This window comes from Populus nigra, chromosome 6 (genome assembly GCF_951802175.1).
Source record: "Populus nigra chromosome 6, ddPopNigr1.1, whole genome shotgun sequence".
Taxonomy (NCBI): domain Eukaryota; kingdom Viridiplantae; phylum Streptophyta; class Magnoliopsida; order Malpighiales; family Salicaceae; genus Populus; species Populus nigra.
The window spans coordinates 20514181-20586269 of NC_084857.1; the positions used below are offsets into that span (position 1 = coordinate 20514181).

General features: G+C 34.7%; 5 protein-coding genes and 1 pseudogene across 5 annotated transcripts in view; 1 reads left to right on the top strand and 5 right to left on the bottom strand.

Annotated features, from left to right (window-relative positions):
• Positions 1-139, bottom strand: part of LOC133697328 (exopolygalacturonase-like) — a 1874-nt gene extending 1735 nt beyond the window's left edge. The window contains exon 1 of the mRNA XM_062119802.1: positions 1-139. This exon is cut by the window's left edge and continues 50 nt beyond it. Within this exon, the coding sequence (XP_061975786.1) occupies positions 1-139 (139 nt within the window).
• Positions 140-7719: 7580 nt separating this feature from the next.
• Positions 7720-9609, bottom strand: LOC133697329 (exopolygalacturonase-like). The gene is made up of 5 exons (XM_062119803.1): positions 9415-9609; positions 8863-9162; positions 8451-8740; positions 8099-8315; positions 7720-7947 (listed from the first exon to the last, which is right to left on the bottom strand). Exons 1-5 carry the CDS (start codon positions 9607-9609, stop codon positions 7720-7722), a joined length of 1230 nt encoding a protein of 409 aa, XP_061975787.1.
• A 1946-nt stretch (positions 9610-11555) lies between these two features.
• Positions 11556-14356, top strand: LOC133695923 (probable acylpyruvase FAHD1, mitochondrial). The gene is made up of 7 exons (XM_062117900.1): positions 11556-11835; positions 11932-12097; positions 12193-12245; positions 12635-12697; positions 13195-13245; positions 13345-13462; positions 14002-14356. The coding sequence occupies exons 1-7, from the start codon at positions 11575-11577 to the stop codon at positions 14115-14117; spliced, it is 828 nt and encodes a 275-aa protein (XP_061973884.1). The 5' UTR covers positions 11556-11574; the 3' UTR covers positions 14118-14356.
• An 828-nt stretch (positions 14357-15184) lies between these two features.
• LOC133697613 (uncharacterized) lies at positions 15185-17580 on the bottom strand. Its single transcript, XM_062120287.1, has 3 exons — positions 16974-17580; positions 16074-16318; positions 15185-15699 (listed from the first exon to the last, which is right to left on the bottom strand). Exons 1-3 carry the CDS (start codon positions 17451-17453, stop codon positions 15453-15455), a joined length of 972 nt encoding a protein of 323 aa, XP_061976271.1. The 5' UTR covers positions 17454-17580; the 3' UTR covers positions 15185-15452.
• Positions 17581-27986: 10406 nt separating this feature from the next.
• Positions 27987-30629, bottom strand: LOC133697614 (uncharacterized). Its single transcript, XM_062120288.1, has 3 exons — positions 29936-30629; positions 29056-29300; positions 27987-28683 (listed from the first exon to the last, which is right to left on the bottom strand). Exons 1-3 carry the CDS (start codon positions 30413-30415, stop codon positions 28401-28403), a joined length of 1008 nt encoding a protein of 335 aa, XP_061976272.1. The 5' UTR covers positions 30416-30629; the 3' UTR covers positions 27987-28400.
• A 15312-nt stretch (positions 30630-45941) lies between these two features.
• LOC133697330 (uncharacterized) lies at positions 45942-59529 on the bottom strand (annotated as a pseudogene).
• Positions 59530-72089: the final 12560 nt, after the last annotated feature.

Here is a 72089-nt window from a genome sequence, read left to right on the forward strand (position 1 = left end):
ACACCTTCTCATTGGGATCTTTCCCGTCGGCACGTCCATGGTGCCCCAGAGCCTTTGAAACAAAGGAGGCCGCTATAATGCACAAAATGAGTGAGGCATTTGCCGATGATTTCCATGTAAATAATATGGCCATTGCCATGATCTATCCAATTCAAGCTATATAATTTCTATTTCTTTCTCTTTATCAACAAAATCTATATATAAAAGGCTTCGATTTGATGATTAATGATGGTTGTTGTCTGATGTTGTAATTGTGAGAAGCTATCTTACTTTATACCCAAGTTTGTTGGAGATTTAACTGAATCGATAGATGTTTACACCGTTTTTTTTCTAACAAAACAGAATTGTACTGTTAAAAGCTACCTGTACGTAGGAGGTTTAACTGCATTAGATATTGTGTTTGGTCTGTACGTAGTTAGGTTGCAGTGGTTCTGTTCTGTATTAAGCATCAGTTTACTTAGCTTTCTATTTCTATAATTAGTCAAGACACAAATTAAATGCTATCCTTAAGATTTTTCCCCGAATTATAGTACTGAATTAAATAACAAGCTCAACAATTAAGCAAATTTTAACTTAATTTGTTGGAGAAACTTTCTATTAATGGAAAAAATAAAAGAAATCTGGTATATCTGTTTTTTACCCTTGATAGTAACATCTTTTAGAAGTGTCCATCCTCATGTACACATCTTGTAAAGATTAGAAATGTAGTTTTGATATCTATTTTTCAAATCTCATAATTATAGTAATAATTTTTTTTTATGAATTTTAACATAGCTAGCGATATGAAGGTTTCATCAGAATCAACTCCTTGTAATTGTTTCCCAAAGTCCATACTTGATTGGTGTACATGGAATCCATTTCAGATTTCATGACTTCAAGCCATTTTTTCGGAATCAATATTAGATATTGTTTCTATATAGTTAGTAGACTCATCAAATATGACACACTCATCATGCATCATTAGCTTCCACAAGAAGTTGATATCTCAATGGTGTTTGACGTGTCTGACTAAATCTATGAAGTTCTTGAGTTTCAGGCTGAACATCAAATATTATAGCCTCAGGCTCGTGTTCCATTTAAATGTCTATTTGTGGTTCTTGAACTTCATTAAGTTCTATTACTGCTCCTTTCAATAACAAATTCTTTCTCTAAAAAGGTAGCATATTTTGAGACAAACATTTTTTGTTCAACGAGATGGTATAAATAATATCAAATAGATTCTTTTAAATATTCAACAAACTTACAATTATTTAACATGGCTCCTAACTTTCAGATACTATATGTTTCATATAAGTGTTACATCCTTAAATCTTGAAGTATGATAGGTTTGGTCTCTTACCATTCCATATCTCATATGAAGTCTTATTAACAGATTTTGATGGAACTCTATTTAAAAGGTAAGTACCAGTTTGCAGGGCATAACCCTAGAAAAATGGAAGATCTGTATAGCTCATCATGGACCGTATCCTATCCAATAGAGTATGATTTCTTCTTTCAAAAACTCTATTAAGTTATTGTGTCTTAAGAGGTGTCCATTGTGAGAGAATCCCATTATCTTTTAGATAATATTGAAATACTTAGCTCAAGTATTCATCACCTCGATTCGATTAAAATATTTAGATACTCTTTCTAGTTTGTTTTTTAACTTCATTTCTGAATTCTTTGAATTTTTCAAATGATTTAGACTTGTTTTTTTAATTATTATTATTAAATACACATAATCATATCTAGAATGGTCATCAGTAAATATAATGAAATAAGTATCTCCACCTATGACACGAATCATCATTGGTCCACATACATCCGTACATATTAAACCTAACACTTATTTCGATCTTTCACTCTTTCTAGTAAATGGTGTTCTGGTCATCTTACCTAATAAACAAACTTCACAAGTTTCATATGATTCATAATCAAAATATCCTTCTTTATGTAACTTAATGATTTTTGTTTCATTAATATGACCTAGTTTACAATGCTATAAATTTGAAGGATGTTAATTATCTAATCTATTCTTCTTGTAGTTTATATTAAGCATGGACATTTCAAAATCAAGCATATACAAACCATTTGTATAATCACCAGATCCATAAAAAAAGTATCATTATTATAAAAAGAACAATATTTGCCATCAATAATAAATTTAAATCCATTCCAAACTAAGTAAGAAATAGATAAATGTTTCTAAAAAGTTCTGGAACAAAATAACAATTATTAAGTTGTAGTATCATCCCACTTGACAAAGTAAAATAATAAGTTCATATAGCTAATGCAGCAACCCTTGATCCATTTCCAACTTGTAAGTCCACTTTGCCTTTATATAATCTTCTACCTTTCTTTAGTTCTTGTATAATATTGCAAATGTGAAAACCATATTCGGTATTCAATACCTAAGAACTATTATGTGAAGTAGAAAGATAGTTTTCAAACATAAATATACCTAAAGTAGAAATCTTACAATACCTAAGAACTATTATGTGAAGTAGAAAGATAGTTTTCAAACATAAATATACATAAAGTAGAAATCTTAATAAGTTTCTTTCTCTTCATGATTGCAAGTTATTCCTTGCAATTCCTCTTTTAATGGTCATCCTGGTCACAATAATGATGAGTACTCTTATTTTTATGGCCCCCGTAGGCTTCTTTGCTTTAGAGATATGACCTTTATTCTTTTTGCTCTTCTTCTTAGACATTTTAGAAGACTAAATTAGGAGATATGACATTTATCCTTGTCACAATCATCGTTTCTTAAGGGTCCCTTCAGTAGTTTTAAACATACTAAGCAATTCCAATAATGTACTATCTAATTTATTCATATGATAGTTCATAATGAATTGCAAAAAAATTTAGGGTAATGACTGCAAGACTAAGTCAACACTTAACTCATGGTTAATGACAAAACTCAATTGGCCTAATTTCTTAATACAGTCAATCATTTTCAAAACATGGCTATTCACTAAGGAATCATCTGTTATCTTGCAGCGGAACAATACCTTAGATGTCTCATAGTTGCCAGTTTTACTGGCTGTATCAAACAACTTTTTGAGATGCATAATCATAATCATGTATTAATTACATTCTAGTCCTTAATTTTAAAAATTTATTTACAATCAAGTCATATTTGATTAATCATCCCTTTTTAATTTTTGACCAATGGTTCATATATGGTGATCCATTAGGTTTCCTAATAAGTTGGTCCATTTTCAAAGAGTGACATGGATGACAATGTATAAACATACATAGTTAGACTAGTTGTTAAATGTTACAGACAAAGATAAAAGGTTAACTTTAATGAAACCTTATCACCGGTAACTATGTTAAAGTCCATAAGAATTTTTTTTGTTATAATTGCATGCTATGGTTATGAGATTTGACAAATGGACGTCAAAACCATTTATTTACAGTTCCAATCTTCAGCTGAAAATAGGCTAAAATTAAGTCATAGGCCAAGCTGATATTCAAGTGCTAATATAAAAAAAGGGGTTTATTTGCATGTCCTCAGAAAATTAATTTAATCGAAGACATTATAGGCAATCAACTCAATGGTTGCACTAGATATAATTTTTCTCTTTTCACTAAGTTACGTGCTGGTTAATTTTTATCATCTAGAGTTTTAAATTCATGGGCGTAGAGAAGCATGCATTTTTTTTACTTTCCTTATGAATCTATTCAAATCTTTCTAAAACATAAAGTATGCATGGATGGATTTTTTGTATTTCAATACAAAAAACATCGTGGTCTAGCTAGAGGAGTATGGAAGGCTAATGGCGGGCCTTTAAAGTAAATTAAACCCCCCCTAATCCTAATCCTAAAATTGCTTTTAGGTGCAACTCTTAACCGGTCTTGAGCTATACAAAGTAATGTTCATAATACATTATTTTTAAAGAGAAAAAATGATAAATTGATGACACTCATTATTTTGTGTAGATAATATGATTATTACTGGAAATGATGTAGATGAGATTGAATTTTTTTTATAAAAAAATTGGCTTCTAAATTTGATATGAAAGTGTTTTTTTTAGGGTGTATGAATTGAAGCATTTTTTAGGAATTGAAGTTGTCCACTTTAAGTAAGTTATTTTTCTACCATAGAGAAAGTTTATCCTAAACTTATTAAAAGAAATTTTCATGCTCGAGTATTAACCTTTAAGTACGATTATTGAATAAAATGATGGCTTTAAGAAATTGAAGATCAAGTACCTAATAATAAAGAAATGTATCAATGATTAGTTGATCATTTAATCTATTTGTCATATACAAAACTTGATATTACATATTGTTGAATTGTTGCCTTTCATAGGCAATGGCAACTCTTTTAGTCTAAGAAGAAGGTTAAGGAGAGTAAATAAAAGTTGCACTGAAAGTGAGCTAGAAGAAGCTTAAAAGCTTCAATTTCTTTAGACATAAAAATAAGTGATATCTAAGCACGGTTGATGAGAACAATAGGTGTTTTGATTTTTTTTCCTAAAATAAAAATCAACAAAAATGTGTTTTGAGTATAACAATTTAAAAATGAGGCCAAAAGAAATATAGTTGAGAAAACATCATGAAAAACTAACATCTTGTTGGCTCCACACTGCTCCAATTATATTGTCTATGTGCCTAGATGCATGTCAAGTTATTTCAAACTCAATCTTCACCTACAAGAACTGGCTTGACTCGTATGTTAACCCAAATCTAGAAGAATGACATCATCATGATGCAAATGTTCCACGTCATTAGTCAAGTTAATAACAATCAATATTAGCATACCGGTCCCACAAGCTATATAAAGCAAGCATGAGTCAAAGGTAGTGATCTAGTGTAATTGATCCCATATAGAACCAGATTTGTTTTTAAACTTGGTTCACTCATGAGCCTAAGATTTTTTTGATCAAATTGCAGTTGTCTAATGATCAAGGTAAATTTGGATACAATAGTGTGCTTTGATTATCATGATTCAGATGAAGAGTATTATTGGTGATATAAGAAGATAAATTGCCCAAAAAGAGGCATGCCAAGGTCATTGTGGTGGTCGGTGGTAATGAAAAAGAAGAAGTCTCACACATTAGCCCAATATATATGTTAGATTATTATGGTGGTTTTAGTAGTCTTGAGGGATGGAAGAATTGGGTGCTCTGAACACCTAGCTAGTCAAGTGTACTACAAAATATCAAGGTGTAGAGTGAAAAGAATGAAAGACTAATCTTAACAAATTTATAGCACTGGAAGTCTCATCTGATGTTGAGAAATTAGATAGATAGATAACCTAAGACATTCATATCACTTGTAAAAGATGATAGCAACATAGTTAATAAGTTGAAATATATGGAAAGTTAGTATGATGGATAGATACAATATAAAAAGTTTTCTCTAAAGATATTAATTTTTAAACGGGACAATAGGTGAACCCTTCAATCTCTTGAAAGAGTGGTGAGCTTATAACTGCGTTGTGATACTTAGTGATTGTCACACTCAAAAATAGATATTTTTGTTTGAGGGGGTGCTATAAGATGAAAGGCTTATTTAATCATTCCAGACAGAGCACGGTTACAAATCTCGATGAGAGAATGTAGTATGTTCTAGAAACAAATATGAACACTCTTTAGATATGGCGTAGTAGGCCATCATGTTATAATGATCTTTTGGTTTGGTGATTTTAGTGATGGAATCATTTTGCAAGTACTTGTAAATTTGGAAAAGACATTTTTATAATGGTAAGTTTAGAAGAGCTACAAGATATAAACATGTGTTAAAGCAGTAAAAGGGATGATTACCTATATGAAAAACAAAAGGGGTGATTGATGGGTTATTGCCATTAATATGCAATGGAACCTCTTTTAGTCTAAAAAAAAAAGCTGGGGAGAGTTAATGAAAGCTGCACCAAAAGTGAGTTGGAAGAAGTTTGAAACAACACCATCTATGGTAAGCAAGTTTGGCAACCACTAATGTTGAAGTTCAAGTTTGTTGCTGCTGAAGTTGCTATAATAAGTTAGAACGATGATCATTTTAGCCTATAAATAAACTCAAGTGAAGAGAGCAAAAGAGAGCCAAAGAACTATATTAAGAGAAAGTAGAGGTAAAGAGATTTGCTAGAAGGCAACAGTAGTGGCTGCAACTACAACACTACATAGAGAGAAAATGTGTAAGATTGAGAGTTAAGTAGAGTTGATGTTCCTCCTTCTCCATTAATTGCAAGATGTTGTTCTCTCCGTATATAATAACATTGGTTGTTTCATGGATGTAGACAAGTTTTCGAATCACATTAAATTATTATGTTCTATCTTCAAACAATTAAGAGATCAACAGTCCTAACACATATGATATAAGTGTGATGAGAGTAATTTATTCAAAATCCTAGATAAATTCATATGAATGCTGTAATGAGAATTCTATGGTACTTGAAGTTTGCACTAGAAAAAATGGTTGATGTTCTCGTTGCATCGACATACTAGAATTTCTAGGTATACTGACTTGGATTGGGGTGCTGAAGGGGAAAGACAACAAACTATGTTATGATATCTTACTTTTATTAGATGAAATTGGGTTACTTAAAAAAGTACAAAACAAAAGGTGATGACTTTATCTAATGTGGAGCCTGAATATAAGACAATGGTTAAGGGTGTTTGTTATCTATAAAGTTATATTACGAGAACCAATCAATGATTAAGATTGTTAAAAATCCAGTTCAACATGATCGAATTAAACACATGAAAATTAATCATAATTGTATTTACAAGAAGTTGGAAAATAAAAATTATTAACATTTAGCATATAAAAACTACAAACCAACTTGCAGGTATCATAGCAAAAGCAGTCTCAAGTCAAGTTTTCAATGACTCACTTATCAGGTGAGCATTAAGGATACAAAGAGATCAATTTGAGAGAGTGTTAGCATGAGTCAGGGTCTTGATTTAGTTTCATGTTATATACAGGATTTAAAGTCTTTCCTTTATTATAATTTCCTTTGTTGTTAGCCAACTCTTTAAGTTTTCACCCTAATTCTTCCACTTGAGCTAGTCTATTCTAATTTCTGTTTTCTTTTCTTTTTCCTTTTTCTTTTTTTATGGATATATTCAATTTTTTTATGGATTTTCTGCATTTCAATATAGGAAACATGGAGGCCTAGCTAGAAGAGCATGAGCCAGAGAGGTAATTACAAAAGTTCTCATCCGAATCCTAATCATGATATTAAAGAAAACTCGATGAATGCTTGAGCTCTAAATTGCAAATGGACGAAACTGAATGAGTTTTGTGGAATGCTCATAGATCATAAACTTAAAGAGAGATTAGTTAATGGATGGCATGACAAGTTTGCAACGCTTGTATTTAAGATTGGCCGCTTTGGACCTTTTCCATGATCTGGTCTTTTAGCAAGTCTTATCAGTCGTTCTTAAATTCTCAAAGAAAAAAAAAACATGCTAGCTAGCAAAAACACGATAAACTGACGAATTGATCGCTGTCAGATCTGGTAAAGATTATATTGCAGTATTATCAGTAGACCCTGCAAGAATCCCATCATGCCTGTGGTTTTTTCCTTGAGATGTTTACAGTTGACACAGGATCTCAAAATGTTTACAGCTGATTTGCAGCGTGCGTGTGCAATCAATCAACGACAAGCAAATTAAAGGAGCATGATTTGTGAAAGATGATAATATTAATTTCTGTAAATCCAAAAAGGGACCATCTCCTTATATAAGAGAAATTAAGAATGAAGTTTTTTCAACTACAATTAAGCACCTATCGACAAGGTGGTGGGAATTGGTAGCCAGCGTAGTTGACCTTTGCATTCGTACACGTAGAAGTGAAAGGCAGCTTTTTTTGCCCATAGTACTTCAAATTGATGTTTGAAAAGTAGAGTTTTTCACAAGGAACAGTCTTGCTGCACATGAGATCGACTGCAACTGCTGACGCGGAGGTTCCTCTGATATTTATATATCGAACATCGCTTATCTTTACCCTTGATGGCTGCAAAAAGAAAATACAAAGATGAAACTATTCATTGATCTCCAGGTTGTGGAGGATAAAAGCAGCCTTGTCAAAATAATTAAGACATGGTAATACTTTAAAAAACAATCGCTAGTGTAATCAAACACTATCTAAGTCGAAGGAAGCTAACCGAGTTGCTTTTGGATCCATAGGTTTGATCGATAATAATGGGGCGTTTAACGTTGTCCATGATAATATCCTGGAAAAGAATGTTTGAAGCCTGGCTTGGTGGTGATCCTCCCCATGTTTTGATTCTAACTCCATTGTCAGCGTTCCTTAGTGTGCAGTTTGTCACGACGACTCCTCTCACGTCCTTTTCATCCGGGTACTTGCCAAGGCTACCAACACTGTTATATATAAATGTAAGTTATAAACAAGGAAAGGTTCTTAGGAACACATGTAGCAAAATTGCTTCCTCCAAGTATATTCATAAAATAAATAAAGAGCGTACGTGTTTCCTGAAACTTTCAACAGAGACTTACCTGAAGCCATGTCCAGGCCCACAAGTAACCTTTTTAATGCTGACATCGGTGCTTCCTTGAATTATAGCAACGCAATCATCACCGGTGCTGATAACACTTCTGGATACTTTCACCACACTGGATTGGCTTATGTGGATTCCATCGGTATTCGGGCTAGTCGCAGGAGCAGTTATATGAAGATTTTTTGCCCTGATGTTCTGGGACAGAACGATGGATATGTGGAAACCCATGGGATTAACAGAGGTGATCTGTCTTATAATCCCATTGACTACATGATTGAATTTTATAGACTGCGGCACAAATAATTAAAAAAAAAAAGGAAAAAAGAATCATTATGAAATTGAAAGTAATCCCATATTCTCTAATTACTAATTAGCAAGTGCATGCATGTCAAGATAATTTTGTTCCCTACACTTGGGAACCTGGAACCACCGTCGTTGTATTTCCAGACAGCATTGCCTTGGCCATCAACAGTGCCTGTACCAGTAACCAGCAAGCCGTTGATCTTTTCAAACAAGATCCAGAAATCTTCTTCGTACATGCTAGGGTCTGGTACAGCTTTCAGTGTTCCTGCAATTTGAACCTTAATGGGTACTGGACCTAGGCATGGCCCCTGGAAGATAGTTGCCCCTATCAAGAAGGTTCCCATGGGGATAAGTAGCCTTGCCGTTCCCCTATAATTGCACGCAGCCCTCCATGCTCGGATGAAAGACTGCGAAGGTCAAACCCACAATCTAATCAATTTCATCAAAATTTCTTGGTGAGAAAAATCAAGGGAAAGTTCAGATATACACGCCACAAATTATAAGAGATTAAAACCCCTTATCAAATGTGGATTTGTTTTAACAGATGATTACAGCCATTGCCATGCTTCAATTTCATTGTTCCGTGTTCATCTTGAAAAGCTTCGAACTTGTTTATTATGAACATGCATACATAGTATCCAAAATATCAAAGTCCTTACTAATGCACTGTCCTGTTTTCCTCCAGGTTTTGCTCCATACTGTAACACGTTGAAGACCTTTTCATTCGGGTCTCTTCTAGGAGCGTTCCGGCGAGGTGCTCTTACGGCGGCACGAACACGGCGTCCCAGACCCTTCGCCTCACAAGAGGCTGCTAATAAGCACAAGATAAGGAGGGCATTTGCCAAATATTTCATTGTGATAGCCGCCCTTGTATGTTTCTCCTTCTCCACCACAAACTAACTAAAAAGCCTCGTTAGGAGGCTTCTCCGATGTAACTGCGGCATGCTCTCTTTCCATTCCTCCTTCTTTATACCATGTTTTTAGTAAATCAGACAGGTAGAGGCACAAGCTTTCTATAGGCTGTCCAACTCACATTGATAAATTTTGGCTAGCGTTGAGGTAGGCATTCATTTTTAGAGCTTATTTTCCTTGGATTTAGGAGCAATGATCTGCCCCTCGAAAGGTGGCTCCTCCTTCTCTTCAATAGTCCAGCCAAATTCACCACCAGTATCGCACCAAGCAATTACAGGACATTAATTATTTCTGGATATTCTGACTAAATCCCGGAAGCAATGGCAAAATATATATCAAGAGCATGATGGTATAATCTTTTCTATTTCTGATTACCTGAAGCTAACCAACCACCGTTTACTATAAACGTCAAATTGCTGGAATCGTTGCCGCCAGTAAAATTTATAATTGCGCAAACTCTTTTTTCCCTTCCCTATGATGAGTTATTAATTTACCTGACGCAATTATCTTGTCATTTTTACAAGTTGAATTCAAAATGTACATCTAACAGAGATTGTTAAGAATAATTAATGTCTGCACATCACAAACATGTAAGAAACTACGTAGTTGAAGAACACAAAACAAGAGTCCTTGATGGGTAAATTTTATCAGTGGTATAGCTTAGGTAGAACTCATATTATTATCAAGAAATTATGAATTTAGTTTGTATTATAATTCCATATATTTTCCTTTCTAATATAGGTTACCCATATAGGATTATAATTCGAAATATTTCAATCTTTTTCAAACAATAAAATCGTATTTGTTTTTGTGAAATCAAGAACCAACACAATGTTGAGATTTTTGTTTTAGAAAAGTTTATCAAAATAAATTATTAACCTTAAATCCCAATTAACGCAAAATTTAAGAATAAAATTAAAAAAAAATAATTAAAGGTAAAAATAAAAATAAGAAGAAGAAGAAAGAGGATTGGAGTTGAAATCACATTTTTCAAAAAAATAAAATGGTTGCTATTTTTTTTTTCAATTTTAGTCCTTTCATTTTTAATTTCTTGCAAACACCAAAATTAAATTCGTTTTTTAATTATAAAATCGAACACTAACTCAATGTTAAAATATTTTTCTGAGACCGTGTAATCATATATAATAAGCAAATTGAACAAATTATCAACCTCAATTTCTAATCAACACAACATTAAAAATAAAATTGAAAAAATTTGTCATTTTTTTTAATATTAATCTCCTCATTTTCAATTTCTTTTAAAGAATAAAATCAATTTTTCTTTTTACAAAATCAAACACCAAATCCAATCTAGAATATTTTTATGAGACTATGTAATCGAATAAAAAAATCAAATAAATTATCAATTTAAAATCCCTATCAACAAAGCATAAAAAAAAATTGAAAAAATAAATAAATGATCAATATATATATATATATATATAAAACCACTACACAATCCAATTTGAGCTTCTCATAATGTTTCTAAGAAAGCTGATTTCTTTTAATATAAGAGGATTGGAATTTCACTACTCGATGAGCGTGTTTGGAAGTATGGTAATGGTTACTTTTCAAATAATTTTTCGTGTCAAAATACATGTCAATGATATTTTTTTCATTTTTTAAAAATCATTTTTGACATCAGCACATCAAAACGATCCAAAAAATATAAACCGAACTCAATTTTAGCAAAAACAAAATTTAAAATTTAATCAAACACAGATTTAACCGCAGAACCAAACAAGCTCGATATGATCTAATTTGATTCGGTTTTTACCCAATTTAATTGGATGCAAATAACGGGCACGAGGGTGCCGGGTCGGATATGAATCTATTAAATAAAAACCCGTCCCTCCAGTCCCTATATATATATATATATATCATTTTTTTAATTGGGTGTTAACGACATGTCGGGTCTAGAGAGTTACTTTTTGACTTCTTCTTCCCTTTCATTTCCTTTCTCCAACAATAAAAGGTCGCAAGTCCAGTGTACTCCTCCAAGACGATCGCCGTTTGACATTGCTCCGATAAAGAGAAGACCGATCTTGATCGTAATGGCATCACCATCAGCAGGCATACAAAAGCTACTTCATGTAGGAACCAAGATCGTTGCCGTTGGCCGTAACTACGCTGCTCACGCGAAAGAACTAGGCAACGCCGTCCCCAAGGTTTTTCTCTAATCATCAAAATAACCACTCGATAATCAATAATTTATATATATATATATATATATATATGTAATTTGAAATATCTGCGATGGATAGGAACCGGTGTTGTTTATGAAACCGACGTCATCTTATTTGGAAAACGGAGGTACGATCGAGATTCCACAACCGTTGGAGTCGTTGCATCATGAAGTCGAGCTTGCTGTTGTTATTGGCCAGAAAGCTCGTGATGTGCCTGAATCAACTGCCATGAATTATGTTGGAGGTTGATGTTTTTCTTGTAAATATTATTTTTTTTAAGTTGGATTTTTATTGTCTGAAAATTTAAAATAGAAGAAGTAATTTTTATTTTTATTTAAGGGTATGCGCTTGCATTGGATATGACTGCTAGGGAAATACAAGCTACAGCTAAGGTAAAAATAAGTAAATAAAAAGATTGTGTTTTAATCTGTAGTGATTGTAACAAGAAAATGCTATTACGTACTCTTTTTTTACTATTTTTTTCTTGCGTCGTATAATTGTATGGAGAAATGAGGAGAGCACAATTGTGTTTTGCGGGAGGAAGTTGTTGATTGTAGCGAAAGTGAATGTGAATGTGAATGTGAAGGTGAAGCAAGGATGCTTGCGTTGGACTATGTGTGTAATGCTGGAAAATATATGAATGTGAGATTGTTGTTTAAGAAGTGTATGTTTCCAGGTGTTGATTGTGTTGCTGTGCACCCTCGATCGTTTAATGTTGAGTGTAGTAATGGGCATTTTAAATTGACTTCATTAATGGCTTTTTCTTTGTATTGTTTGTCAGTCTGCAGGGCTCCCGTGGACTGTGGCTAAAGGGCAGGACACATTCACACCTATCAGTTCTGTTGTAAGAAATGAATTGGACTTCGTTCTCTTTTATTGCTTCCCTGTCTGATTATAACCATGTTGATGATTATTTGTTTTTCAAATACTGAGGTTTGATCCTTACACCCACTCGATAATTGTGAGTTATTAACAACTAACTTGAGAAAGATGGGGCGACGAGGAAGTTATGCAAGTTACCTTTAAATCACTGTTGCTGTCCCATTTGTAGTAGTTGTGAATGCTGCACTCATTGAAGCTTAGATATTCATAATCATCAAACTTGTCCATGTAGTCATATATGTTTTTACCAGCAGCCATTTTCTTTTTTGCTAAAAGGAGGAATGCTGAGTTTTTCCATGTAGTCATATATGTTTTTACCAGCAGCCATTTTCTTTTTTGCTAAAAGGAGGAATGCTGAGTTTTTCCATCTATCTAGGGTTTTCTCCCCTTACTATGAATATGTTAATCAGTGTGTCATTGATCTTGATCACATGCTCAACTTTCACAAACTTTGTGCAGCTTTCCAAGTCAAATGTGCCTGACCCTGACAACTTGGAACTATGGTTAAAGGTATCAAAATCATCGTTTTGCATGCTCCATTTTGAAGGTTCCTTCTCAAATGTTGTTATTTGGATTCATCAGAGGTCAAATGGATCTGTTTCACTGTAGGTAGATGGAGAAATACGCCAGAAAGGTTCCACCAAAGATATGATCTTTAAAATCCCATTTCTCATTAGCCACATCAGTTCTATCATGACACTCTTTGAAGGAGATGTTATATTAACAGGTATCATGGGATACTTTTTTCTGTTTCGGTGGATTTTTATCTTTTTTGTAAGAGGATTCCTTTGCTGTTAGTCAAATGCTAATCAAAGATGCTTGAGATGTGTTAATCATCACCCCCCCCCCCCTCCTCTCAGTACTTGAGAGGTTTTACTTTTATGCATCTTTCTGATAATTTCTGGGAAAAGTGGTGCTTAGCCTTATTTGTAGTGTCCATATCTTAAGATTCATTCTTCTAAGCTTGCAGAATCCATGTGAGAAGGAGTCGTTTCATTTTACAATGAGTTTTCGTTGGACTATATGAACACTGCTAGCAGCCTTCTGGCTCGATGTTTGTCTTCTGACCTTTATATGAGAATATGAGATCTAGTCTGCATATGCAAGTGTGAGAGGAGAGATTTTTGGTACATACAACTGAGTATTGGATAATTTCTCATGGTCATCCCTTGAGGGAATTTTGAGATGTCTTCCTAGTGGGATCAAATATAGGATCTTGTCATTTGAAGACTTGAATAATTTGCCTTTGTATCTTTTTTTGTGCAGGCACCCCACAAGGTGTTGGCCCTGTAAAAATAGGTCAAAAAATAACAGCTGGGATAACAGATCTTATCGATGTGCACTTCAATGTTGAGAAACGCAAAAGGCCTGGAAGTTGCTGAGCATCCTCACATCCCATCTAGCGGCACGAAACATCAGTAAGGGGGCGTTTGATGCTAAGATATTTAAGATTAGACGGAGAAAGTGATTCGAGAGGTCAAGTGTTTCTATGTTTGGTTGAATTCTTGGGAATCTCAAATGCCCTAGGACGCTGGAAATGTGATTCTCTTCTAAAATAAGCAGAGTTTGAGATGTCAGCTTTCAACTTTTTGACTTGAATGCATCCAAACTTTATGTTAAATTGCCTAGCATATTTTATTTTTTTCTACTCCAATAATAACCCAGTTTAGGTAACTAGTTTGTATTAATTTTCTATGAAATCATAATATATAAAATTAAACTTTATGTTAAATTGCCTGGCATATAAAATTAAATTAACTATTGAATTTATTATAATGTTTTAGTTTTAGACATGAGTAACGTGTTAAGCATTAAGAAAGACAATTAAATATCTTATGATTAAATTATATAGTTTATTTTTCAAAGATAAAATGATAGATTTACTCATATTCTCCACATTGTTTTCTATTTAACTGAACACAATAAAGATATATTGATTAAAATTTTTATTTTCAACTAAATAGAAATATCACATTCTCAACAATCACATCTTACAAAAACATTTAATAGTAAAAGCTTTTTAAATATCTTTTTTATAAACACAGTTGATTTAAAAGAATTTTTTTTAAAAAAAAAATGTCAAATAGAACATCACTCATATTTTGACTAGATAAATTAATAAATTAGATCGGAAGTCAACTCGTCAAGTCCAATCGACTTGATCAAGCCAACTCTCAACCTAGTTAGACATCAAACCCGACCAGAAGCTAGGTCCTATGTTTAGGAATCACTGGTTTAACTCATTTTTCCGGGTTTTATAACAATATTCCTTCCAATTACTTGAAGGCACTCTAGTTACTGTGCCTTTATTTTGGGCACCTACAAAGCTAAGAAGCGTGGCTCCTCCAGCAAGTGCATAGAGTTTCATGTGTGCAGTGTTCCACGAACACTTGAGCCTGAGTGAGGCAATACTGAATATATAAATGATGCAGAAAATGAAATGGCCCTGTGAAGAAATATGTCACGTCGCAGCATGCTTGTGCTTTGAGCAATCAATTCACCAGTCAAATGTTGGGCACGAAACAAGCACACACATGGTTTATTTTGAGCGCATATGGAAATTACAGCAACCATTTCAGTAGTAACTCACCACAAGAGCATCCCATTCAAATAATCAAAACCCCACAGGAGCATGCAAGCCTTGAACATACGAATGCACACACTTGCATTCTTGATCTCTTCAGCAAAGACAACAGAAGGGAAATCAAGCAAGCGGACTAGAACTTTTGAAAGAAGTCGTAAATGTGCTTACTGATCTCTTCAGGTTTCTCTTCATTGATAAAATGACCCACACCTTCCATTACAACTAGGTCCTGTAGAAATGGAACGTCTCTTTTGAACCCGCCCTTGGCTATATGATCCTTGGCACCGAGAGAATTATAGGTGAGGTCCTGATCACCCACGATAAACTTGACTGGAACTTTTATTTGAGCTCCAGTCCATGGTGCGGTAAGTTCCCAGTTCCTGCACCATGGAAGGTAAGAGGAATTAGGAAAAAAAATGAAGCAGGAATGATGATGGGGAAAAAAGGAAATAAAACTTGTACACCGATCAGGAAAGCAACAAAAGCAAAGGTCTTCATTTGAAGAGCTATATAGCATGCTGAAACACTTGGAAATATTAAGACTCCTGGGTATGGATATCAATTCAATCTCTTAATGAAAGATAATAAAGTCCCTCTGTCCTGATCAATACGCAACAGCAACAGCGTAAAAGTAAAGTAACGAAAACCCCAAAATACAACAGAGGTTGGAGACACATCCCAGGCCACAGGAGATTTTTAATCTGCATTACCAGGAAAGACCAACAAACTGAACAAACATGGAAGGAAGACATACCGGTCAAGATTTCGGTAATAGTTCAATCCTCCAGTAAAGCCTTTCTGCTCATACTTGCTGGTGTAGTAGTTGACATCTTCTTCAGACAACCAAGAGGGTAAGATAACTGGAGTGTCCAGAGGCTTTCCATTAAACCCTTGGCCTTTAGGTAGAAAGAGAGGAGCTGGAGTGCGGTAGGTTAAGAATTCCTTGAGAACTTTCTCTGTACCTATCTCTGCAAACTCAGCTTCAATCTCTCCAGGCTCCTACAAAAACAATCGAGCAGTTCCTCAATTAAAATGGGTTTTGTACATCATTATAAGAAGCCAATTATGATAAACTATACAAGGCCAAAATTAAAAACTTTCTCAAGTGTGCCCAAGAACAGTTAGATAATAAAGTTGCCTGATGCCATGAATGATTATTTAAGCTTCAGCTAAAATTATACTGTTAAATAATCATTTCAGCTAGAACAGCTGGTCAAATTCGTAGCTACTAGCTAATTACTACCAAAAAGCCCAATCTAATCCATCCCAATCAAATAATCACTGCAAATAGTAAACAAAATATAAAATAGATGATAATCCAATTCCTATACTACATAAAGGGTCGAAGATTTATTAGCATAACAATCAAAAGTCTAAAACTTGATGATTAAACACTTTATATAACAAAAGAAAAGATAGGTCAATTCAAATAAACAACTGCAAATGCCTGATCTTTTCATACCTGTCAAATGATCCCTTCAAATAGTAAACATGCCTACAAAATCTACTAACATAATCCATGTAATCCAGAAAAGGCGAAAGATTTGCTAGAACAAGTTTACAATTTGACATCACAAAACACAGTATGCAGTCAAGAAAGTAACTTCGATTCTGAAAATCAAGAACCCATCATTAAAATAACAATAAAACAAACCTGGAATCTGATAATATAATAATCGTCACCATAAACAGCCTTCAAAGTTGAAATAACTTTCCTACTGGGATTCCTTGGATTAAACAAAACACTCAAGTTAACCAAAGCTTTAACTCTGTCTGGTCTAAACAAAGACAAATGCCAAGCTATCAAAGCACCCCAATCATGTCCCACAACAAAAACACTCTCTTGATTCGGAGCTACAACATCAAGCAACCCAATCAAATCACCAACCACATGGAGAACGGTGTAACTTGTAACCTCATCTGGCGCATCTGTGTCGCCATACCCTCTCAAATCCGGTGCCACAGCTCTGTAGCCAAGTGAGGATAGAGCCTCAATCTGGTGTCTCCAGGAATACCATAGTTGAGGGAATCCATGGATGAAGAGAATAACTGGGGCATTCTCTGGACCTTTGATTGCTACATGAATATTAATGCCATTGACATTAATGCTTCTGTGTTCTATGGAGGAGGTCATGGTTTCTGTGCTCGTGTTCAGAGTTGTGGGTTGGGGTTTTTTAGGCTTTGCAAGATGACAGTTTAAACTTCAACTAGTTTCGTGAGACGATGCGTAGGAAACATTAAATAAAAAATAAAAAACAAATACTAGAAATGATGTTAGCAATGTTATTAGTATATGAAGTCAATTTACCGTATTATGCTCTGTTTGTTCTCTTGGTTTTGAGAAAATTATTTTTTAAAATTTTTTATGTTTATTTGTTATTAAAAAAATTTATTAATAAAAAATATTTTTCGAACAACGAAAAATATTTTCCAATCAAAGAAAAAATTGGTTTGGTTTATAGGAAAGTATTTTCCTTTTATTTTAAATGAAAAACACTTTCCGGAAGTTGTGAAAAATTTAGAAATGTCATATTATTTACTGATTATATCAAATTTGGTCCTCAAACTTTTGATTGCAATATATATTTTGTTTTAAATATTTATTTTTCAATTTCATCCCTTAGAATTTAAGTTTTATATTAATTTTGGTCCTTATTTTTATAATTGTTACTTGTTTTTTCCTTACCATTTTTTAATTGAAATTTTTTATCTATCAAATTTGGTCCTCGTTATTTTGATTATTACTTATTTTATTTGAAATAATTTATGAAATGTCAATTATTATTATTTTAATTTCTTCATCTTTCAATTTTTTTTATTTTTTAGATTTGATCTCTATTATTTTGATTATTATTTATTTTATTTTGAGATAATTTATGAAATTATATTTTTTTTTTCAATTTCATTCTCATTCAACCTTTTAATTTGTAAGATTTGTTCCTTATTATTTTAATAAACTTAAAAAAAAATAAAACATTAATAAGTTATTTTTCAACTTATTTTTCATGACATAACCAAACATTGGAAAATATTTTCCAACTTATTTTTCATTACACTACCAAACATTGAAAAATAATTTACTTTCATGGAATTCACTTTCCAAAAGAAAACTACTTTCCAGTAAATAAATGGGGTCTAAGATTATCAGGAATTCCAATTAAAAGATTAACATTGAAAATGATTTTCTTATTTTGATATTTTATTTATTTTTCTAAATATATTATATTTAATAAAAAAACTAAATCATGAATTAATGTGTGAAATCTAAAAATACCAAATTAAAGTAATTATGGGAATTAGACTCGATCATACTTACTTAAAGTTGTAGGGTTTTATTTATTTATTTTTTCCGATGAGTAATAAATATTATTAAATTAAACTCAAAATATATACATTTATATCATATACATATGCTAGTAGAATATTTTTATTTTTAAAATATAATATATAATATTTATAATATTTTCATTAAAAATATGTATACATGTACATTAATTTTATTTTATGTTGAACAATAATAGTACTTAGATAATGAAAACACTAAACTTTATAGATAGAAATAAATTTCTAAATTTATCAATGAATATAATTTAATAAATTATTATTTTAAATACTAAATTTTAAAAAAAATAAGGATAAAATTTCTTTTTAATAGCTCAATCCTTGAAGTATAATCAGTCTCAAGCTTTTTCTTGGTGGATGACGATCAGAGAGAGTGGAGAGGAAAAGAGATAAGGAACATTGCATTATTGAATTGAACGTGACACACGAGAGAGTCCAAAAGTCCATTTTGGTCCTTTCATATTTCTTAATGTGTCGGTTTGGTATCATTTGTGTTTTTTTTTACGTGCTCTAAAAAGAGAATCTAAGTCAACAGATTACTTAGCATTATGTGCAAAGCGTTAATTTTAATGGAAACAATTTACAGGCAAGTATGTTAAAAAAATACAAATAAATTAAAAAATATAATTCATTTTTTTTATTTACATAAAAACACGATTCCAAAAAATATGTTATAGACTTTGTCCTTTCGTTTTCCCTTGACAAAAAGAAAGGGCCATGTAATGAGATCTTTTGAAAGAACTAGTTATTTTTTGTTCGATTTGGTTTTTATAAAAAAAAATAATTAAATCAAATTTTGAAAACAACCAAAACCAGTTCAAAGCGACCGGTTTTGGTTCAGTTCGGTTTTGGTGTTTTTGTCAAAAACTAGTTCAAACTGATTTGACTTGGTTTTTCCGGTTTGGCTCCGTTTTTTCCGGTTTGGGATCGGTTCGGTTTGGTTTTTTCAGTTTCAGACTTATAAAATCGAAACCAAACCAAATCAGTTGGTTTTTTTAAATTTTTAATTGATTTTTTTTCACGGTTTAATTTTTCCAATTATTTTTTATTTTCTCAATATAATCAGTTTTTTTATTCACCTTTCTTTGTCAGGCCTTTTAATTTGTATCGTTGCTTTCCTTTTGGATTGATGCAAGCTTTTCCTTCGGAAAAACAGCCTTTCTTTTATCTTTATGTGTGTGTTTTTTCCTTTTAAATTCTTTCGATTTTGCCCATAAATTAATTTGGATTATTTTCTTTTCAATGGTAAAAAAAAAATATTAATGAGTTTTCAACGTGATTTCTAGCATTAAGAAAAATTTTAATGGTACAATAAAAATCTGATTTACGTTAACTTGATTTCTTGATTGGAATAAGAAAATATCATATATGTTTCTATTTCTTAATTCAAATTTAACCTTGAATGATTTGTATTAGATAATATAAATGAAGTTAAATGGCAAGTAATTAAATGAACTTATCAGCTTTACAATTGAGGGGAATATCATAATTGTTGAATTCAATTTGAATTGAATGATTTATATTAGGTAAAAAATAAGAAATAAAAATACGTAGAAAAATAAGAAAAAAAAAGGAGTTAATTTGTTTCTATTTTTATCATGTGCTAAATCATGACTATTTAATTTAAATTTAATAATTTAAATTCAATGAATGAGAAATTTTTTTTCAATTTTATCCTTTCATATTAAATTATTTGTCTTTAAATTTTATCATTTTTTTTCACTTTTCTTACTATTTGGTTATTCCGAGAGCGGGTTGGTAAAGTTAACTCGGATTGACTCGAGAGTTTTTTAATATTTTTTTAATTGAACTTTAATTTTTTTACTATGTCATCATTAAAACTTTTTTTTTTATCTTAATCTCATATCACAAGTTGTTGGTTCATCAAATTACTTCGAGCTGACTTGAATTGGCTAAGTGAAGGAGGTGACTTTAGTTTCTTTCTTTTTTTTTTTCTTTTTTTTTATGCATTTTCCCCCTCATTTTTTTCTTTTTTTTTCATTCTTTTTTTTAATTTTATTCTTTAAAATTTTCTTGATTTTCAATTTATTTTCACTAACTATTTTAATTTTTTTAATAAAATTATCACAATCTCAAATAAAAATCTCTTTACATTTGGTTTATGTTCGATTTTATAAGTATTTATTTTTATTATTATATATAATTAAGTAAAATATATATATTTTTTAAAAAAGTGCTCAAAACCTAGGAGAGTCAATTAACTGAATCATAAATTCAACAAATTAAATCATGAAACATGAATGGATCCAATAAATCTCTATTTTAATATTAAAAAAAAATATCTTGATGTTTTAAAAAATATGACAATACCATGTTGTGTTGTCGGATGCTTGTACAATTTTGCAGGCTTTCTATTTTGGATAGACGCAAAAGCTTACAAGTGGACCACCCATGCATTAACAGCCTTTCTTTTTCCTTCACGTCCCTTTCGTTGTGGCCCACGAACATAAGGTTCGATCGTGGGAGTCTAGGCAATGGCATTTCTTTCATGAACACTTTTGTTTTCAGAAATTCTCACACAAAACTTGTTCATTGAGCAAGAATTATTTTAATACGTTGATGTTGTAGATTTCACAAGAGTAATTGTTCCATGCTTTGCCATGGGTCATACCAAATAATAATTTAACCATAAAAAGTTTGCATTCATTGTTAATATATTTATTTATTTGAAAAATAAAATTTTAATTATAAACTCAAAATGTTTTTCTAAAAACATATCTTAGCGATAACATCTTCAATTAACTCAATCTATTTTGACAAACTAGCGACTCGGATCCTGATCTAGACTAGACTTAATAATATTGTTTCTATAAAATATTTTTTTAAAAAAACTATCTAACAATAAAAATATATGTTATTAGAAAAACAATATGATAATATTAAACAAAAATTTACGTTGAGTTGTAAACCAAACTTGCTAATATTATAAAAATATTATATTACTCTTATTTGAAAACAAAATAAAAATTGAATGGTATTCAATAAAATAACATCTAAAATATATTAGTAATTGATTTAAGAATTTAATTAATTAATATATTTTTAATTAATTAATTAATTGTAAAAATATAAATATATATTAATTAAAATAAAAACTGGTCAGGCAAACAAGCTTGATGTAAATTAAAAAGGCTAGACACGCCAGAGCTTTTATTATTATTATTTTTTCACCCACTCTTTTTTTTTATCTAATTAAATAGGTGACATATCGCTCATATATGGTTACTCTTGGACTAAAATATATTTAGACCTTGTTTTTTTTTAATGTTTTAAAAATATTTTTTAAAAATTAATTTTATTTTTATTTTAAATTAATTTTTTTTGTGATTTTAGATATTTTGATGTAGTGATATCAAAAATAAATTTTTAAAATAAAAAAAATATATTATTTTAATATATTTTTAAAATAAAAATATTTTAAAAAATAATTATTACCATAATACTATACAACCTCTCTGTATATCTCACACATTAATGTTAGGCTACCCTTATAGGGCACGAATTGGACTAAGCTGGTAGAGGTCAGCTAATGGCTAATCTTGATTATTCTTGCAAAATCTTGATTATTCTTGCGAATATTAAAAAAAAGATATAAAAATAAATATTTGGGAAAGAGAAAGGTAAGCTTTTAAATTAAAAATGGTGTTCATGTGTATAAATCCTAACACAAGCAGATCCTCACCCCTGAACAAAAATGTTGCTCGTATCTTCAAACGCCGAGTGGAGCCATGTATAGACCATAGCAGAGTAGTGGATTACGCTCAAGAACAAGCATGCAAAGGCGAAAAGCATTAGTTCAACCTGTGGTTCTTAAAGGCATGGCTCGCAATGTCTGACTACTCTCACTGCTCATGAGCGCCGATGAGGGAAAATGCTTCGATCAAACTTGTCCATCCATGGTCGAACCGTCTTCCATACTGCAATCTTGCTTAGTAAGCCTCTCACTGACTCGACAGATTTAAGGGCTTACATATTGAAAGGAAGAGGAGAGGCAGTGTGAATCTCCGAACTGAACGATCCACAAAATGAATGGCCATGGAAAGATTTATATCATAGCGTGCATTATGCTTTGAGCAAACAATGGAGGATTTGATTTGAGGGCATATGAAAATTACAAGGACCAGTTCCTTGACTCGCCAGGATGATGCTTGAGAAAATGCAAGCTCTTACACAAACAAAGGCATGCATAGACATTGTTTTAAGGCATGGTTTTGCACCGCCGTGCCGAACATGCTCCAACTCTCCAGCAAAGACAGCAGGAGGAGAACGAAGAAGCAAACTAGAACTATTGAAAGAAATCATAAATGTGCTTATTGATCTCATCCGCCTTCTCTTGATTGAGGAAATGCCCCACTCCTTCCATTACGACTAGTTTCTCTAAAAATCAAGCATTGATTTACTATTTTTTATATAAAAAATAAATAAAAATTTAAAAACAAGAAATATAGGTAATTTGCTTATCTTCCAAGATCTGATGACGGCAAAGAGATTTTGTTTCATATAAAAAACGGCTTCAATTATTCAACTTTAATTGAATATGGTTTCCACATTAAAATTAGTAGAATTAACTTTTTCATAATAAAAGAAATTAAGAAAAATATTACCCTTTCGTTTTAACGACTAGACTCCCTCTCTTTAGAAGAAAGATTATTATTATTTTTTTTTGTGACTAATAAGACCTTGTCTCATTTTTTTTTATAGAAAAACTTATGTTTTTTTTTTTAAAATTCATGTCATTTATGTATCAATAGATTTTTGGAATAAATTACATGCTTACGAATAAATAGAAGAAGCAATATATTTTGCTTGATTTTTTTCTAGTACCAAAATAAAATTGGATTGAATGAAATGAATGATTTCCAAACTTACTCTTTTTAATACTAAATAGATACTTTGCTTATTTTTTCCATAATTCATTATACTCACAAGGATTATTGTATCATCTTATAATTGATTGATGATGTTTTAAAATCTAAAATATATAAATATAAAGTTATTTAGTGTTTGAGATAGTAGTTAATCAATATGTTAATGTATGTGAACTTCTTCTTCTTAATCTAAGAAATTCCAGGCTTACAATAGAAATTTTGAGCTGCGAAAACAGTTCCAATCAAGGAAGATTCAAAGACCCTCCTATAATAAAATTAGTATTTTTATGAAAAATGTATTAAATAACTTAAAAAAACCTTAATAAGATGTTTGTTTTTTAGTTTTAAGTTTGTTAATGCTTTAAAATCTAAGTGTTTTTATCTTAAGAGATAAGAAGTTGTGAAACCTTTACCTAAATGGTGTAGGGAGTATTTATACCCCCCTAAACCTTTTTGTTTCTATAAAAAAAAGAGTTGGAAAGTCTTTTATTTTCGGCATGTTAATAAGAAGCAAATATCTCTTACATATTATTAATGTGATAATAAGTATGGCAGGTTCTTTAAGTGAACTTCTTCTTCTTAATCTAAGAAATTCCAGGCTTACAATAGAAATTTTGAGCTGCGAAAACAGTTCCAATCAGGGAAGATTCAAAGACCCTCCTATAATAAAATTAGTATTTTTATGAAAAATGTATTAAATAACTTAAAAAAACCTTAATAAGATGTTTGTTTTTTAGTTTTAAGTTTATTAATGCTTTAAAATCTAAGATTTTTATCTTAAGAGATAAGAAGTTGTGAAACCTTTACCTAAATGGTGTAGGGAGTATTTATACCCCCCTAAACCTTTTTGTTTCTATAAAAAAAAAGAGTTGGAAAGTCTTTTATTTTTGGTATGTTAATAAGAAGCAAATATCTCTTACATATCATTAATGAGATAATAAGTATGGCAGGTCCCTTAAGTGACCTCATATACACCTATAAGCAAAAGGAAATTATTACCTTAATATAAATAATTATTCTAGATGGAGAGGTATGATGATTTATCATGTCTTTAACACTTATATTATATAGAATTGTCTACAATCAAGTTTAAGGCTTTAGAATTTAATACTGTCAAAGTTTTTTGGATCTGAGATGTTTATCAAATTTATGTTACCTTGAACTTGGAGAACTTTCATGTGAAACCCGAGAACAACTTATACCAAAAAAGAAAAAAACAAAAAAGAGGGGGGTTTATAATAATTTAAATTTTTTTATAATACAAAATAATGTAACTACAAAAAAAAGGCTTAATTAAGAAAAAGGAAGAAAGATGGGGCCAAAATAGAATTAAGAAGAAATGGGACTATAAATACCCATTCTTTCTCTCGCCCATGGCCAATTGATAACAACAAAAAAAGGGAGGGGGAATTTCAGATTTTTCATTCATTAAATCTAAGAGTAAACACCCAAATTAGTATATCCACACAAGCGTTGAGTGGAGGAAACACATTTGGGTGGAGACCTAACAGCAAGAAAAGTGAAGAATTGGTGAATAAAAGAGGGGGAAGAGTGGTCGACTATATGCAAGGAGAAGAAGGCTAAGATTCTTTTTAAATTTTATGAAGTAAAGCTTAGATTTCATCCAAGTAAAGAGTTCTAATTTCAATTTCTATGAAATTAACTCCAATTTGATTGGAAGTTTTATAATTTTCTTGAATTGAGAATTAGAGTTCTTGAACATAAAATTTAGGCAAAAGTGCAAAATTTCTTGAAACTATACCTATTAGGGTGATAGTAATGGCCTTGAATGTGAAGGGGTGCAATGGAAGGAAAAACGAAGAAGAAGAAAGAACATATTTAAGGACCGACCACTAGAGGGGAAGAAAAACAAAGGAGGAGAACTTATGACTTCCTTGTTAATTAATTGAGATGTGTTATTATAATGTAGTTACTAATTATAACTTGTAAGGAAGAGGAACCTTCGTTCCTTTAGGTAGGTTCGGCCAAGTAGAAATCAAGTAATTAACTTAGTACAAATGACCTTGAGAGGTCATAACGAGACAGGTTACCATGCATAAGGTGAAGGCATGGCTGTATCTGATGAGGAAGTAGGACTGGAGATACAATTGGAAATACTTGTCCATTGATGAAAATAGGGCAGGTTCGTCACCCTGATTCCTGAGGGAATTCAGACATGAAAACAATAGAATCCAGGGAGGGTCCTTCATAGAAGTTGTATCCGGGAATGTTAGCTTTCCAACAAATCTGACCGTGCCTAATTTGGAGTCCTAGAACTCCAGATATGAATAAAAATTTGAAGGGAGGTCGAGCTGTCGCCCTATTGACAGATTCAGCCAAGTCGATAAAACGACAAAATTTAGCCATATTAAGGGTAGAATTTGTTTTCTTGCCCTTCTTAAAGTGTGTAACATCATGTCTTAATCTTCAAAAAGGAATAAACTATGATCAAAATTGAATTCATGATGTCCACTTGGGCTACAAATGAGTTGAAAATGTTAAAGGATAATAATGAGGAATGTAGGTGAGAAAGAAAAGAATGGTAAAAGAGAAATGAATATTGTTGCCACTGTTGTTGTTGTGTTGTGACATGTAGACTAATATGGAATAATGATGGGTGTTTGTGGTTTCAAGAGGAACCATGGGAGGAGTGCAGCAACAACAGGGGAACGCAAGTCGAACGTCTACAGCAAGTAGGTACTCGGTACCTATAGCTCCTCTGGTTAATAATTGTTTTAACTAATTATTGAACTATAAATTTTGGTGCTCATTGATAAGGGAAAGAAAAGGGAAAAAGAAAAGGTTAAACGATAGGAAAATGGAAAAAGAGAACTAGATTTAATTTATGGGTTCTTTCGGAGAAAATGAACAGTAACAATGAACTTTAGGAATGACTGTTCTGCGAATTTGATTAGCCTATCCTAGATACGGGAGGCTAATGATGTTAGCCAAGTTGGCTAACATCGGCATCATTGGTACATGGGAGGAGGAATATAGAACTTGATTAACTATTCGGATTCAAAATAGTTAATAATATTGGTAGGTGACGTCGATGTCGGCAAAATTAATGGGACTTGATTAGCTTTCCGAGGTGAAAGCTAATGATGTCAAGAATCCTTTACATCGACATACCCGAGGACCTTCCAAGGTAACATGGAACATTGATTAACTATTTAGGCCCGAAAATAATTAATGACACCAATGGTTGCGTTAAGGTCGGCAATTTCATAAACTTGATTAGTTGACCCTGGGGCGAGCAACTAAAGACACTAATGAAGGTAATTAGTGTCGACAGTAGTTTTTCTAATGTGGGGAGAAGTGGCAGGGTGAATACCCTAAATCAGAGCTTGTATTTCATAAAGAAAAAAAGAAAAGAAAAAGGGAAACATAGTTAAAGGAAACAAATTTGCTAATCCTTAAAAGGAGCTAGTTGTGGTGTATAAAATTGCATATGATTTAAGTAGGTAGATGTGTTGTATGATTTTTCTTCTGTGAAATTGTTTGTATCTTATTTTTTTTAATTATATGGAAAATTTATATTTTGCAGATTCCTTCCATTCACGATAGGAATAGAATTTAGGTTCCTTGATCCTTTTTTCTATAAGTTAGGAACTTAGGAATTATTCATGTAATTTTGTTATGCAGTAAACATGTAATCTCTATAGAATAATATACTCATATTATTTTGTTTATGGAATATTAAATGTATCAATCTATGCTTGAGATATTATAATGTCCTAGTTTGATCAAATATAGGATCTTGTCATTTGAAGTTTTGAATAATTTGCCTTTTTATCTTTTTTTGTGCAGGCACCCCACAAGGTGTTGGCCCTGTAAAAATAAGTTAAAAAATAACAGCTCGTATAACAAATCTTATCGATGTGCACTTCAATGTTGAGAAACGCAAAAGGTCAGGAAGTTGTTGAGCATCCTCACATCCCATCTAGTGGCACGAAACATTAGTAAAAAGGGCGTTTGATGCTAGGATATTTAAAGATTATAGGGAAAAAGTGATTCGAGAGGTCAAGTATTTCTTATGATTAAATTATATAGTTTAATTTTCAAAAATAAAATGATAAACTACTCATATTCTCCACATTTGTTTTCTATTTAACTGAACACAAATACATTGATTAAAATTTGTATTTTAAACTAAATAGAGATATCACATTCTCCACAATCACATCTTCCAAAAACATTAAACTCAACTAGTCCTGAGTTGATAAATCACTAGTTTAATGCTGGCTTTTGGGTTTTTTGGTTTTTTTTAATTAATGTAGGGTTTGGGTTAGCTTGCGCGTATCTCGACAAATCTCATGGGCCTTGAAGTTAACGACTATGTAAGCCTTTAGTAATTCTAAGAGAACTCAAACTCGTGACCATTAGAAAACAAATTCAAAGCCTGAGGAGTTGAGCTACCCTTATAGATTTTGGGATTTATAACAATGGATGAAAGTCCTTGCAATTACTTGAAGGAACTCTAGTTAATGTGCCTTTATTTTCGGCACCTAAAAAGCTAAAATGCAAGTGCATAGAGTTTCATGGGTGCAGTGTTCCACAGGTGAGCCTGAGTGAATCAATGCTGAATAAATGATACAGAGAATGAAATGGCCCTGTGAGGAAATAAGTCACGTCACAGCATGCTTGTGCTTTGTGCAATCAATTCCTCGAGGCTACTCAAAGCACCAGTTAAATGTTGGGCACGAAACAATCACACACAAGATTCATTTTGAGTGCATATGGAAATTACAGTAACTCACCACAAGAACATCTCATTCAAATAATCAAAACCCCACAGGAGCATGCAAGCTTTGAACATACGAATGCACACACTTGAATTCTTTATCTCTTCAGCAAAGACAACAGAAGGGAAACCAAGCAAGCGAACTAGACTTTTGAAAGAAGTCGTAAATGTGCTTACTGATCTCTTCAGGTTTCTCTTCATTGATAAAATGACCCACACCTTCCATTACAACTAGGTCCTGTAGAAATGGAACGTCTCTTTTGAACCCGCCCTTGGCTATATAATCCTTGGCACCGAGAGAATTATAGGTGAGGTCCTGATCACCCACGATAAACTTGACTGGAACTTTTATTTGAGCTCCAGTCCATGGTGCGGTAAGTTCCCAGTTCCTGCACCATGGAAGGTAAGAGGAATTAGGAAAAAAAATGAAGCAGGAATGATGATGGGGAAAAAAGGAAATAAAACTTGTACACCGATCAGGAAAGCAACAAAAGCAAAGGTCTTCATTTGAAGAGCTATATAGCATGCTGAAACACTTGGAAATATTAAGACTCTGGGTATGGATTTCAATTCAATCTCATAATGAAAGATAATAAAGTCCCTCTGTCCTGATCAATACGCAACAGCGACGTAAAAGTAACGAAAACCCCAAAATACAACAGAGGTTGGAAACACATCTAAATTTCCAGGCCACAGGAAATTTTTAATCTGCAATACCAGGAAAGACCAACAAACTGAAGAAACATGGAAGGAAGACATACCGGTCAAGATTTCGGTAATAGTTCAATCCTCCAGTAAAGCCTTTCTGCTCAAACTTGCTGGTGTAGTACTTGACATCTTCTTCAGACAACCAAGAGGGTAAGACAACTGGAGTGTCCAGAGGCTTTCCATTAAACCCTTGGCCTTTAGGTAGAAAGATAGGAGCTGGAGTGCGGTAGGTTAAGAATTCCTTGAGAACTTTCTCTGTACCTATCTCTGCAAACTCAGCTTCAATCTCTCCAGGCTCCTACAAAAACAATCGAGCAGTTCCTCAATTAAAATGGGTTTTGTACATCTTCATAAGAAGACAATTATGATAAACTATACAAGACCAAAACTAAAAACTTTCTCAAGTGTGCTCAAGAACAGTTTGATAACAAAGTTGTCTGATGCCATGAATGATTATTTAAGCTTCAGCTAAAATTATACTGTTAAATAATCATTTCAGCTAGAACAGCTGGTCAAATTCGTAGCTACTAGCTAATTACTACCAAAAAGCCCAATCTAATCCATCCCAATCAAATAATCACTGCAAATAGTAAACAAAATATAAAATAGATGATAATCCAATTCCTATACTACATAAAGGGTCGAAGATTTATTAGCATAACAATCAAAAGTCTAAAACTTGATGATTAAACACTTCATGTAACAAAAGAAAAGATAAGTCAATTCAAAAAAACAACTGCAAATGCCTGATCTTTTCATACCTGTCAAATGATCCCTTCAAAGAGTAAACATGCCTACAAGTAATCCAGAAAAGGCGAAATATTTGCTAGAACAAGTTTACAATTTGACATCACAAAACACAGTTTGCAGTCAAGAAAGTAACTTTGATTCTGAAAATCAAGAACCCATCATTACAATAGCAATAAAACAAACCTGGAATCTGATAATATAATAATCGTCACCATAAACAGCCTTCAAAGTCGCAATAACTTTCCTACTGGGATTCCTTGGATTAAACAAAACACTCAAGTTAACCAAAGCTTTAACTCTGTCTGGTCTAAACAAAGACAAATGCCAAGCTATCAAAGCACCCCAATCATGTCCCACAACAAAAACACTCTCTTGATTCGGAGCAACAACATCAAGCAACCCAATCAAATCACCAACCACATGGAGAACGGTGTAACTTGTAACCTCAGCTGGCGCATCTGTGTCACCATACCCTCTCAAGTCCGGTGCCACAGCTCTGTAGCCAAGTGAGGATAGAGCCTCAATCTGGTGTCTCCAGGAATACCATAGTTGAGGGAATCCATGGATGAAGAGAATAACTGGGGCATTCTCTGGACCTTTGATTGCTACATGAATATTAATGCCATTGATATTAATGGTTCTGTGTTCTATGGAGGAGGCCATGGTTTCTGTGCTTGTGTTCAGAGTTGTGGGTTGGGGTTTTTATATTTAGGCTTTGCAAGATGACAGTTTAAACTTCAAAGTAGTTTGGTGAGACGTTGCGTAGGAAACACTTGTTTTCAGAAAATTCTCACACAGAACTTGTTCCATGCTTTGCTATGGTTCATACCAAGCATAAGATTCGATCGTGAGAGTCTAGGCAATGACATTTCTTTCATGAACACTTTTGTTTTCAGAAATTCTCACACAAAACTTGTTCATTGAGCAAGAATTATTTTAATACATTGATGTTGTCGATTTCACAAGAGTAATTGTTCCATGCTTTGCTATGGTTCCATACCAAATAATAATTTAACCATAAAAAGTTTGCATTCACTGTTAATATATTTATTTATTTGAAAATAAAATTTTAATTATAAATTCAAAATTTATTTTATATGATGTAGTTTTTTTAAAAATATCTAGATGATCTATCCTGACAAACTAGCTACTTGGATCATGATCTTGACCCGGCCTAATAAAATTATTTTTGTAAGATAATTTATTTATTTTAATTATATGATAATAAAAATATATGTTATTAAAAAAAATGATAATATATGTTATTTTTCTCACATGTCACCCACTCTTGTTTTTCTAATTAAACAGGTGACATATAGCTTGTAGATGGTTACTCAGCTATGTTACTAATTATGTATATGGATAAATTAGAATAGAAAGATATGATAATTAAGGTTAAGGATACCAAATGAAAAATAAAAGATACAATGAAGAAAATATAAAAATTCAAGCCATTACTTTTTTTTTTTATGGGAAGGACCAATGATTCTCGAGTATATAATTGAAATAATCATTTCTTATCTTATCTATTTTTTTAATGTTTGAACTCTAAATTTTTAGACTTTGTTTGTTTTGATGTTTTAAAAACGTTTTAAAAATACTTGAAATTTTTTTTATTTTAAATTTATATTTTTTTATATTTGAAATCATTTTGATATACTATATTAAAAATAAATTTTAAAAAATAAAAAATTATTATTTTAATATATTTTTAAAATAAAAATATTTTAAAAAATAATTATTACCATCACTACCAGAAATTCGCTAAATACCAACGGATTTACCAACGGAATATTTTCTATCGGTATTTTGAGGTCGAAATTACCGACGACCACTTTCCGTCCGTAACTCAGTCGGTAAAAACCGACGAAAACTTTTCCGTCCGTAATTCAGTCGGTAAATACAGACGGAAAATTTCCGTCAGTATTTACTGACTGAATTACGGACGGAAAAGTTTCCGAATTTAAAAAAAGGCGGGTCGCTGACGTGGAGGTTTTGGCGGTTTTTTTTTTCTGACGAATTCAAAAAGACTGCCCGTACAGTGCCCGTAAAGTGATGTGACCGGTTTGCCGTTTAAATTGCCGACGGACTCACCGAGGGATTTGAAATGGCAGATCCGTACGGTGACATGTCTATGTTTCCGTCAGAATCACCAGCGTGATAACCGACAGAGTGTCCGTCGGTAAAACCGTCGGAAAAAGTTAATATATGACAGCTCTGCCGACCCTCTCATCCCCTATTTCTCCTTCTTCTTCCTCATCCCAACTCTCCCCATCTGCAAACAACCAGCCCCCCCTCCAAAAAAAAATCTTCCTCATATCAGCACAACAAGTTATATTTCTTTAAGTTTTGTGGTCACAGCATCCGCGCGTGTTCTGATTTACCGATGGATTTTATCAATTTTTGTAAGTAATTATATCTTTTTAAATTTTAACATTTAATTAAATGTCAATTTTATTGTTTTTTTAGTATATGTATTTTGTTAGTAGATGTACATGTTTTATTGTTATTTCTCAAACAAATTTGTAGTTTATCAATTTTTGTAAGTAATTATATCTTTTTAAATTTTAACATTTAATTAAATGTCAATTTTATTGTTTTTTTAGTATATGTATTTTGTTAGTAGATGTACATGTTTTATTGTTATTTCTCAAACAAATTTGTAGTATATGAACGTATAATTTTGTACTTGTTATGGTTTGTTTTAGATTTTGTAAGATTGTATTTGTTTGTAAATTGTTATTTCTTTATGGAATTACTGAATTAAATGTGCTATTTTGAAATAATTAATAGCTTGCTTAATGGGTCCGTTTAAAGTTTTATCAATGGTATTACGGAGTGGTAATTTCTGTAAATTTATATTTTTTAATTCGTATGGACGTTGATAAATGATAATGAATATTTAATATTTATGAGAAGTTGTGATTGGTTTGTTGGATAATCTCGAGTTAAAGTAATATTTGTACAAGTTTATTTACCTAACTTAGTTAATTAATACATGTCATTATAATTTTATAGAGGTTCGATATAAGTCATGGATGATCGTTCATGGATGTATCGAGATTCACTCCAAGGATTGCGGAGGATGGATTATTGTAATGAGGTTTAGGGTTTTATTAATTTTGTAACATCTATTCCCAGAAATTTTATTGGAGGTGGTATTAGGTGTCCATGCAGGAAGTGTGAAAATAAAAAGTATCTGCATCCAGATGTTGTAATGATGCATCTTCTACACAAAAGGTTTATGGAGAATTACCAGTGTTGGTATGCACATGGAGAAGTATTTGTTAGCGAGAGTGAGAGGAGAATGGAAGCAACGGTGGTTGGGTCTACTTCTAGTGCTAGGAACGTGCATGAAGCGGCAAATGACAACACTAATCCTTACAGAAATATGGTTATGGATGCAATGAGAATGAATCAAGGTAATGACAGTCAATGTCCAATCATAGAAGAAGAACCTAATGTAGATGCAGCTAGGTTTTTTGATTTGTTGAAAGATTCTGACGAACCATTATGGGATGGCTGCACGAACCACAGTAAATTATAGGTCGTAGCACAGGTGTTCACCATCAAGTCAGATCACGGGTTGAGTGAGGCCGGGTATGACAAGATTATTGAATGGGCAAGAAGCATTTTACCTGAAGGGAACAGGCTGAAAGAGAACTTCTATGCTGCGAAGTCCATGATGAAACCCCTCGGTTTAGGATACCAGAAAATTGACATGTGCCCTAACTTCTGCATGTTATACTACCTTGAAAATGCTGAGATGACCGAATGCATGACATGCGGGCATTCCCGTTACAAACCTAGAACTGGCAGGGGAAAGACTCTAGTGGCATATAAAAAACTTAGATACTTCCCGATCACACCTAGACTGCAGAGGTTATTCATGTCACCAAGGACTGCTGAGCACATGACATGGCACCAAGCACACCATGCGGTTGATGGAGTGATGGTTCATCCTTCTGATGGCGAAGCATGGAAACACTTTAATAGTGTTCATCCTCACTTTTCAGCTGAATCAAGGAATGTGCGTCTTGGGTTGTGTACAGACGGATTCAACCCATTTGGGTCATTTGTTGCTCCTTATTCTTGTTGGCCGGTCATACTCACAGTTTATAACATGCCACCAGGAATGTGTATGAGGCCGGAGTTCATGTTTTTATCTACTGTCATACCCGGTCCAAGAAGCCCGGGGCAGAATATAGATGTTTGTCTTCGACCGTTGATTGATGAGTTGGCGCAGTTGTGGTCCTCCGGAGCTCTGACTTATGATATATCGAGGAAACAAAATTTCCTTATGAGGGCGGCATTGATGTGGACTATCAATGATTTTCCAGCTTATGGAATGCTTTCTAGTTAGAGCATGCATGGGAAACTTGCATGTCCATACTGCATGGAAAACAACAAGGCATTCACGCTAGCAAATGGAGGTAAAGCTTCTTTTTTTGACTGTCACCGTCGCTTCTTGCCACTTCATCACAGGTACAGAAAGAACAAAAAAGATTTCTTTGTTGGCAGAGTTGAAAAAAATGTTGCATCCCCGCGTCTTTCTGGTGAAGAATTGCATGATATTGTCTCAGAGTACGGTGACATTGTGTTTGGCCTTCAATCACGAAAGCAAAAGTTTCCTGGTTTTGGTTTGACCCATAATTGGGTAAAGCAAAGTATCTTTTTTGAGCTTCCTTATTGGAAGACCAATCTGCTTCGCCATAACCTTGACGTCATGCACATCGAAAAGAACATGTTTGAGAATATTTTCAACACCGTCATGGATGTGAAGGGGAAGACAAAGGACAACATCAAGGCTAGATTGGATATAGCTTTATACTGTAACCGAAAAAATATGGAGTTGGTTTATGATGAGTCACGGGTCGCAAAACCAAGAGCAAGCTTCGTGTTAGAGAAAAACGCATAACTGCTAGTCTACAAATGGCTTAAGAGTCTGCGTTTTCCGGATGAACATGCATCGAACATATCAAGGCTGGTTAATATAGAGGACTGCAGATTGTATGGAATGAAGAGTCATGACTGCCACGTGTTTATGCAAACAATCATCCCATTAGCTTTTCGTGATTTGTTGTCAAAGGGAATATGGGATGCACTCACGGAGATCAGTCATTTCTTCAGAGATATATGCTCCAGCAAGTTGAATGTTGATCACATTGAGAGGCTTCAAACGAATATCGTCGAGACACTATGCAAACTTGAGATGATATTCCCTCCATCATTTTTTGACTCAATAGAGCATCTCCCTATACATCTATCGTTCGAGGCAAAAGCTGGAGGACCGATCCAATATAGATGGATGTACCCATTCGAATGGTTAGATATTATAGTTGCAATGTAATTCATATATAAAAGTATTTTATATGTTTTTCTTAATTGAAAATACTTGATTAATATTTCAATGCAGGTACTTGTTTAATCTCAAGAAAAAGGTTAAGAACAAGACGCTTGTTGAGGCTTCGATATGTGAGGCCTATATTGTTGAGGAGATCTCAACATTTATCTCGTACTATTTCGAACCTCATTTGAGAACGAGAATCAATCGCGTTCCACGGCATGATGATGGAGGTGAAGTGCCTTCCAGTGGGAACTTGTCAATATTCTCCAATACTGGACGACCCACACCTAAAAATGCCGTAAGAGGAAGATATTTGTCGGAAATAGAGTTCAAACAAGCACACAACTATGTTCTATTTAACTGTGATGAGCTGAGACCTTTTATTCAGTAAGTTTATACTAATTAAATTTTGTTAGTAATATATTGTTAATTATATATTGTAATATCATACACTTATTATCACTTGGAGGCAACATCGTCAATATTTGCTCTCCAATAACTCACAGCTGACCGAATTCCAGATCTTTCAATTACAAGATGAGCAGTTTGCCACGTGGTTCAGAACACATATAAGCACTATCACAAACTCATTCTAACTTGCAAAATTACTGTACGTATGCATGTCATTACGAGATTCTCGTTCACTTACTGTTTATTGATTTACATTACATGCAAGGTTTATCAAATGGGAATGAGTGCACCTAAGTCATTGTCTTCACTAAGCTTGGGGCCTGAAAGAAAATGTAAGTGCTACAATGGGTATTTTATCAATGGATATGTTTTCCATACTGAAGAATACGGGCAAGGAAGAAAGACATACAACAGCGGTGTTTGTGTTAAGGGATCCACTAGTAGTGAGTTAGAAGTTGACTACTATGGTAGATTAGAAGAGGTCGTCGAACTGCAATATCATAACGAGAAGAATATAGTGTTTTTATTCAAATGCTATTGGTATGACACGACTGACAGAGGAATCAGAGTTGATCCGCACTATGGTCTGGTCGAAATCAACTCAAAAGCTAGACTCCGCAACATAAACGACGTCTTTGTTTTCGCAAAGCAATGTCAACAAGTTTATTACACATACACCCCTTCATTTAGAAAGGATCGATCAAGAGTGGATTGGTTGTCCATTTTAAAAACGAAACCCTGGGGTCGTGTCGAGGTTGTTCAGGATGAGAACGAAGACACAAGTGTGCGAGATGAAGTCTTTCAAGTTAGTGAGGTGGTTGAACCATATCGAGTTGCTCCTTCGATTGAATTGGAAGAAAATTCAAATTTTCGTGTTTTCGATGATAGTCTTGTTGATGTTGACGCAGAGGAGTTAAATTTTGTTTTGAGCTCTAGCGGACAGCCAAATATCGATGAAGAAGATGATATTCATATTGAAGATTGCGATAAAGGTGATGACAATTCAATTGATGACGAAGAAGAAGAAAATTCTGACTAACTACCAAAATGAAGCCCTATGTAAAATCCTTTTTTTCATGTAATTTAGATTATGAATGATATATATATATATATATATATATATATATATTTTGAAACACAAAATATTTATTACTTGAAATAATTAGTTGAAATGCCACAATTATGATTGATGATATATTTTGTGACATGAAATAATTACTTGAAATGCCACCAGATCACCGACGACCTTAAGTCCGTCGGCATTTCACAGAGAGTTCGAAAATAATTACTTGAAATGCCACCAGATCACCGACGGCCACACCGACGGCCTTAAGTCCGTCAGCATTTCACAGAGAGTTCGAAAATAATTACTTGAAATGCCATCAGATCACCGACGGCCACACCGACAGAATTAGTCCGTCGGTGTTTCACAGAGAGTTCGAAAATAATTACTTGAAATGCCATCAGATCACTGACAGCCTTAACTCCGTCGGTGTTTCACAGAGAGTTCGAAAATAATTACTTGAAATGCCACCCCATTATAGACGGCAACACCGACGAAATTAGTCCGTCGGTGTTTCACAGAGAGTTCGACAATTATTACTTGAAATGCCACCAAATCCCCGATGGCTACACCGACGAATTTAAATACGTCGGTAAGTTGTCGGCAGATCAATTTTACCGACAACATTACCGACGGACTGCGTGAATTTCAAAGGGTTGCGCATTAAATGCGTCTCTGACCGCGTAACATTACCGACGGACCGCAAAAAATATGGAGGGTCATTAAAAATTTTGGTGCGAAATTCAAAAGTTGCCGATGGATTTTTAACACATCACCGACGGAATAAATTAAAATAATAATTAATTTTATATCCGTCGGTGAAGCCGTCGGTAAAATTGCCATATAAGTTCAAGTGACCGCCCGTTCAGTTCATTTTTTCTTCTCCTTCGTTTCTCACCTTAAGCTTTTGATTTTTTTCCTCTCCATTCTTCAAAGCTTTCACCTCCAATCTCTAGCAAGTTTTCTTCATCATCTTCATCAGTTTAAAAGGTTAGTGTTTTCTCTATTTCATTTTACTTTAATAGTTTTTTTTTGCTATTTTTTTGGTTATTTTTTTTTGTTTTGGTGTATTTTTTGTAATGTAGAGAAAGTCTATAGTTTTTTTTGCATAATTCATTGCTAAAGTATATAGTTTTTTTTTTGAATATTTTTTATTGTTGTATTGGCATAATTATTATTAGTTAATTTGTTGAATTTTTATTGTTAATGTTGAATTTACCATAGAATTAGTAATTGAATATGTTGGAATAATTATTAATTTGACTTTATTATTGCATGATTTGTGTTTAATTTGTTCCATTTATTTTGATTGTTATTTTAGAGTTTTTTTTAATTTATTGTTTTGTTATATTGGCATAATTATTGAATAATTACTTGAATTGTAATTGTTAATGTTGAATTTACCGTAGAATTAGTAATTGAATATGTTGGAATAATTATTAGTTTTATTCTATTATTGCATGCTTTGTGTTTAATTTTTTCCATTTATTTTGATTGTTATTCTAGAGTTTTTTTTTTTTATTGTTTTGTTATATTGGCATAATTATTGAATAATTACTTGAATTGTAATTCTTAATGTTGAATTTACCTTAGAATTAGTAATTGAATATGTTGGAATAATTAGTATAGATTGGGTAAATTGGTTGTGACTATTGTTAATATGTGCAGGTTTGTGGATTTGGGTAGTATACGGTATAGGGGAGGTGCTGCCAAATTTTTTTTTACATTTGAATTTAATTATATAATTATGTGTATCAAATTGTGTAGATGCATAGAACGAAAACCAGAGATGGTCGCTCAGGTGCGGTCGCAGCTAGTTCGTCTAGCAGCGAGGATGATATTTCCTTAGGTGCCTCTCAAGAAGAGGCACCTACACCACCTGCACCGTCAACCGATGCTGCCTCTTCCAGCGGTACTTCACAGCGCAGAGGCAGCGTGCCTTCGCAGCGGAATCAATTTACCCGCAAGTACGAGGCACAGTGGAAGGACGACCTTTCAATATAAGTTTGTTAAGGTTTTAGTTTTTTTTTAAAAAAATTACAACATAATTTATGAAGTCATCACTATTGAATGTATTTCATTTATTTTCAGGTTCACAAACAATGAAGCCGCCCGAGTAATATCATCGGCGTTTAAATCGTCGATGGAGATTCCATTGTTTCAATGGAGTCAGATATTCAAGCATCCTGAATGGATTCAATGTATGATTTAACAGGTTTGAGGTTGGTATTAATTTATAATTTTCAGCTTATTAATATAATTGTAAATAAATTATTATTTTTATTTAAACTTGTTTATTTATACAAAGCACAAATTCTGCTGGGACATTGAGCATAACACTATTGTGAGGAGGGTGTGGGAAAATCACGCGGCAACTAGGTAAGATCGAAAACAATACAGGATTTTTTTTAGACAAAAATTTATGTGTTGAAATGTAATTTTTGGTTGCGTGAAGCAGGTTGCGTGATTTTTGGTATGAAGCACAAAAAAGGCAAAAAAAACCGTGAGGGATAGGGGTTTCCAAGGCTGGAACGATGTTGCGGTTTGGAGGGATTTCAAACCGATATACATCTTGGAAGATATATGGCCGCACTATCTTGAGCACGTGACGTCTGAGCGGTTCACACGACGCTCACAGTCCGGTGCTGGCAACCGGAATCGGCCAATTCATGGCGGGGTGACAACTCACACTGGCAGCTCCGTTCCATTTCTGCACATGCGAAACGGATGGTAAGATTAATTTAAATGAAATATATTGTTAAATTCAGTTGTTGTTAATATATCTTTTTTCATTATAGGCTGCGTCTCTTGGACGTGAGCCGAGCCCGATAGAGCTGTTTGTGGAGACGCACGTGCGGAGTCAAGACCGCCAGAAGGGGGCGCAACAGTTCGTTGATAACCGTGCTCAGCATTTCGTGGTATGTTTGTTCAACCATTTTATTTTGTAAGTTATTATGTTTATTGTATTGAATATGATGATTACTTTTTTTATATATATTTTTAGGAGACCTATAATAATCGGTTGAGGGAGAGATACGGGGACGATACTTTGACCCATCCGGAATTCGATCCGGATTTGTGGATGGAGGTTGGCTCGTCAGGTGGACCAGATAAAAATCAGGTTTACGGACTCTCCAACACTACGGCCGACAACTTGCGGTCGACCCGTAGTGTTTCAACCGTTGGGAGCTCCTAATCAATAGCGAGCTCCCAATCTAAGGAGTCCGTGGCTTTGCAGCAACTCAACGAGAAATTCAAAGCGTCTCAAGCACAACAAAGAGCGGAGTCTGAGCAATTCAAAGCGTCTCAAGCACAACAAAAAGCAGAGTATGAAGCGGCTCAGGAAACGCAAAAAGCGGCTTATGACCAGCTTTACGAAATGATTATGAAATTGTCAAATAGCGGAACATGTGCGCCTAATCCTTTTTGGCCGTATAACCACCAGCCTCCGCCAGGATCTCCTCCTCCTCCTCAAGCTCCATCATCTTTATATTAATTTGTAATCAACATTATTTACCTTTAAAACTTCATTTATTATTTTTCTTGAAACATATTCAGTTTGTAATGAATATTATTTAACTTTGTTTTTTTTTATGTTTAATAAAAATTTTATTTGCATAATTGGTTTGTATAACAATTAATTTATATAGTTTTATATTATATATCCTAAATAATTTTTTAAAAACAAATTAAGAAAAAAACTATTACCAAGGATTTTACCGACGGATGAATTCGGTCGGTATTTTAAACTTTCACTGACAGACTTACCGACGGAATTAATCCGTCGCCATTTAACATTCACCGACTGATGTACCGACGGATATTGTCCGTCGGTAAATTCAATTTCACCGACGGAATGAAAATCCGTCAGTATATTTCAAGCGTTCCGTTTGTAAAACCATCGGTAAATGATTTTTTTGTTTTTCCGACTGATATACCGACGGAATGAGGAATCACCGAAGAAGGTAAAGCCAACGGATGTATTCCGTCGGTGATGACGTCGGTAAAAAAATCACCGACGCATTTCTAATCACACACCGACGGAATTTTGTCGTCGGTAAAACTGTGAAATCTTGTAGTGCATAAGACTGTACAGCCTCTGTATATCTCAAACATTAATGTTAGGGTACCCTTGTAGGACACGAATTGGACTAAGCTGGTAGAGGTGAGCTAATGGCTAATCTTGATTATTCTTGCAAATATTAAAAATAAATTTATTTGGGAAAGGGAAAGGTAAGCTTTTAAATTAAAAATGGTGTTCATGTATACAAATCCTAATACAAGCAGACCCTCACCCCTGAACAAAAATGTTGCTCGTATCTTCAAACACCAAGTGGAGCCATGTATAGACCATAGCAGAGTAGTGGATTACGCTCAAGAACAAGCATGCAAAAGCAAGAAGCATTAGTTCAACCTGTGGTTCTTAAAGGCATGGCTCGCAATGTCTGACTACTCTCACTGCACATAGCACCGATGAGGGAAAATGCTTCAATCAAACTTGTCCGTCCATGGTCGGACCTTCTTCCCTGCTGCGATCTTCCTTCAGTAAGCCTTGCTGATTTGACATATTTATGTTAGTTATTAAACTTATTTATCAAGATTAAGTGTATTGAAATTAGTTCAATGAATAATATCTACATTATAAATACTATGAATCTAATAATACTATGAATCTAATAGTACTATGAATCTAGAGTAAGTATTGAAGAGTCTAATATTAATTAAGTTCTTTGGAGATTGTAAAAGACATTTTATAATGTCTATATATATTATCTAGATTTGATAATAAAAAGTGTGAGAGTACCATTGTTTAGTGTATTGTATTCCGCCAAATTATGTGAGTAGTGATCCCTCTGTTCTGTCATTGTTTTTCCAACAAAGTGGTTTCAGAGCTTGAGAGTAGATATAGCTTCCAGCAATTACAATTCTCAATTTCATATTCCCTGTCTTATCAAACAAAACTATGATAAACAAAACTATAATACGTGGTGTATTCAATACAAGGCACTACTAACATCACAAGAGTTATGGGAGTTAGTTGAAGATAGTTACACTGAACCAAAATCAACAAGAGAAGAGGCAGCAATGCATAATGCAGAAAGAGAAACATTGAGAGAATCAAGGAAGAAAGATAATATGGCGTTATTCACCATTTATCAAGGACTTAATGAAGCAACTCTTGAGATGGTGGCACCAGCAAAGACATCAAAGGAAGCATGTGAAATGCTTAACAAGACTTATAATGGAGTTGAAAAGACAAAAAGGGTACGGTTGCAAGCATTGAGAGGAGACTATGAGAAGTTGAGTAAAGAAAGTAATGAGATAGTTTCAGATTACTTCATAAAAGTAATCTCTATGGTTCACCAGATGAGAAGGAATGGTGAAATTAATTATGTTCGTGTGATGGAGAAAATTTTAAGGTCTCTGGATTCAAAGTTTGATCATGTGGTCGTAGCAATTGAAGAATCAAAGAATTTGGAAGATATGACGGTAGAAGAATTAATAGGATCTCTGCAAGCCTATGAACAGAAAATTGATAGAAGAGGAGAAGGAGGATCTTTTGAACAAGCATTACAGACAAAGTTAACTGTGAAGAATGTTAATAAATCTGACAGAGGAGCATTTCGAAGAGGAAGGTTCATTCATAGAGGAGGAAGATTATTCAGAAATCAAGAATCTCATGGAGCACAAAATCAAAATTTTAATTTCAGAGGCTATGGCAGAAACAGAGGAAGAAGTAATTGAGGATATTCAAATTAAAGGAATAATCATGCAAACGTACAATGTTATAATTGTAAAGAGTATGGTCATTTTGCTTCAGATTATTCACAACAAAAAATTTGAAGACAAGAATGTCAACTTTACTAAGAAAGAAATTGATTATGAAGAGCCTGCATTATTGTTGGCCTGTGAAAAATTTGATGGCAGCAACTCTAGCACCTGGTATCTAGATATAGGAGCATCAAATTATATGTGTGGTATGAAGGAAGCATTTGTTGATATCGATGAAAGTTATAAAGGTAACATTACCTTTGGAGATCTTTCTCAAAGACCAATTGAAGGAAAAGGTAGAATTCTTATTGAACTTACGAATGGTGAGCATAAGTTCATATCACAAGTTTTTTATGTTCCAAACATGAAGAACAACATTCTGAGTTTGGGGCAGTTTCTAGAGAAAGGCTTTGAAATGCAAAAAGATAAGAATCTGAAGATTTTTGATGAGTCTGGAGCTGCAATTGCTTCAGTTAAAATGACTAGAAACAAGATGTTCCCTCTGGATCTGAGCATATATCTATCAAAAGTTTTAAGGCAGAAATCTCTAACATGATGAATTTATGGCATCTGCAATATGGACATTTGAACTGTGGATCACTTATGCTGATGGAGAAAAGCAAAATGGTTCTTGGAATACCAAAGTTAGAGCATACAAGCAGAATGTGTGAAGTGTGTGTAATGGAAAAGCAGCACAAAAAGCCATTCCTAAAGAAGAGCTCAAGAGCATCTTAGACTCTTGACTTGGTGTATTCAGATGTGTGTGGCCCTATCTCACCTACTTCAATAGGAGGAAGCAGGTATTTTCTCACTTTTACTAATGATTTTAGTGGAAAGACATAGGTATATATGTTAAAAGAAAAGAAAGAAGTGTTGGGCATATTTTAAGAGTTTAAAAATTTAGTAGAAAAACAAAATGAATGTAAGCTAAAATGCCTAAGAACAGATAGGGAAGGAGAGTATATTTCTCATGATTTTGATGATTATTGTAAGGAAAATGGTATTGTTCATTAGCTTACAATGCCACAGAATCCACAACAAAATGCAGTATCAGAGAGAAAAAACAGAACTATTATAAACATGGTTAGATGTATGCTAAAAGAAACAAATTGTCCAAAAGAGTTTTTGGGAGATGTAGTTGTATGTGCTGTGTGTTTGTTGAACAGATTTACAATAAAAAGACTTCAGAAGATCACACCCGAAAAAGCATGAAGCATGAAGAAACCAAAAGTTGATCATTTGAGAATTTTTGGAAGTGTTGCTTATGCCAAAATTCAAGAGGAAAGAAGAACTAAACTTAAAGATAAAAGTCAGAAAATGCATACTGCTGGGATATAGAGAAAACTCGCATGGTTACAAATTGTACAATCCAATGACAAAGAAGGTGATCATGTCAAGAGATGTGAAGTTTGATAAAGAGCAAGGATGGAGCTGGAATTCTGAAGATCAGCCATATAAACTAATTGTAGATGAAGAACAGATTCAGAAAGATGAAGGAGAAATCATGTTAGCTCTATCCCCATCAACTAATAGTCATGTTGGTCCTTCAAGCTCAACAACAAGAAAGACAAAAAGCATACAAGAGATTTATGATGTAATAAAAAGAATTAATCTTGATGATGTTAATATGCTTTGCTTGTTTTCAGGAAATGATCCTATTACATTTGAAGAAGCATACCAAGAAGATAGGTTGAAGAAAGCAATAAAGGAGGAGATCAGTTCCATCATAAAAAATAATACATGGGAATTGACAACACTTCTCGAAGGACACAATGCAATATGAGTAAAATGGATCTTCAAGACAAAGAGGAATGCAGAAGGAGAAATTGAAAAACATAAAGCCAGATTAGTAGCGAAGGGATACAAGCAACAATATGGAGTTGATTATGAAGATGTTTTTGCTCTAGTAGCAATAATGGAAACAGTAAGATTGATGATTTCCTTGGCAGCTCAGAAAAGATGGAAGAAATTTCAGATGGACGTAAAGTCAGCATTCTTGAATGGCAACCTTGAAGAGGTTGTGTATGTAGAACAACCAGCTGGCTTTGTGGTAAAAGGAGAAGAAGAGAAGGTTTGCAGATTGAAGAAAGCTCTTTATGGGCTTAAACAAGCACCAAGAGCATGGAACTCTAGAATTGATGGCTATCTTTCACAGAAAGGATTCACAAGATGCCCTTATGAGCATGCATTATATGTGAAGAAAAGTTTATAAGGCAGAGTAATGTTTGTTTGTTTATATGTTGATGATAAACTTTTCACAAGGGATGATCCAACTATGATTCAAAACTTCAAACGATCCATGGTGAAGGAATTTGAAATGACAGACTTAGGTCTTATAGCCTATTTTCTAGTATTAGAGGTGAAGCAGTGCAGTGATGGAATATTCATTTCACAAGCAAAGTATGCAGCAGAAGTTTTGAAGAAATTTGCTATGGAAGATTGTTGTCCAGTAGACAATCCAGTTGAATATGGAACCAAGTTAACTAAAGAAGGAGAAGGAGATTTAGTTAATCCTACATACTACAAAAGTATTGTGGGTTGCTTACATTATTTAACATGTACCAGACCAGATATTCTGTATGGAGTTGGCTTAATTAGCATATATATAGATAAGCCAAAAAGTTCACATTTGAAGACAGCAAAGAGGATCCTTCGTTATATTAAAAGAACTGCAAGCCATAGATTGTTTTATTCATCTTCACAGAATCTTGAAATTACAGGTTACAGTGATAGTGACTGGGCAGGAAACTTGGAAGACAGAAAAAGCACAACTAGATTTGTATTCTTTATGGGAGAAACAACTTTCACGTGGACATTAAAAAAACAATCTATTGTCGTATTATCCACATGTGAAGCAGAATACATTGTTGTTGCATCTTGTATGTGTCATACAATATGGCTAAGGAAACTGATGGAAGATTTGCAGCAAAAACAGAGCAAGGATAGATGAATCTTTGTTGATAACAAGTCTGCTATAGCACTTGCAAAGAATCCAGCTCATCATGAACATTCAAAACATATTGATACTCGATTTCACTTCATCAAAGAGCACATAAACGAAGGCGATATGGAGTTAGTTGTCAAAACTCATGAATAAATTGCAGATATTTTTACAAAGCCATTGAAGATTGATGTGTTTTTTTTATTTGCAAAAGAAGCTTGGAATCATGAAGATGGACGAAACAAGTTTAAGAGGGGAGAATGTTAGTTATTAAACTTGTTTATCAAGATTAAATGTATTGAAGTTAGTTCAATGAATAATCATCTATATTATAAATACTATGAATCTAGTAGTATTATGAATCTAATAGTAATATGAATGTAGAGTAAGTATTTAAAAGTCTAATATTAATTAAGTTTTTTGGAGATTATAAAAGACATTTTATAATGTTTATATATATCGTTTGGATTTGATAATAAAAAATATAGGAGTAGTGTATTGTATTCCACCAAAATATGTGAGTAGGGATCTCTTCTGTTCTGTCATTGTTTTTCCAACAATTTAAAAGCTTACATATTGAAAGGAAGAGGAGAGGCAGTGTGAATCTCCAAACTGAACGGCCATGGAAACATTTATATCATAGCGTGCATTATGCTTTGAGCAAACAATGCAGGATTTGATTTGAGGGCATATGAAAATTACAAGGACAAGTTCCCTGACTCGTCAGGATGATGCTTGAGAAAATGCAAGCTCTTACACAAACAAATGCATACATAGACATTGTTTTAAGGCATGGTTTTGCACCGCCGTGCCGAAATGCTCTAACTCTCCAGCAGAGACAGCAGGAGGAGAACGAAGAAGCAAACTAGAACTTTGAAAGAAATCATAAATGTGCTTATTGATCTCATCCGCCTTCTCTTGATTGAGGAAATGCCCTACTCCTTCCATTACGACTAGTTCCTCTAAAAATGGAACGTCACTCTTGAACCCGCCTGAGTCTATATAATCCTTCCCACCAAGAGAATTATAGGTCAGGTCCTCATCACCAATAATAAACTTGACAGGTACTGTCACTTGAGCCCCTGTCCATGGTGCTGTGAGCTCCCAGTTCCTGCAGTGCGGGATGGAAAAGGATTTAGAAAAAGGAAAAATGAAGCAAGAACAATCATGGGAAAAAAAGGGAACAAGATGATATTAAATCTGTTAAAAGATCAGATCAGAAACAAAAAAGCAGACGTACCCATCTCAAACGCCAGCTGACATACTGAAACAAGGCCCTTGTCCCGATCAATAAACAATAGCGGCACGGCAATAAGAACTTCAAATCAATGCAAGGAAAGGTAATTTCTAATAGCATCTCAAGTAAAATATACAAGGCACCCCCGTCCCAATCAATGTGCAATAGTGTCATGGAAGCAACCAGAACAGAATTGAAATACTGAAACAGCACCAGACTACTGGAGATTTTCCACGGTAAAATCGGCGTTGCTGAGAAATCTCAATGCATTAAATAACACTTGGAAGGGAAACACACCTATCCAGATTCCGATAATAGTTTAATCCTCCAGTAAAGCCTTTCTGCTCAAATTTGTTGGTGTAGTACTTTAAATCTTCCTCAGACAACCAAGAGGGCAAGACAATTGGAGCATCCAGCGGGGCTCCGTTTAAACCTTTACCTTTAGGTAAAAAAAGAGGTCCTGCAACTCGGTGCGTTAACAATTCCTTCAGAACTCTCTCCGTGCCTCTCTCTGCATACTCAGCTTCAATCACTCCAGGCTCCTGCAAAGACAATCAAGCAGTTTGTGTTGGAAGAATGGTAAGTGTGGTATAAGATAAAAACGGTAATGCAAAGAAAAAAAAAAAAACTCATCAGGAAAATACTGGGAGAGATGTATATTTTTATTAAGTATTTCTTTCTAAATTTTTTTAAGTATTTCTTTCGTATCATAAAGCGCTGTGCATAACAAAATCTTCCATTCTCACACTAATTGAACAAGAAAGCAACTTCATGCAAAACACAAAGAACCCGCGATTGAAATCATAAAATAAAATGAACTGATCAAAGAAAAAACCTAAAATCTGCACATGTAGTAATCATCACCATAAAGAGCCCTCAAAGTTTCAATAAATTTCCTCTTAGGATTCCTCGGAATAAACAAAACACTGGTATTAACCAGAGCTTTAACTCTATCTGGTCTAAACAAACCCATATACCAGGCTACCATAGCACCCCAATCATGGGCCACAACAAAAACCTTATCTTCATTTGGTGCCACAACATCAAGCAACCCAATTAAATCACCAACCAAATGGAAGCATGTGTAGCTTGTAATCTCAGCTGGGGCGTCTGTGTCACCATACCCTCTCAAGTCAGGTGCCACAGATCTATAGCCAAGTGAGGATAGAGCTAAAATCTAGTATCTCCAGGAGTACCATGATTCGGGGAATCCATGGAGAAATAGAATAACCGGAGCATTCTCTGAGCCTTTGATTGCTACATGCATGGTAATGCCATTAGCATGAATGGTTCTGTGTTCTATGGAGTCGATGGTTTTTGTCTGTGCGTTAAAAGTTTTGTTCTTGATTTCTGAGATCCTTAGACTGTCACTACCAGAAAACAGGAGAAAAGGAACGGAATTACTGACGGAATTTTTCCGTCGGTAATTTATACCGACGGAAATAATTCCGTCTCAAAATCCGTCGGTATATACCGACGGCTTTATTCCGTCGGTAATTCCGTCGGTATATACCGACGGTTTCGCCGACGGGGTATACAGTTCGTCTGGAAACATGCAACGGCGTGGTGACGTCAGGCGATTTTACCGATGGAAAGTACCGAGGGATTCAAACTGAGATAGCCGTACAGTGACGTGGCGCTGTCACTGACAGCATCACCGACGGAATCACCGACGGAAGTAATCCGTCGGTGATTCCGTCAGAAAAAACCATTATATGCACCCATCTGCCGACACTCTCTTCCTCTGTTTCTCCTTCTTCTTCTTTCCCATCCCACCTCTCCCCTCTCAAACTACAGCTCCCCTCTCAAACTACAGCTCCCCTCCCAAACTGCAGCCAAACACCCATCCCAAACTCTCCACTATTCTCAACACGAGCACTCAAGTTTCTTATATCTTGTACGTGGTCACAATATCCGTTTCTTGTAGATTTTATCATTTTTTTGTAAGTAAATCTATCCTTTTTAGTTTTAATATTTAATTGTGAATTTTATCATTTTTTTGTAAGTAAATCTATCCTTTTTAGTTTTAATATTTAATTGTGAATTTTATTGTTTTAGTATATGTATTTTGTTAATGTTTGTACTTGTTTAATTGTTATTTGTCAAAGAAACTTGTAGTATGAATGTATAATTTTGTAGTTTTTATAGTTTGTTTTAGATTTTGTCAAATTATATTTGTTTGTAAATTGTTGAAATTTTGTTTGAATTACACCGAATTAAATGTGTCGTTGTGATGAAATAAATAATTAATAGCTTGTTTAAGTGTCTTGTTTAATTGTTATCAATTATATTTCGAAGTTGTGATTTCTGTAAATTTATATATGTATAAATTTGTATGTATGAACGTTGATAGTTGATAATTGATAATGAATATTTAACATAAGTGTTGTTTTAGTTTGTTGGATAATGTCGGGGAAAACCAATATTTTTGTTATGTTTTATAGAGGTTTAATAGAAGTCATGGATGATCGTTCATGGATGTATCGGGACTCACCCCAAGGATTGCGGAGGATGGATTATTGTAACGGTGTCCAGGGTTTTATTAATTTCGCAACATCTATTCCGAGGAATTTTACTGATGGCGATATTAGGTGTCCATGCAGGAAGTGTAAAAATTTAAAGTTTCTGCATCAAGATGTTGTAACGATGCATCTTCTAACCAAAGGGTTCATGGAAGATTACCTGTGTTGGTATGCTCATGGAGAACTATTTGTTCCTAATGAGAGCATGGAAGAACAAGTGGTTGGGTCAACTTCTAGTGCTAGCAACATGCATGAAGTTGGAAATGAGAACAGTAATCCTTACAGGAATATGGTTATGGATGCAATGAGAATGAGTGAAGGTAATGTCAGGGAATGTTCAATCATAGAAGAAGAACCTAATGCAGATGCAGCAAGGTTTTTTGATCTGTTGAGAGATTCTGACGAACCATTATGGGATGGCTGCACGAACCACAGTAAATTATCAGCCGTAGCACAGGTGTTCACCATCAAGTCAGATCACGGGTTGAGTGAGGCCGGTTATGACAAGATTATTGAATGGGCGAGAAGCATTTTACCTGAAAGGAACAGGCTGAAAGAGAACTTCTATGCTGCCAAGTCCACGATGAAACCCCTCGGTTTAGGATACCAGAAAATTGATATATGCCCTAACTTCTGCATGTTATACTACCTTGAAAATGCTGAGATGACCGAGTGCATGACATGCGAGCATTCCCGTTACAAACCCAGAACTGGTAGAGGGAAGACTCTCGTGGCATATAAAAAACTTAGATACTTCCCAATCACACCTAGACTGCAGAGGTTATTCATGTCACCAAGGACTGCTGAGCACATGACATGGCACCAATCACACCATGCGGTTGATGGAGTGATGGTTCATCCTTCTAACGGTGAAGCCTGGAAACACTTTAACAGTATGCATCCTCCTTTTTCACCTGAATCAAGGAACGTGCGTCTTGGGTTGTGTACAGACGGATTCAACCCATTCGGGTCATTTGCTGCTCCTTATTCTTGTTGGCCGGTCATACTGAGGCCGGAGTTCATGTTTTTATCTATGGTCATACCAGGTCCGAGCAGTCCGGGGTGGAATATAGATGTTTGTCTTCGTCCGTTGATTGATGAGTTGACGCAGTTGTGGTCATCTGGAGCTTTGACTTATGACATCTCGAGGAAACAAAATTTTGTTATGAGAGCGGCTTTGATGTGGACTATCAATGATTTCCCAGCTTATGGAATGGTTTCTGGTTGGAGCACGCATGGAAAGCTAGCATGTCCATATTGTATGGAGAACAACAAGGCATTCACGCTAACAAACAGGGGTAAAGCTTCTTTTTTTGACTGTCACCGTCGTTTCTTGCCACATAACCACAGGTACAGAAAGAACAGAAAGGATTTCTTTGTTGGCAGAGTTGAAAATGATGTTGCACCCCCGCGTCTTGCCGGTGAAGAATTGTTTGATGTTGTGTCAAAGTACGGTGAAATTGTGTTTGGTCTCCAATCAGGTAAGCAGAAGTTTCCTGGTTTTGGTTTGACCCATAATTGGGTGAAGCGAAGTATATTTTAGGAGCTTCCTTATTGGAAGACCAATCTTCTCCGCCATAACCTTGACGTCATGCACATTGAAAAGAACGTATTTGAGAACATTTTCAACACCGTCATGGATGTGAAGGGGAAGACAAAGGACAACATCAAGGCTAGATTGGATGTAGCGCTGTTCTGTAACCGTAAAAATATGGAGTTGGTTTGTGATGGGTCACGGGTCGCAAAACCAAGAGCAAGCTTCGTGCTAGAGAAAAACGCACAACTACTAGTCTACAAATGGCTTAAGAGTCTGCGTTTCCCTGATGGACATGCCTCGAACATATCAAGGCTGGTTAATACGGAGGAATGCAGATTATATGGAATGAAGAGTCATGACTGCCATGTGTTTATGCAAACACTCATCCCATTAGCTTTTCGTGATTTGTTGCCAAAGGGGATATGGGATGCACTAATAAAGATTAGTCATTTCTTCAGATACATATGCTCCAGCAAGTTGAATGTTGATCACATTGAAAGGCTTGAAAAGAATATCGTCGAGACAATATGCAAACTTGAGATGATATTCCCTCCATTATTTTTTGACTCAATGGAGCATCTACCCGTACATTTACCGTTTAAGGTAAAAGTTGGAGGACCGGTCCAGTACAGATGGATGTATCCATTCGAGAGGTTAGATATTACAGTTGCTATGACATTTATAATTAAATGTTTTTATTTTTATTTTAATGTTTTTAATTGATAATTTTTTATTAATATATATATATGCAGGTACTTGTTCAATCTAAAAAAAAAGGTTAAGAACAAGGCGCATGTTGAGGCGTCAATATGTGAGGTGTATATTGTTGAGGAGATCTCAACATTTATCTCATACTATTTCGAACCTCATTTGAGAACGAGGATAAACCGTGTTCCACGGCATGATGATGGTGGTGAAGTGCATTCAAGTGGGAACTTGTCAATATTCTCCAATCCTGGACGACCCACACCTAAAAATGCCGTGAGGGGAAGATATTTGTCTGAAATAGAGTTCAGACAAGCACACAATTATGTCCTATTTAACTGTGATGAGCTTAGACCTTTTATTAAGTAAGTGGATGTTCGACTTAAACTTTGTCAAGAGTGTACTATTTATGTTTTGTGATACCATACACTCATATACTTTGGAACAACCTTGCAGGCAACATTGACAATACTTACTGTCCAATAACTCACAGCTGACCGAATCCCAGATCTTTCAATTACAAGATGAACAATTTGCCACATGGTTTAGAACACATGTAAGTCCTATCACAAACTCATTATCTCTTGCAATGTAATTAATTGTTATTGTTGTTACATAATATCCATTTATTGATTATTGTTGTATTTAATTTACAAGCTAGGTTTATCAAATGGGATGTAGTGCTGCTATTTCACTGTCTTTACTGTGTCTGGACCCTGAAAGAAAAGTCAAGTGCTATAATGGATATTTTGTCAATGGATATGTCTTTCATACTGAAGAATACGGGCATGGAAGAAAGACATACAACAGCGGTGTTTGTATTAAGGGATCGACTTCTAGTGAGTTTGAAGTTGACTACTACGGTAGATTAGAAGAGGTCATCGAAGTGCAATATCATAGCGAGCAAAATATAGTGTTTTTATTCAAATGCTATTGGTATGACACAACTGACAGAGGAATCAGAGTAGATCCTCACTATGGTCTCGTTGAAATCAATTCAAAAGCTAGACACCGCAACGTAAACGACGTCTTTGTTTTCGCAAAGCAATGCCAACAAGTTTATTACACATACACCCCTTCCTTTAGAAAGGACCGATCAAGAGTTGATTGGCTATCCGTTTTGAAAACAAAACCCAAGGGTCGTGTCGAGGTTGTTCAGGACGAGAACGAAAACACAAGTGTGATAGATGAAGTCTTTCAAGCAAGTGAATTGGTTGAACCATACCGAGTTGCTCCGTCGATTGACTTAGAAGAAAATTTGAATTTTCGTGTTTTCAACGATAGTCTTGTTGATGTTGACGCAGAGGAGTTGAATGTTGTTCTGAGCTCTACTAGTGGAAAAAAGAATGTTGTTGAAGAAGATGATAACGAAATTGAAGAGTGCGATGAAGCTGATGATAACAATTCAATAGAGGACGAAGATGAAAATTCTGACTAACTAAACATGTTATAAAGCCTTATTTTTATAATGTAATAATTTGAAACATGAAATATTTATTCTTCTTTAAGGGCCAGCCTTTGTTATTGTGTTGTGTGTGTTGTAAGATTGCAATTCAAGATTTTTTGAGAGGGTTACATTAAAAAAATAAGAAAAATTTACCTTTTCACCGACGGATTTACCGGCGGAATATAAACCGTCGGTATTTCACAGAGAGTTGCAAAACAAATTACGGGATTTTGCCACATTCACTGACGGATTTCCGACGGAATATAAACCGTCGGTATTCCACAGAGAGTTGCAAAACAAATTACGGGATTTTGCCACATTCACCGACGGATTTCCGATGGAATATAAACCGTCGGTATTCCACAGAGAGTTGCAAAACAAATTACGGGATTTTGCCACATTCACCAACGGATTTCCGACAGAATATAAACCGTCGGTATTCCACAGAGAGTTGCAAAACAAATTACGGGATTTTGCCACATTCACCGACGGATTTCCGACGGATAATGCATGTGTGACACGTGTCCGTCTGCACCTGTACCGACGGAATTTTCGACGTCCAATACCGACGGCATTATCGATGGATCACACATGTCTGACATGTGTCCTTCTGCACCAGTACCGACGGATCGAAAAGTTTGGCGGGATTTCCAAACTTTTTGGTGCGCATTTCAATTAATTTCCGACGGAATTACCGACGGAAATTAATTGCACCGACAGCAAATAATTTCCGTCGGAAATGCCGTCGGAAATATTGCTATATATACCGCCCATCCCCCCACTTTGTTCATCTTCTCCTCTTCGCCTCTTCTCCCTTTCTCTTCTCCTCTTCTCCCTTTCTCTTCTCCCTTGCTCTTCTTCTCTCATTTATATTTAGCTTTTAGAAGGATTTTATTGTTTTGGTGGTAGTTTTAAAAGGTATGTATCCCTTTTTCTTTATCTTTTTTTTTTATTTTAATTATGATTATTTTTTTTGGTGTTCTTTGTTTTGTATATTGTTTGTAGATAAAATCTTAAATTCAACACATTATTAAGGTAAGCATTTTTTATTCCCAAATTTATTTTGAATTGATATAATGTTTTTTAGTTTTTTAATTTGTTTGTTTTGTGTTTATGTTGTGTGTTGTGTGTTGTGTAGTGTTTTTTAGTTTTTTAGTTTTTTAATTTTATTTATTAATTTTAGTTTTTTAGTTTTGATATTATTGTTTGTATTGCTATAATTGTTATTGTTGAATTTTATGTTAAAAATATTAATTTATAAATATAATTGTTATTGTTGATTTATTTTAAAAATGTTAATTTATATATATATAATTGCATTTAATTAGTTTATCTTAATTTAGGATATTATTGTTTGTATTGCTATTATTGTTATTGTTGAATTTATGTTAAAAATGTTAATTTATAAATATAATTGTTATTGTTGATTTGTTTTAAAAATGTTAATTTATATATATAGAATTGCATTTAATTAGTTTATCTTAATTTAGGATATTATTGTTTGTATTGCTATAATTGTTATTGTTGAATTTATGTTAAAAATGTTAATTTATAAATATAATTGTTATTGTTGATTTGTTTTAAAAATGTTAATTTATATATATAGAATTGCATTTAATTAGTTTATCTTAATTTAGGATATTTGTATGACTTAAATCTAATGTTAGTACCAATTTAACAATGAATGTTCATAGTTGTAATTCTATATGATGTTATTGAATAAAATGTTGTGTTGATGATGATGAGTTGGGTTGAGATCCAGGATGATTGGATCGGGATGATATGATTTTGTCGACAACTTGGGACCCCCTAGTACAGGGGAGACTCTGTCGATTTTTTTTTAAAATAATCGAAGTTAATTATGTAATTATTCGTATACATTTGTGTAGATGCGTAAAATAAAATTTACAGCACGTCGTCAGAAGATGGTTGCAGCTAGTTCTTCTAGCAGCGAGGAGGACGTATCCTTAGGTGCTGATCACGGCGAGGAATCTACGCCAACTTGTGATGCTGCCTCTTCTAGCGCGGTTTCACAGCGCAGAAGTGGTGTGCCTTCACAGCGGGGTCAATTCACCGGCAAGTACCAGGCACAATGGAAGGATAACCTCTCAATGTAAGTTTGTTTAGGTTTTAGTTTTTTTTATATATACTTATTTTGTGACAAGAAATCACAATTAATATTAATTACTACTTTTATTTAATTTCAGATTCACAAACATTGAGGCTGCAAGGACTATAACATTGGCGTTTAAATCGTCGATGGAGATTCCATTGTTTCAATGGAGCCAGGTTTCCAAACATCCTGAGTGGAAACCTAATATCGATGCATGGTTTAAGCGATTTCAGGTCGGTGTTAATTTTTAATAAATGATTTTTATAATTTTATATCGTATACTATTTTTATTTTATATGAATTATTTATATACACAGAACAAATTTGAGTGGGATAGGGCGGACAACAATGTTGTGAGGAGGGTATGGGAGAATCACGCGGCAACTAGGTAACATCGAAAATAATATTTATTTTTATTTTATAATTTTATGTTTTAAATTCTAATTTGTTACTATGGAAGTAGGTTGCGTGATTTTTGGTATGGCACCAAAAAAAAATCAAAAAGACATGCGAGGGATAACGGTCTTGAAGGATGGAATGAGGTGGCGGTTTGGCAGGAATTCAAACCGCCATTCATCTCGGGGGAAATATGGACGGCATATATTGAGCACGTGACCTCAGAGCGGTTCTCACGGCGCTCACAGTCTGGCGCCGACAACCGGAACCGGCAAATTTATGGTTCGGTGACCACGCACACTGGCGGATCCGTCCCATTCAACGCACATGCAAAGCGGATGGTAAGATTAATTTTAATGAAATATATCGTTAATTAATTTGTCGTTCGTTATAATATATTTAACTTTCAACCTATTTTTTCCTTACAGGCTGTGTCTCTTGGACGTGAACCGAGTCCAATGGAGCTGTTTGAAGAGACGCATGTGCGGAGTCAAGACCGCCAAAAGGGGGTGCAGCAGTTCGTGGACAACCGTGCTCAGCACTTCGTGGTATGTTCGTTCATTCATTTTATTTTGTAAGTTAATAATTTCTTGAATTGCATCTTGAATTGCATTTGATGATTTTTTTACCGATGGAATTTTCAGGAGACCTATAATAGCCAGTTGAGGGAGAGATATGGGGACAATCCGTCGACCCATCCAGATTTCGATCCAGATTTGTGGATGGAGGCGGGATCGTCTGGTGGACCCGATAAAAATAGGGTCTACGGGCTCTCCAACATTACGGCTGACAACTTGCGTTCGACTCGTAGTGTCTCAACTGTTGGAAGCTCTCCATCAGTATCGAACACCCAGTCTGAGGAGTTCATTGCGTTAAAACAACAATATCAACAACTCTCGATGAATTATGATGAGCTCCGTCAAATAGTCATGGAGATGAGATCAAAGATGGGTGACGATACTTGTGCAGCTTCTTTTTGGCCGTATGGTCCCGGGAACAACCAGCCTCCTCCTCCTCCTCCGCCTCCTCCTCCAGCTCCGCCGTTATTCTAGTTTAATTTTGCTTTTTAAACACATTAAATTTGTAATGAATATTATTTAACATTACTTTTACATTATTAATGTTTAATGCATTTCTATTTGTTTATTAAGGTTTTTTACAATTAATAAATTATTTTTTTTATATATTTTAAATAACTACCGACGGATATACCGAGAGTTGCCGAACAATTACCATCCATGCCATCATTACCGACGGCATCACCGACGGATAATATCCGTCGGTATTACACAGAGAGTTGCAACAAAATTACCAGCCATGCCATACTTACCGATAGAAAATCCGTCTGTAATGCTGTTGGTAATTACCCTTGAAATTACCGACGGATTTATTCCGTCGGTAATGTTCCCGCGGGAAACTTTTTTTTTGGCGCGCGTGTATCCGTCTGTAAACCGTCGGTGTTTCCGTCGGTGGGTGGTTTTTTTTATTTGCGACATAATTAACGACGGAAATGGGATTTACCGACGAATGTTTTACCGACGGACGTGTTCCGTCGGTGAGTCCGTCGATATTATTTTCACCGACGGATTTCATTGCTTTCACCGACAGAATGAGTCCGTCAGTAACACTGGATAATGTTTTAGTGTGTGTTTGGTGCGTGGTAGCTTCCATGTTTAGATGCGTCAACAATTTTTATCTGTTTGGTTAACTATAAACCACGTATTTTAATGTATGGATCCCACAAAAATCTACGTTACAATCACAGGAGTAGCGAAAACATAGTGCAAGAAAATGGAGTTTTTTGTTGTTATTTTTATATTTATGAGATTAATATATTTAAGTACACATCTCTACCGTTCCACATAAAAGTTAACCCCCACCCCCAAGTCCTGCATCCAGCACTGGCTCCTAGCTGACCCGGTCAGGCTGACAGTATACCATCTTTGCATTAATTATTGATAGTGTTTTAATTTATGTTGACTTTTTTTTTTTTGGTTATAGTTAATTTTTAAAATGTTTTTATTTAGAAATGTATTAAAATAATATTTTTTAATATTTTAAAAAATATTTTTAACATTAGCGCATTAAAATTATCTGAAAACACTAAAAATATATTAATTTATAGCAAAAAAAATAAAATAAAAATTAAATTTTTTCAAGAGCACTTTTAAAAAGTAAAAACAAACATGGCCAAGATTTGATGACGGCAAAGAGATTTTGTTTCATATAAAAAAAGGCTTCAATTATTCAACTCTAATTAAATATGGTTTTCATCAAGGTTGTTAAAATCACGATTTTGACACAGCACAGAAAATGCAAAATAAACTCGGATTGTAAAATTGTAAGGAATTTTAAAATACATTAAAAAAAATTCATGGTTCAAATAAAAATTCATATATAGTTCAAGCATATTAAAATACATGGTTCAAATAAAAATTCATACATAATTTAAATAACTTTTCATTAACTAATAATTAACAAACTTAAAACAAACAATCTGCTGGTATATCATGTAAACTAAAATCAACTTCATTGTTTTTATCTTCCTTATTATTTCTCCAACATTCATCAATATCATTAGGATTAAAAGGATTATTAGTGTCACTACTAGTACCAACACCAATATTATGAACATTAGTGCTACTACTAGTACCAACACCAATATTATCAATGTTATTTAACTCAAAAGTCCTTGAATTCTCTAAATTGTCATCAATTTGAATCTCCAAATCATCTTCAGTACCATGACTCTCCATTTCAGCATCATTAGAAATTTCTTCTTCATCACTTTTATCTTCTTTACTATTTTTTCTTCGTGTTGCACTGTCAATAGCACCAAACAAATCAATGTTTGAATATTTTTCTCCCTCGGTTATCCAATCATCATCGGATAAAAGATCATCTTCTACACCAACATCATCAGCTTGCTTTTTGACATGATTATTATTCAATTTCAGATTGCACATTACAAATACCAAGTCATTCATTTTTTTCTAGTGCAAACGATTTCTTCATTTTGTATGAACCTAAATAAACAATTCAAATTTATAAGATTTTTATCAAATATTTCAACATTTAAAATAAAAAATAAAAAAACTCACCATTTTAAATACACTCCAGTTATGCTCACATCCAGATGAAGTACAAGTCAAGCTTTTAACTCGGATTGCAAACCTTTGTAATTCTGAACATTCATCCCTATAAGAATCTCACCATTGAGTTGGAGTTTTTTTTATTCTTGCTGTCTTGGCCGCCTCAATGCCAAACAATCCTTTTGCATCCTTGAATGATTCAAGTTGTAAGTCAATTTTGCACATTTCATTTGCATTAGGCACCATCCTTTCTAAGCATTGATATAATCCAATTTTAATGTTGGCATTAACCTTAAAATTGGGATTATAATGATAATGAGGATTCAAATAATAAGTTGCTGCATGTAAGGGTCTGTGGAGTTAAAGTTCTCATCTTGGTTATCATCTTGCATCAACAATATTCCATATAGGTAAATAACTATATATATATTAAAACAATAAAAATATCATTACAATCTAGGAATATCTCAATTGAAAGTATCTTTAAAGATATTCATATTAATAGATGACAACATTTGAAATACAAATTAGTAAGATATATACCTGTTTTTTACATAACCAAAATTCACTTGTATCTTCTCTTTTGCTTCATCCATTGCTTTATATATAAAACTCATAACTGGTTTCTCATTAGAATCAACTAATCAAACAACTTTAATTAGAGGATACACTGCCTTAATATATATATAGTGATATCATGCCAAAACCTGTTGTCTAATACACAAATTTTGAATTCGTTTCCCTTTTTTTTATTCTTGCAAACCTACATGAACTCCACTGTTTGGAAGTAAACATAGTCATCAACTGCATTTTATGATCATTCAAACATCCTAGAGTCAAATATGCAATAGCAAATCGAGTGGCAGCAGACCTAATCAAATCACTTCCTTTTGTAAAGTGCCTTAGCATGGAAATAAGAATAGTTCTTGAATAAATATATGAGATGATTCTCCTCCCTTTAGCAATAGTTACTTGATGAATCTCTAACTTCTTCTCAAAATCTTCTAATATCAAGTCAATATAATGGGCAGCACATGGTGTCCAAAACAAACTCTTTCTTTTTTCCATCAATAATTGTCCCGCTGCCTTATAATTTGCAGCATTATTGGTGACTACTTGGACAACATTTTCCTCCCCAATCCTCTCCATAATAGCATCTAACATCTCAAATACCTTATCAACAGTCTTAGACATATTAGAAATATCCACCGATGACAAAAAAATTGTCCCTTTAGGACTATTAACCAAAAAGTTACAAATACAACATCTTTTTTTATCTGTCCATCCATCAGACATTATTGAACAACTTGTTTTTTTCCATTCTAGCTTGTACTCGTCAAGCAATTTCATTGTTTGATCCACTTCTAGCTTCAAATATTTCTCTCTAATATCATGGTAGGATGGAGGCTTGAAACCTGGCCCATGCTTTGCAATCAATTCAAATGCTTTAAGAAACTCAAGGTTTTTTACACAATTAAATGGAATTGCACTAGTGTAGAAAAACCTTGCAATTTGTGGACATGTTTCTTCTCTAATATCCTTTTTTAGCAATTGATTTTGGGTTGTTTGTATACTTCCATTCCCATTAGCTGCTCTCTTTCCTTTATCCTTGGAGCTAATTTCTTTTATTTCATCATCATCATCATTTACACTATATTTACGAGCCTTTCTTTTCTTTTAAGTTACTTCTAGATTTTTCGCCAAAACACCCAAAATCATCTGCTTAACATTTTTTGGTACTTTCTGACATGACTCAACATCCTTACAAGTGCAAGCCAAATGCTGTTTGAAACGAAAAATACCTCCACTGATAATTTTTTAACAATACTTACACTGAACTTTTCTAGAAGTCTTATCAATATCTATACCATGTTGCCATCCCACATCAAGCCTATTACCAGAAGAATTTTTTCTAGATGCCATAAGTTCAACAATTCAAGAATCAATTCAAATTAGCCTTGTAATCAATCCAAACATTTTATAATTGTAATTAATTTTTGGTTAAAAAAGAAGTATCATAATACATGTGTTAGAACAATAATGCATCTAGATATTAAACATCCCATTTGAGCTATCTAAAAAGAAGTACAATAATATTGTTTTCAAAAACTAATTAAAATCATAACCTGAGTCTTAAGCAACAATTTTGAACTATTTATAACCTTATTGCTAGTCCCATTCCATGTTGTAGACCATGATTGTCGGAATCAATCAGTCAAACACACTAAGCATATATGTCCCTATTGTTTGATCAAATTCATTCAAACACACTGGAAATTACTATCCAATCAGAAAACCTAAGATAATTGATTTTAATACACACTATAATAAAATAACAGCCATCTTTTATTCCAATTGAAAATAGAAGTATTAGATTCAGCTCACTAACATTGAGAATTTGAGAGATAAGTCAGCAAAGGCATGCAGAAATAGACAAGTACTAAAATCAGCTCACTAACATTCATTGCATAAAAACAACATACTAGAAATACAAAAGCCATACAAGTTACAACCCAGTTAACTTGCAACACTCTAAATTATAATAAATCCAAATCCATTCATCACACTCATCTATATTAACACACACACACACCCATAAAGCAAAGATAGAAACTTTGAATCAAAATCTCAAATTCTCAATCTTTAACATTATTAGAGTAAAATGTAAAGATTAAAGCACCAAATTCGAATGAACTTAATTAAGATCAATAAAACTACCTAAACAACAGTCATGCAAAGATTAAAGCACCAAATTAGACAACTTTAAATCACAAATAAAAAAAATAAATATAGGTTCTTACCTCTGTTCTGAGCACATCAATATTGCAACCAGAGAAAATCAATCATGAATCCAATCAAACTTGGAGCCTATAAATCCAATCAAACTAACATTAGAATCCTTAAAAACAAAGTAAGAAATAATTAATGTTATTTTAGTTTATTTATGTGCAGTGTGCACTGTGCACCAACAAGGAAAAACAGACAGGGAAAAAAACAGCACCCCTGGCTCTGGTAGTTAGCAACAAAAAAGAGAGAACCATTGAATTTTTGTCTTAACTTAAGACCACCTCTCATCGATTTATGTTAGGAGTTGCCTAGGATTTGATGAGAGACCCATGACAAATAAATTACTCTAGACTCTAGATCATGATGCTTTTTGTAGGAGGTGAAAAAAGATAAACAGAGCAACTTACCTTGTGGAGACTGGAGAGACACCGCTGTTGTTGTGTGGACTCTGGTTCTCATAGTGGCTGGTGAAAAGAACGTCGTCGATGATGGAAAAATAAAAAAGATGAGGGTTGTTGGTAGTGGTTGATTGTTGGACCGTGGATGGCTGAGAGAAAGAGATTAAGAGATTGAGGATTTTGAAATTCAATTTCAATTTAGGGATTTCAACACTGAAAGTCTAAAAGAACGTGATTTTACAATTTTTGCTTTTGTCTTGTAATAGTAATAGGCCAAATGCCAATAGTCACTGGACACCTATAAATAGCAATTGCAATTTTATCTTCTGTGATACAATCGTTAAATCGGTGGTGAAATCGTGATTTTACACGATTTCACCCGATTTCACCCATTTTCGAGTTTTATGAACGATTTAGAACATTAAGCCAACAGTATGATTTTATGATTTTAACGACCTTGGTTTCCACTTTAAAATTAGTAGAATTAACTTTTTCATAATAAAAGAAATTAAAAAAATTACCCTTCTGGTTTCAACCATAATTATTATACCCAAACCAGCCCGATGAGTCGAACCGATAACTGGACCGGTCCGGGTAAGGTGAAAGACCAACATGAGTAAAAACTCAGCAAAACTTGGTTGACTTGCTGGGTCTACCCGTGACTCGAGCAACTCGGTAAAACCCGATAAAGACCTTTATGTTTTCAAACGTGTTTTTTCTCCTAGCTAGAGACCCCTCTTTTTATATTTTTTTAGTTAATTATTAACACTTTTTAAATTTCACTATATAAATATTAAAAGAATATTGTATTTTTTCAATGTGGTATTTGAAGCTCTTAGTATATATACTCTATATTCACAAGAAAAAATTATTTTTTCAATGTGGAATTTGAAGTCTTTTAGTATATATACTCTATGTTCATAAGAAAAAAGTTATGCTTTTTCAATATGGGATAAAAAAAAATTTTGGTTTAAATACTTCAACTTAAAATGATAACATAATATATTTTCAATGTGAAATAAAAAAACATGTTAAAATAATCTTTTAAACTTCATTATTTATAATATGTATAGCTTATATTCACATGAATTATTTCTTAATTTTTTCATATAAAATATTAAAACTTCAAATATTATTTTTTAAAAATTTCCTGATTGATTTGGGTTGACTCGAGTTAACCCATGTAACCCAAGACCCAGGTTGACCGAGCTACACACATTATTTGGTTCTAGTTAGAGGAGATCATCATATGGGATATTAGGTGGCTTTGGTTAAAGGGAATCGTCATATGGAATTTCAGGCTGACCGAGTTACACATATTTTTTGGTTTTGTTTAAAGGAAGTCGCTAGATGGAATTTCAAGTTGACCAAGCTGCACACATAGACATTGGTTTTGGTTAAAGAAGATTGCCATATGGGATCTCAGGTTGACCAGGACATCAACATTATCTTAGCATTGGAACTAAAGTAAAAAGAACCCTACCATTAGGAAATTCTCAAAAAAAAAAAAAAGAGAGAGAAAGTTTAAACACTGTCATCAGGAAGAACATTTTATTCGGTTCTGGTTAAAGGAGATCGCCAGATGGGATCTCAGGTTAACAAAAAAGAGAGAGAGAAAAGAGAGAGAGAGAGAGAGAGAGAGAGAGAGAGAGAAGAGGAAGAAAAAAGAAGGAAGAGAGAAAGAAAAACAAAAGTAAGGTCTTTAGATGAGTGGATATTGAGCAAGTTAAGAAGATAAGAAGACAAGTTTTCTTGACAAAGCTTACTATGCAAAACATTGAGGATTTTTGCTTCGTAAGCATTGTAAAGAGGGGGCATCTGTTGTTACCTAATTTTTTACCCACCTTTTTTATAAAATTTTTGAAAAAATCCAAAAATAGCGAAAAACAACAAAAATCTAAAAAAAATACATTTCTTAATATATTTACATCGTTTTTAGTATTTTCAGCATCGTCTCAAAAGAATTTAAATTTTTAAAGATCTTTGGAACGCGTTCGACTTTTAACGTGTTATTTTTAAAATCACCGATTTTCCTCATTCGAGTTGATGTTGATAAGAAAAATTCAAAAAAATAAGAAAAATTAAATTTACAAAAAAAAAGAAGAAGTTGAGGGACTAAGTTTGGAAACTTAGCAACATTTTTTCATATAAATAAAAGTTTTCAACACATACATAAGGGGGGTTAATTTTACACATTTGAGAAAAGCACAAGAAAACCCTAAACATAAACCTATCTCTTTCAAAAACCAAAGCCGCCGCCCCCTAGGCTTGGAATTTTTCTCCTCTACACCGTAACCCCATCTTTTTCTCCCTCAGCCAATCGCAGCAACCCTTTTCCTCTGGTTTTCTCTCCCAGACAAAACCAAACCCGAGCCCCTCTATTCATCAACATAGACTTGCCCAAGGCCATTTCCCAATCACTACTAAACCGAGACCCATCTCTCTTTCTCAGCCGGACGCAAGATAGCTCCTAACTCTCCATCCCAGCCGTTCCCTTCCATCACCAATCGACTAACGAACCTGCCGACCACAAGTGACGTCCCTCCACCTCTGTAATCCGGTCAAGTAGGCTAGTTCCCTCGAATGCCCCCAGCCTTTGTTCCATGGCAGCCCATTTGTCCATGCCATCTTCTTTTACCATCTTGTTCTTTTGAGATTCCTTCATTATAGGACATGCTGGTTGAGCAAATTAAGAATACATAGCCTATTGAGACACCTCACTTGCCCCGAGATTCAGTGGATTTACGAGCATAGGTTCAGGCTGAGCCATAAATTTTACTTTTTCAGGTTTAGATCTCAAGGCTTGTTTGAGTAGGCGAGTAAGCCTTGCGACTTCTTCTCTAAAACTTTCCATCTATTTTCAGTGTTGGGCTTCCAACTAGGCTTTTTCTTTGTTTTCTATTTTTCTTTTTCACAGTCAAGTGTTGTAAGTGTGTTTTAATAGGGGATCTATATTTCACCTGAAGTGCGGTATTATGACAGTTTATAAGTGTATGTTCAAACATGCATAAAGATAAATGCAACATATGGGGTATGGATTTGCCTTTTGGGGGGTGACATAACAATCGTTATTCTTTAGATGTGTGGTCAGATCCGAATCCGATATTCATTGCAATGCCAATAGGAGATCTTTTTACCCTTTTGTCATCTGAGCTTTCAACCACATTCTTGGTGTTTTTCATTATGCATCTAATATCTTTGAGTAGCGGCATCTCACCGACATCCAGTCTAGGGCAGTCTCCATCGGTCATTTGCAAGGATTCAGACTCGAGTCCATACTTAACGGTTGTTATCTTAGGAATAGATGTCATTACATCACCCGAAAGCACGTTTAAGCTTATCTCAGTGAATTTACGCAGGGATTAACCTGAAGGATAGGTTCTAGTCATTAAATGCATCACAGTAGCTTTGCTATCTAGTCTCAACAGTCTTTCGTATGCTCATTGATCATCCTCGAATTATTGATATGAGATTTACAAGCAGCGTGAAGATAGAGGCCTTGAGTAATATCAGTTCGGCATATCGACCACCACCGAGCAAACAATCATACGAGAGTTGGTTAGTTTCACGAGCCTTACATAGGTTAAAGTCATTGGAGTTCCGTTACTCCTCCACTTATCTTAAAGTTGATACCACACGTATTTAAAATTGAGATAAGTGATGCATGAAGACCTTACATCCATATCCAATATATATGCATGATAAACATGAAAAACTATGCATGCTAAAACAGTAAAAAGAGCAAAAAATAAAACTTGATAAACACAAACTAGCAACGATAAAGAAAAAGAAGAGTACGACAAATATTGTTTAGCAATAAAAAGACAAATAGCAAAGCTTAGTCCTAAGAGGTCCCCAGTGGAGTCGTCATTCTGTCACACCCGGACATCGCGACGACCGATTAAAAAAATATAAATCTCTATGGAAAAAGAACATATATCTAGCATTTTATTCTTTTAGGGGAAAATGTATTGTTTCAAGGAGTCATCACCTAGTCTTATGGTCACTAGGAACCGTCAATAAAGATTCTATAGTACGAGACTGGTTATGCAAAAGGGAAGATGCTATCACCCCTTAAGCATCCTACCTGAGGCAGGCTGCATTACTGGTTTTGTCTAAAATTGCTAATAATTTGTTCTCCTTTTTCTTCTTTTATTCTTCTTTTCATGTTCCTGACTCTGGTGTCAGTGAACAATTCCTACAAATATTTCCAACTCTGGTGTTGGTAAATATCGCACAAATCCAAAAAAATACAATTTTCCTGACTCTAGCGTTAGTGAATAATTTTACAAAAAATGAATTTGAAGAAGAAATTTTCTATGCCATTTTTTTCTTGTTTAACCTTTATTATCATTTGCCCTTATTAGATGAAATAACAGGGACATTGCACCACAAATTTTGTGTTTAACAGTGTTGGTCCACACATTGAGCATATGACTAAAAAAATACAAAACACAAAGAAAAAAAATAAAACAAAATACGAGGGGATCATAAATAAAACAACGAAGATCCCCAAATATTTTTAGAATTTTCTGATATGAAAAAGGAGCTCATTTGGCCAAATATTAACTAGAATGGGCATAAAAATTATAACCAAGGCATAAGGGTGTGTTTTTGCCAAACACACCCTTAGCAACACAAGTTGGGCCAGCTAGGCTTAAAGCCCAGGCCGAATCCATTTTTTTTATTTTGATTTTGATTTTATTTTTTAGATTGGGTCCAGCCCAACCGGTATGGGCTGGGCTGAACCCAGCTAGCCTAGCCTGGTTACTGGCCCAAGTCAGTGACTCGGCTGGGCAAAGCACGCGTGCATGGCACAGTGAGAAGGTAATTAATTACCTTTGCATGGTACTAAATGCACTGAAGATTCAAAAAGAATGAAAAGGGAGAGGAAAGCTTACCTTGCTGGAGATTGCTCTGAAGATGAACGAGTGCGAAGGGATGGCCACTGCGTAAGGACTATGTAAACACCCAAAGGAATATATATATATATATATATATATATATATATATATATATATATATATATATTTAGAGAGAGAGGGATGATGATGGATGTAGTTTTCGCTGCTGATGCAGAAATCGGCAGCGACGCAGTTTCTCTGCCGATTCTGGATCGGCAGCGACGCAGTTCCGCTGCCGATTCTGGATCGGCAGCGACACAGTTTTTGCTGCCGATGCAGAAATCGGCAGCGACATAGTTTTCGCTGCTGATGCAGAAATCGGCAGCGACGCAGTTTCGCTGCCGATTCTGGATCGGCAGCGACGCAGTTCCGCTACCAATTCTGGATCGGCAGCGACACAGTTTTTGCTGCCGATGCAGAAATCGGCAGCGACAGTTTTTGCTGCCGATGCAGAAATCGGCAGCGATGCAGTTTTCGCTGCCGATTTCTCAATGAACAGTGACGCAGAGCTGGGAGGGAGGGGTAAAACTGGTTTTAGATAAACCAAACAAGGATAAGGACACACCTAAACCAACCCCCAAACAACCCATTTCATTGGATGGGTAGTATAAATACAAAGAGGGGAGAGAGAATGACCCATCTCCTTCCAAATCCAGCAGCTGCATGCCGTTCTTCCCTTCCCCTTTCACAACAGAAACGTAAATCAGACCAGTAGAGATTACTTTGTGAACTTGTGAGGGAGAGATGAGACCTTGAGAGAGGAGTGGGCAGCTGCATAGAGGAGAGGCAAAGGAGAGCCGGAAAAAAAAAAAAAAAAAAGGAGAACCAGCAGCTGAATAGTGTCAAACCTTCCTCAAACTTAGTTAAATTCAGAAGGTATGGGTCATGAAACTCTCTTCCTCTCCCCCGTAAGATCAAAAAACGAAAATAAAGAAGAAGAAAAAAAAAACCCTAAGAAAAGAATTGATCTAAGACCTAAGCCAGCTGTGAAGGAAGCTGAAATTAACCAAGAGAACAAGCAAACAAAAGTGAAATAAAGTCAATTTCAGAACATCTAACAAATCATGGTAGAGGGCCGGCTTTAACTAGGGGGAATTAATGTGTTCTGCTGTGATGTTGTTGCTGGAATTAATGTGTTCTGCTGTGATGTTGTTGCTGGAATTAATGTGTTCTGCTGTGATGATTGTTGCTGGAATTAATGTGTTCTGCTGTGATGTTGTTGCTGGAATTAATGTGTTCTGCTGTGATGGTTGTTGCTGGAATTAATGTGTTCTGCTGTGATGATTGTTGCTGGAATTAATGTGTTTTGCTGTGATGTTGTTGCTGGAATTAATGTGTTCTGCTGTGATGATTGTTGCTGGAATTAATGTGTTCTGCTGTGATGATTGTTGCTGGAATTAATGTGATGTTGTTGCTGGAATTAATGTGTTCTGCTGTGATGTTTGTTGCTGGAATTAAGGTGTTCTATTGTGATGATTGTGCTGAAATTGATGCTCCCGATTATGGGTTGCGCAGCGAAATTCTGTTTCGCTGCCGCAACTGAACCTGCTGCAGCGAATTAATATTCGCTGCCGAGTTGTGTGTTGCGCAGCGAAATTCTGTTTCGCTGCCGCAACTGAACCTGCTGCAGCGAATTAATATTCGCTGCCGAGTTGTGTGTTGCGCAGCGAAATTCTGTTTCGCTGCCGCAACTGAACCTGCTGCAGCGAATTAATATTCGCTGCCGAGTTGTGTGTTGCGCAGCGAAATTCTGTTTTCGCTGCCGCAGCTGAACCTCCTGCAGCGAAGTGATATTCGCTGCCGAGTTGTGCGTTGTGCAGCGAAACTGTGGCGCCAACAGCGGTGCAGTTCTCGCTGCCGAACTGGCAGCCCGCAGCGAACCAGTTCTCGCTGCCGAATTGGGCAGCCCGCAGCGAACCGGTTCTCGCTGCCGATTCCTACAATAAGCCTCCTAGGCAGGAACACTTTAATGTGATGGTGTAAAATGCTAATAACAATTTCATGATATGATGGTGTAAAATAGGGAACACTTTAATGTGAACATGTGAACTATTGAAATAAGTGTGATGAGGAATGTGATTCAAAAATAAAATAAATACAACTGTGCTGATTTGTGACCATTGATGTCTCAGGTGGTGCAGTCGGGATTGGACCATCATCAAAACAGGAACGACCCACAGGTGGAACAGGTAGGTGACTTGCACCTTTCTTTTTCATACGTTGATCCTTAGAACATTTTAACTTGAGTACTACCATATTGTTAGAACCGATATTAAATTGTCGAACGCTTAATTGTTGATAAAAGAGTGATTAGCTTCGGCTAATGGCATCCAAACGGATGGCCGGGACAAAGAGTGATTAGTTTCGGCTAATGGCATCCGAATGGATGGCCGGGACAAAAGAGTGATTAGCTTCGGCTAATGGCATCCCAACGGATGGCCGGGACAAAAGAGTGATTAGCTTCGGCTAATGGCATCCAAACGGATGGCCGGGACAAAAGAGTGATTAGCTTCGGCTAATGGCATCCAAACGGATGGCCGGGACAAAAGAGTGATTAGCTTCGGCTAATGGCGTCCGAATGGATGGCCGGGTTAAAAAGGGATGATTTCGCTGCCGATTGTGGATCGGCAGCGACGCAGTTCCGCTGCCGATTCTGGATCGGCAGCGACACAGTATTCGCTGCTGATACAGAAATCGGCAGCGACCTAGTTTTCGCTGCCGATTGTGGATCGGCAGCGACGCAGTTCCGCTGCCGATTCTGGATCGGCAGCGACACAGTATTCGCTGCCGATACAGAAATCGGCAGCGACCTAGTTTCCGCTGCCGATACAGAAATCGGCAGCGACGCAGTTCCGCTGCCGATTCTGGATCGGCAGCGACACAGTATTCGCTGCCGATACAGAAATCGGCAGCGACCTAGTTTCCGCTGCCGATACAGAAATCGGCAGCGACGCAGTTTCCGCTGCCGATTTTGGATCGGCAGCGATGCAGTCTTCGCTGCCGATACAGAATTCGGCAGCGACCCAGTTTCGCTGCCGATTTTAGGATTGGCAGTGACGCAGCTATTGCTATGGAATCCGGATGGATAGCCGGGACAAATAAACGACTAGTTTCGGCGAATGGCATTTGAAAACTTGTGTATCTATATGTACTACTAATTGTTACATCAAATACATGAAGAAATTATAAATGTTAATGCTTATTTAATTGCTAGGCCGTTAGTTACCAATATTATTATTATTATTAAGTATTTGTTTTCTCTTAAATGTTTTGTACTGCTGCAGGGACGTCACACCAACAAGATGTCTAGGATACCCGATACATGGGAACCTACTTTTGCAAAGAATTAAGTAGATGCATTCGAACTCACAATGTATTTTGAAGGGATCAATGTACTGAATGTATAACTTTTATTAGACCCTTTTTGTTTAAAATTTTGTGATGGCTATTAGTAGTATAAGAATGCAAACTCATGTCCATGTATATATATTTTTAATATGAATTTCAAATCATGCAACACTAATATTATGTGTTTGTGTAAGATTCGCTTTTCAATGAACTGTTGATTGTATGGGTTGTATTTTGATGATGTAAGGATTCAAGTTCTTTGATTACCGGCACCAGGTGTATTAAATATATTAAAAAAAAAAAATTTACTATTGTTGGGCTTAGAAATCCGAGTCGTTACAGACTAACCCAATATTCCCTGCCTCCGTGTGCTCTCTTCTTCTATGTTTTTCTCTCCCTCGTCCCCCTTATTTTTTTTCTTGCTCTCTGCTCTCCTCTGCTTTTTTTTCCTTATGTTTTTTTCTGTTTTCTAGCTTTTTCTCCTCCTTTTTAATCCTTTGTTTTTTTTTCTCTTTTTTTTTCCTCTTCCTCAAAGCTTTGTATTTATTGGGGACATGCCTGGTCTTCTCTTCGTGCACGGTTTGTCTTTGGATAAAAACGGCTAGGAGGGATGCGCTGTGTTTCATTGGGACTCGGATACCGGCTCGATCCTTATCTCCCCGGGGCATTGATCTTCATGTGGATAAGGATCAGTCTTCATGTTTTAACAGGACTGGGATGCTAGCATTTTGCCTTCTTTCTCTTCCTTGCAGGTGGGTTTGCAGCACCAGAAGAAGAAGAAGAAGAAACTGTGCATGGCTAAAACTATGTTGTTTTGGACCGAAATTGACAATTTCTCAATTGGGTCCTTGCATTTTCCAGATTTCGTATTTAATCCCCTAATCTTTTCAATTTCAAATTTTAACCCCTTAACATTAAATTAAAAGTCAATGGGCCAAAATTGAGTTACGACAGTTGCCCTCTCTTTTCAATGCTTACGGTGCAAAGGCATTGAAGAATTCATTTTCTTTTGACTTTGCATAGTAAGTTTTGTAAAGAAAAATAAGCGTGAAAACCCTTTCTCTTTTCTTTTGATTGATTTTTTTTTATTTTTTTGTTTTTTGTTAAATGGTCTAATTGTTCCAAGCAACCTACCCGATAGGAAGAAGAAACGCAGAGGATTTCGAGAGTGGTCTCATTTTTTCAGGCAACCTGCCCGATAAAGAATAAAACTCGAAAAAAAATTTACAAGTGGTTTAATTATTCCAGACGACCTGGCCAATAGGAAGAAGAAACGCGGAGGATTTCATGAGTGGTCTCATTTTTCCAGTCGACCTGCCCGATGAAGAATAAAACGCGAAAAGGGTTTCGTGAATGGTCTAATTGTTCCAGGTGACCTGCCTGATGGTGAAAACTACAGAGAGAAATTTCATAACTTTTTTTAGAAGTGGTCTCATTGTAATGGGTGACCTACCCAGGAAAAAGAAAGGGTCTCATTGTAATGGATGACCTACCCAAGAAAAAAAAAGGAAAGGGTCTCATTGTAATGGGTGACTTGCCCAAGTGAAAAAAAGAAACATCTTAAAGGGACGTCATGATGGGGCTCAAAGGCGCACTTGAAAAGGAGGTGAGGGCTTAGAGGCGCATTCGAAAGGGGGTAGAGTTAAGAAACGCAGTACCTTAAATGCTTGAAGCCTCAAAGGCGCACTCGAAAAGAGGTGAGGGCTCGAAGGCGCACTCGAAAAGAGGTGAGGGCTTGAAGGCGCACTTGAAAGGAGGTAGGGTTAGGAAACGCACTACCTTGAATGATCGATGGCTCAAAGGGGCACTCGAAAGGAGGTGAGGGCTCGGAGACACATTCAAAAAGAGGTAGAGTTAGAAAACGCACTACCTCAGGGATGGGAAATGAAAGGTGGAGGAAAAATACAAAGATTTTTTTTTTTTTGCATCCTGATTCTCATGGGCGGCCTGTCCAAGTTAAAATTTCTTATAGGTGAAAATTTTTCAAAAGCAATTTCAATCTTGGCCATTTCAAGGTGGCCTTCCATTTGATGGATCCTGTCAGAGATTTCTCTTGTGAATTTTGCAAAACTTATTGTCCAATGTCTCAAAGTTTAGAGGATATGCATGCATCTTTACCTGATTTGAAATATAGACCCCAATTTCTTCTTAATCTTCTTGTTTGCTTGATTGATGAGGACTTGTTATCTCTTATTTGGGTCATCTTCATCGTTTAGCTTCTATCCTACTCGAATTGGCCCATATAAGTCTCTTCCCATATTTGTTTACACAACTCAGCCCTCATAGTGCCCATCATGACCCACTTGCTTGTTAGAGA

What these genes read in the sequence shown, in the direction of transcription:
- LOC133697329 (XM_062119803.1), bottom strand. Translation starts at nt 9,609, where the DNA reads ATGAAATATTTGGCAAATGCCCTCCTTATCTTGTGCTTATTAGCAGCC. An exon ending in GAAAACAGGACAGTGCATTA is followed by an intron (nt 9,163 to 9,414) that starts GTAAGGACTTTG and finishes TGACCTTCGCAG; the next exon opens with TCTTTCATCCGAGCATGGAG. An exon ending in GGGCCTGGACATGGCTTCAG is followed by an intron (nt 8,316 to 8,450) that starts GTAAGTCTCTGT and finishes TATATATAACAG; the next exon opens with TGTTGGTAGCCTTGGCAAGT.
- LOC133695923 (XM_062117900.1), top strand. Translation starts at nt 11,575, where the DNA reads ATGTCGGGTCTAGAGAGTTACTTTTTGACTTCTTCTTCCCTTTCATTT. An exon ending in TGCCATGAATTATGTTGGAG is followed by an intron (nt 12,098 to 12,192) that starts GTTGATGTTTTT and finishes TTTTTATTTAAG; the next exon opens with GGTATGCGCTTGCATTGGAT. An exon ending in TCACACCTATCAGTTCTGTT is followed by an intron (nt 12,698 to 13,194) that starts GTAAGAAATGAA and finishes AACTTTGTGCAG; the next exon opens with CTTTCCAAGTCAAATGTGCC.
- LOC133697613 (XM_062120287.1), bottom strand. Translation starts at nt 17,453, where the DNA reads ATGACCTCCTCCATAGAACACAGAAGCATTAATGTCAATGGCATTAAT. An exon ending in ATTATATTATCAGATTCCAG is followed by an intron (nt 16,319 to 16,973) that starts GTTTGTTTTATT and finishes TTGTTTTTGTAG; the next exon opens with GAGCCTGGAGAGATTGAAGC. An exon ending in TATTACCGAAATCTTGACCG is followed by an intron (nt 15,700 to 16,073) that starts GTATGTCTTCCT and finishes TCCATGGTGCAG; the next exon opens with GAACTGGGAACTTACCGCAC.
- LOC133697614 (XM_062120288.1), bottom strand. Translation starts at nt 30,415, where the DNA reads ATGGCCTCCTCCATAGAACACAGAACCATTAATATCAATGGCATTAAT. An exon ending in ATTATATTATCAGATTCCAG is followed by an intron (nt 29,301 to 29,935) that starts GTTTGTTTTATT and finishes TTGTTTTTGTAG; the next exon opens with GAGCCTGGAGAGATTGAAGC. An exon ending in TATTACCGAAATCTTGACCG is followed by an intron (nt 28,684 to 29,055) that starts GTATGTCTTCCT and finishes TCCATGGTGCAG; the next exon opens with GAACTGGGAACTTACCGCAC.